The following is a 55,332-nucleotide window of genomic DNA, read 5'->3' on the forward strand; positions in this document are numbered from 1 at the left end:
ATGACGCATTTGTTTGTATATTGTACGTTTTAGTATTTGTGAGTGTAAGGGCCTATGCACACCACGTTTTTTAAACGCGTTTGGAAACGCGCGTCGCCGGCGCGTTTTTCTCCTGCAGAGCAGTTTGTTGTCGTTTGTATCGATACAAACGCGTGGTATCGCGTGTATCGCTACACACGCGCGTTTGCATCGCGTCTTTTTTTAACGTTGCCCCACTTTGGTATTGTCTCCTGTGTCGTGGGTGCGTTTACAAACTTACAAGTTCACATGCACATGACACTCAGACCCGAAACAACAATTTGTGGATCACACAAAGAGTTGCTCCGTGCGGGAACGGAACCCGCTACCCGTTGCGCGGCAGTCAGTTGCCCAGCCCAGCGTCTGTATCGCTAGACACGCGCGTTTGCATCGCATCTGTATCGCTACACACGCGCGTCAGGTGTGCAAAGGTCTACAGGCTGCGTCTAACTTGCGTGCGTATCGCGTCTGTATCGCTACAAACGCGCGTCGACGGCGCGTTTAATAAACGTGGTGTGCATAGGCCCTAAAGTTATCATGACTATCTACGGCAGGTTTAAAGTAGGTAAGCGTCAGATAACAGGTGTTGACTTGGACTATGAGTAATGTTAATAAAATGAGTCGCTTACCGACTCATAGTTTTTTCCTGTGAAATTAAAATGTATTCTAGTAGATTTGTCGTAGTTTTGAAACTGACATGGTCACTATCACTATCATTAGAACTTGAGACGGGATTTTATGTTTACTAGTGGTCGCCTAGTGGCCGAAATTCGACCATATATGATTTAATTTACAATACCACTTAACGTACGTTGAAGGATAATTTTTATTTAACTCAAACTCTTTTATAAAACTCTTTTCATATGAGACGTGAGAATATCATCGCAATATCTATCGATTTTGACGTTTTGTCAAATACGATCAGATACTATGCATGTGTGTGTAATGTTTTATTTATTGATTTAATGTACTTTATAAGCATTATTTTTGAAAAGTATTAGCGCTATGCACTTCTCCTACACATAAACTATAAGTGTACCAAATTTTATCCTCCTACGTCCGCGCAATTATCGTAAAAAGACGTCCAAAGTTTTTGCATCACGTATTAATATATAGATTTATGTCTATGAGTTACCGATATACCGACATAAATAAACATGGTAAATATCCCGTCTCAAGTTCTAATGATAGGTAGTATTTTGTCTGTAGTAGAGAACTTCTAAGGAAAAGTAAGGTTTGTTTGGAAAAACCAGATGAACAAGCAAAATAACCCAGATTTTTGCGATTTGTAACACGATGACTACCTATGTTTCGAGCTGCGGGAGATAAAAATAGAAATAGAAACATACATATTTATTTGCTCCAAAACATGGTATACAAAGATCTTACAATTTAAATGGAATTCACATGTTTTGCTTAATTTATAAGCATGCAAATATTTAAAATTATCACAGAAATGTGAGTTTGTATCTATGTTAATACAACATGCAAAATACTGCCTAATTAAAAAACTAAAACTTATAATCTAAACATTCCTTAAGACTATAAAAATTATGTTGGTTGAGCCATTTGTATAGTTTTTTCTTAAATAGACTAGCATTAAGGCACTTAAGCCATGTGGGTAGTTTGTTATATACGCGTTTACACATGGCCACGCAGTTTTTGCTATATTTGGTACTATTAGGTCGGTTTATAACGAGTTTATATGGAGATGCCGAGTCAATACCTTCCGAAGAGGCTCATGGAATAGAATCCAAGCTCTTGTAGAAATTACGTAATCAATTTTTTTATAACTTTCATCATCTTATCACAAGTTTTAATATCTGATAAGTTGTACCTACATACATACATACCAACTTGAGTCATTCTTCTAAAAACTATGATTCACTATCCTAACAAAATACTGATAACAAACTTTCCGTACGATTACTTTTATTTCCTTGAAAGACATACGGCCTTACTTATAAAAATCCACTAATCAACAGCTAAGCAACTAATTAACTAATAACTCATTAACTCCTTAATTATCAATTAACTATTTCTTACTTATAAACACTGTTTACACGTCACTTAACTAAGCAATGGTTAAATAACGTTTTTATTTTATACGCTGCCAATACCAAACGTAAAGCTACATTGTGATGGTAAAATTCCTGTTATCCAAAGAGAAATTAAAAAATCATAACGTCAAAATTCTAAATTGTGTCAAATATTGTCAAAAGAGTGGTAATTTCAAATTTTTTTGGTGTTGTATAAATATACAGCGGTGTGGTGTTTTTGTTGTGTTAGTGATATAATGGAAAAGAAAAGGGCCCGATCTTCAAACTGGGATGAAGAAGAAAAGGTTATTATCATATTAAATTTATTGTTACTTGTACTGTATCTATCTTGTTGCACCAAAATACCTGTCCAAATTGTACTAACTCTGAACTTTGTTATTTTCTTGCAGAGAATCTTAAGACAACTTATAATGGAGAAAATTGATATTATAGAAAAAAAAGACACTACTACAAATACCAATGCAAGGAAAAAAGCTGCTTGGCAAGAAATATTGTTTAGGTAGCATTGTTTTATTTTAATTCTTTAATTTCTTTCATTATCTCTACTACCAAAGTGGAAAGCACTCATGTTTATAAATGTTAACCTTTTTCAGTTTTAATAGCCTTAATAAAAAGCCCAGGGATATGACACAAATTGTCACCCAGTGGCGTAATACAAAAGGCCTAGTTAAAACTAGAGAGTCGGAGTATAGGCGGGCCAGGCAGATGACTGGTGGAGGACCTCCACCACCAAGTCCGCCACAAGAAGATCTCGAACTAATTCAGTCATTGCCTAATGAGTTTGTGATTGATAGTAATGTTTTTGATAGTGATAGCATATTTATAGAAATAATAAAACAGGTATGCATGTATAGTTTGATTTCATATTGTCGCATAGTATGATTTATTTATTTATACATTATAATAATTGTCTATTGCAGTCACAGTCAACAGCAACTGAAAAGATGATGTCAGAATCTGGGTTAGCCACCACAGAAATAGCAATTATTGTAGATTCCAAGAAATCAACTCAGGTACTTGTAATCCAACTATCAACTGAATGAAATCATTATAATAAAATATTCATTAATATGCTCTCCTTTTTCAGTTATCTAATACTCCTGATGTGGAACAAAATCCAATTTTATCAACACCTCTAGCAGCAACAAAAGTAGAGAAACACACAATAAAAAGGGAATTATATAAGCCTAAACACAAACCTAAACAAAATAACAAGGTAACATCATAATCACAGTACTTATGGTTATGCCTAATGGTTGCATGTTTTTTTTCATAAATTACAAAACTGACTGTACTGAATAAATGATGTATGGCGCTAGTAGTGGCAAATTTCACCAAAGTTGGCGCATTTAATAAGGATTATAAAATGGTATAGCACTTTGCACATTATTTCTTAAATTCGACACAAAAAAGATTTTTCAACGAAACTCCGTTTCGATGAATTTATTTGAACTTACTAAAAATTCTTCTAGTGTACTCAAATCATACGTTATAACCTCGTATGCACTAGACAACACTTTGCAAGCTACTTGTTATCATATTGAAAATCAGCGAGGATCTCTTGACAACATTGTCTGTCTACTCCTGATTTCACTACCGCGTCGATATGCTGTGTACATAAATGTGCCGCGTCCGTTCCTTTTGATTTTAGGTACTACACATTAAATTTCATAATGTGTTTGATGCACTATGAACATCATATTGCAATCATTCAATATTATTTAGAGAAACATGAGACACAACATCAGTTCCTCTAGTAATACTAGTAATATTGCCGACGAAAGCTGTAAGCGAAATTATGAGTAAACAGGCAATGTTGTTTGACAAGAGATCCTCGCTGATTTTCAACATGATGATAACAAATCGCGTGCAAAGTGTTGTCTAGTGCATACGAGGTTGTAACGTATGATTTGAGTACAGTAGAAGAAATATTAGTAAGTTCAAATAAATTCATCGAAACGGAGTTTTGTTGAAAAATCTTTTTTTGTGTCGAATTTAAGAAATAATTTGCAAAGTGCTATACCATTTTACAATCCTTATTAAATGCGCCAACTTTGGTGAAATTTGCCATTACTATCGCCATACATAATTTATTCAGTACAGTCACTTAAAGTAAGGTGAAAATTTTATTCAGAGTCTTTGGTTCCTCTAAAACTAACAATGTTTTCCAATCTAAAGCAGTTGGCTAAGAATTTATAATTCCATATTACTGGAGCACTATTCAGGTTAATGTAAGGAAGACTGCAGCCGAAAAAATTAAGATTTATAGCAACAAGAGTCAAAAAACTGGCACAGGGTCTACATTTTCGTGGATAACACGTTAAGTCACTGTAATTTAAAAACTTAGATTTTTTTATATTTTTCAAAAAGCAGTTGGAACCTTGCCGATCATCTGGTGCCCGTTGGACGTCGACTTCAGGGTACACTCTGTATACATCTTGTTGTTTCTTTTTCAGATTGCTGATAATTATGAGGAACAGTTATTTCTACTCACAAAAAAGTGCAAAGAAAATAAAGAAAAACGGGAGGATGAATTGCATAAGAAAAGAATAGCAATTTTGGATCTGGAACAGAAATATTGGGAAAAAAGTTAAAAAATGTTTAAATAAAACTATGTTATATACTATGTTACATTTGTATTTTAAAAGAAATTCTCAATAAAAATGTTTCTGGTTATGTGTGTCAAATTATTAGAGTCCTGTTCAATGGCCTCAGTGTCTTCATCACTGTCTGTGTAAGGGGTTTCATAACTTAAAGTGTCATCAAATTCAATTGCTAAATTGTGCAATACTGCACATGCAACAATTGTCGTTTTAATCGTATTGAAAGACCCTCTCATGGTTTCCAAAATTATCCGAAACCTTGCCTTAAGTACACCAAAACATCTCTCAATTACGTTCCTGGTGCGAATGTGGCTATAGTTGTACCGCCGTTCTGCTTCGTTGCGGGGTCTCAGTACTGGAGTCAGTAAATATGGGGTACAAGGGTATCCACCATCGCCTATAAGTTTTCCTTTAAATTCTCGTTCTTCAAATCTCCTTTTAATGGAACTCTCACGCCATATTCTTGCATCATGAGTACTACCCCTCCAGTGGCAAACTATATCACAGATCTTCAAATCTGCATTACACACCATTTGAGTATTAATAGAATAGTGTCCTTTACGGTTTATATAGTACTGACCAACATCTCCTCCAACTTTTCTTATTTTAATATGGGTGCAATCTATTGCACCGGTAATATGGGGAAACCCACAAATTGTTTCAAATTTCCGAATAGTTTCAGTCTCTTCTCTTAAATTTGAAGGCATTTTAATATAAATAGAACTTTTCGAAGCCAATGCAATAGCAACTCTTTTAGCAGTTCTTGATAAAGTCTGTTGGCTCATGCCATGAATTTCCGCACAGTCTTCTTGAATCTCATGGCGGCCCCAGTATCTTATAGCTGCCATTACTTGCAACTCCACAGGTATACTGCCGCCCCGGCTATCCATGGACAAGTCGTTTCTTAAGATATTTATAATTTTCACCATATTTCCTTTACTGAATCTGTAGCGATGCTTGAAGTCGCTTTCACTCAATTCCTCCATTGGGTTCGATCTTGAATTATATATTTTTACTCTCCTTCTTGAACCAATATTCCTGAAATTTCTTATTTCTTCTATCTCGTCACGGTATGTGCGTAATTTATTATCGTCGTCAAATATATCCATTTTTTAATATTTATCCACTTCACTTTCCTAAGTAGCGGAACAAAGCCCAGCAAACAGAACACAATTCAATGCGAAGTTTGCATGTGGTGTTATTGTTGAAATATACCACAGCTGTGACTTTTACGAATTTCGGACGCCATTTTGGTAATTAAGGTCTTTAAACAAGGCTTCGACACTGATTAAGTTGACAGCTATTTAAGCAGTCGCTAAGACATTAATTAGCGTTAATCATCGTTTATGAGTAAAAATATTTTTTAATACGTAGTTTAGCTGTGTCTTAACTTTAGTGATCGTTTATAAGTAAGGCCAATAATTTGTAACAAAAATATAACGATTTTAAAATAAAAATATCAGGAATCTAAAATGCAATATCGTGATATTGCACTAATAATATAAATATTGGACCCGGGTACGTCCTAAAACTGCGACCAGCCACCAAGGAATGGGCAGCAGCATTCTCAAATTTATCGGTGACCTAACTGCGATCCCCAAGCCGCCTGCCAAGCGTGGGGATTATGGCAATCCCCCCCTTCAAGGGGGAGGCCTTTGTTCAGCAGTGGACGTCTCTCGGCTGATGATGATGATGATGAATATAAATATTCATTAATTATACGCCATGATATTCATACGCATGTTATTCAATTAGAACTACTAATATAACCATCATCTTCATTACAATGTGAATGAACGTGACCACCACACAGTTCGAAACACCATATGCACAGAATGCAACGAAGGCAACGGCAACAAAAGTTGTCGCCGCCGCAAATGAAACACATCACTATACAACTTTATAAATGAAATTGTTATTAAATATAATACTGATTTGACATTAATATACTCATGGAGAAATGACAGAGAACCAAAGATTCTCTCATCAAGTTTGAAAGAGTATGTATACCTAAGTCAATATAGTAGAGAGAGATGTGTTATCAGTGCCGGTGTAAGGGCCATTGATACCTTTGGCGAAAATATTGTGGCGCCCACTTGAGGGAAGCAATATCAAGTGTTAGTTTTTTGCGGATCCCATCGGCGGCGGCATCGGCGCCCCCCAGAATTTGTCGCCCTGGGTCATCGGCCCATCACGCCCCCCCCTAACGCCGGCACTGTGTGTTATCTACATAAATCGAACATCGGATACTCACTGAATTGAACGGTTGGCCTAGAACTGGGTAGTCACTACAGTGGTACACACAATAGCTACAGGAGAAAATCACAGTGTGGGGCAACGTGTTTAAAAGAATAACTGATCAGCTTTTGTGCAACAACGTGTCGCGGATTCCATTCCAAAAATATGCTAATGGATTCTACTAATAAAAAGTACCATAATTTTATTGTAACTTTCGTGAGACATACTAAAGAGTAGCAGCGCGACAATCGCCGCGTCGTGTGTTGCGGAATGCTGCTCATGAATATTAGCCTCTAGCATGGCTTGAAACTAGCAGTGGAAACTATCGTTTTCTTTTTCTTCTCCTCTAATAACATCTTCTGATTTGTTTCGTTGCGGGATTCAAGACAGTCATTCATTGCCCTGGGACGCGCCGGACTTCAGTGTTCCGGTGTTTTCGTGGTTGTATCTACTGTAGATCCTGGCTTACAGGAGTTGCAGCGGTATGGGAGGTGGTGGCTTGTCCCAAAAAAAGACCTTTTTTTGCAATGGTATTGGCCCAACTGTATATAATATAGGTAGGTAGGTAGGTAAATAAAACAATAACTAAACAAGGAACACATATGTATTGCAGTCTCATGTGGTGTGCTTCCTCCAGTGTATGTTGAAGCCGGTGTCTCGAAATAACTGGTCGATATCTTCCTTGTCCAGGTTCAAGGAGGCCTGGAAACAATACGTTAGTCTCTCCAAGTTCTATTGCTAAGAATGAGATTCACATTACCCCTTGTGGCGTGACACCTGACAAGTGACAGATGACAGAAGTCGCACATAGACTATCGACGAGCAAAAATCAACGGATGACGTCATAAATATCCTGGATCGCACATATGGAGTTTACATGCGAATAAACACGGATAGAAAATCCCAACGAACAACAGTTGGGCAGAAAGCCCGCCAGGCTGAACACCTCGCCTGGTCGGAGGATCCTCCTTTTCTTAGGGAACTTTACTCTCTGTTCCCTAAACCTTTTTTTGGAGTGGAGAACTGTCAGATGACTTCTCCCAACATAATTGAGGTGTGAGAGATTGTTAAACTCTTAAAAACCATTCAAATTGTACTCCTGTCCCTTTAGTATACATATAGTATACATATAGTTTGCTTTACGTTTAACCTGTGAGAAGGCGCCCTATGAGCAATTTGCTCATACAAAAATTTTATCCTATAATTTTTAGTCTTACCCAAGCTATACCGTTTCAAGTGCCTCAGTAGTTAGGAAGGCTAACTAGTCATCGCCTGTCCACTAACGCAAATTTCGAGCTGGTTAGTTGTTTTGCGACTGCACAGCGAAGCGGTAATGGAAGCCGTAAATCGTAATAATATAATAGTAATCGAAACAAGAGCGCGTTTGGCGCTCTGATTGGTGGGTTTCTTCGAGTCGGCCAACTAGAGCGGCGAACGCGAAGGGTAGGTACTGATCTGTGGCGGAGCCTCGGCACCTATATGCTAATCTACTATGATCCCAACAAATCTATATTGGCCCTTTTGGATCCCTTGTTTGTACACAATGGTCGGGTTGTTCAACTATGAAGTCTGAAACTGAGCTTGGTTTTGGGGAAAGACTTATCCCACATTTTAAATTATTCTATTTTGTTTTTCTACATTATGATCTACAAAGAAACTGCTACATACCCCTTTGGGCTTCTCATCGTTTGGTGGTCTTTTTTGGAGTGTCATTATGGGCCTAAATCTCTCTGCTTCCTGCAAAAGAAAACGGTGAGAAGTTTTTTTTTTCTTTTTATATGATGCACACTAGGATTTTCTCCTGTGTCGTGGGTGCGTTTACAAACATACAAGTTCACATACACATGACACCCAGACCCGAAACAACAATTTGTGGATCACACAAAGAGTTGCTCCGTGCGGGAATCGAACCCGCTACATGTTGTACGACAGCCTGTTGCCCAGCCACCGCGCCGACCGTGCAGTCAATTTCTTTCATAGTTCTCCAATCATAGTTTCCGATTAAATTAACTTACAATAAATTCCTTCTTTGGTGGTTTTCCTGTGGATGCGTATGTAAGAAGAGCGTTTGCACCCGGTCTGTAAACGAAAAATAATTAAACTAAATATCTGATCACATTCATATGCCTAGACATCAGATCATTACATTGAATTTATCGAAAAATAAACTAAATATCTAATCACATTCATAAAATATGCCTAGACATCAGATCATTACATTGAATTGATTTTCCAAAACGGAACAAGATTTTTTTTTTTGATGACGTGGGAAATCTTGTGCCCTTGAGCTTTTTGGAGATAAAAGACTAGGGAGTGTGGGATTTTTACCTCACTGAAACCGCCCTGGTGGCCACCCTAGACACCTGTAAGTAGCACCGAGTCCTCTTAGTAGACCTCCAGGGCCCCCACGGTGCAATGCTTGTTACGGCACATCCCTAAGGAGACGTGCGTCTCCCATGATCCTCACTGTGCAAGTTGCACGGCAGCTCGTGACCACTGTGCCACCGTCTTCCCTGAGGTTACTGGGTGGGTGCCTAGAGGCCCCAAAGAACGAGATACCTACGTATTTTTCTAAGTCACAATAATTGTGCCGCCGGTTATTTTAAGACTTCAATCAGTTGACATCAGTGAGTACAAAATATGTTGGTTGAGTCAGTAACATTGATGACGTCACATCCACATCTAGTCCATTTCACGTAGTAAAACATAATTGTATATTGCCTTACCTCGGAGGTCTAAGCCTTGTCTGTCTCCATCTCGGACGAAAGATGGTCTCCTGGAAATATTTTAGGATTTTAGAAAAATCGATTAGCATGCTGACCATAATATCATATTGACTGCCTCGTTAGTCTGCAACGCGGCAACGCACTTGTAAGGCCTCTGGTGTTTCAAGTGTCCATGGGCGGCGGCGATTGCTTACCATCAGGTAATATGTCTTCATAAAAAAAAACCTATGGTACGGAAGGCACAAACCTCATGTTCGGTGTTATCATTGTCATCTCTCACGGTGGGCCGGTACATCTCCAGGAGAGTGCGGGGTACCTGAAATATAATAGGCAAGTCTCTCTGAAGGATCGAATCCGAAACGAGGTGATCCGACAGAGAACCAAAGTTATCGACATAGCCCAAAGGATTAGCAAGCTGAAGTGGTAAGGCCGGTCACAGTTTGATCGGAGGCCTAATTCACAACCCCTTCCCAAACTTCCCAATCCCCGATTCCCCAACAATCCCTGGATTCCTAACCCTCAAAAGACCGGCAACGCACTTATAACGCGTATGGTGTTTCAAACGTCTATGGGCAGAGGCGATTGCTTACCCGTCTTATTCCATAAAAAAAACATTTGTCGAAGAACCGATAACTGTTGGAGTAGACGTTCTAGAATGGAGATCGCGTCTAGGCAAACGTAGTGTAGGGCATCTAGGTGGTGTGACGATAAATCAATATTTTTTTATACACTTGGCCGGTAACGCATTTGTATCTCCTTTGGTGGATCCACTTGTTCACGGTCGGTACTAATTGCTTACTATCAGGGGCCGTAAGTAAGTAGATAGGTTGTATAGCTCCATCCCTCTTGCACTGCTCAATGGTCGACCATTCTGACACGATTGTAATAGCAGACTAAGGCCCCAGGTGATCCGTCAGCTCATTCGTCTCCATATTTCATAAAACAATGTGTTCAGTAACTTTCATGAGACATACCAAATTAATTATTATGTTATCGGCTTACTCACGTACTGTTTTGACGAGAAACTCGACTAGTTTCAGTAGCAGCGCGACAATCGCCGCGTCGTGTGTCGCGGAATGCTGCTCATGAATATGAGCCTCTAGCATGGCTTGAAACTAGTCGAGTTCCTCGTCAAAACAGTACGTGAGTAAGCCGATAACATAGTAATTAATGTGTTCAGTGTTACCGGCTGTTCAGTCGGCTCCTCCCTAAGAGTGGGGCGGTACAGTTCCCCCAAGGTGACCTCCGTCGTCTCAGTGGTTTCGGGCCGAGGAGTCGTCAGAGGGATTACCTCCTCCAAGTTTTCCGGATTTTCTTGGCTTTGGCTGGAAATAATATCAACAAGCAATCACAGTGTTTCACAGTACCACTCTCTTTTCCCCAAATTATATAGAGACTGTCTTGTTGGTCAAGTGCGACTGCTGGACAAGGGGTCTCAGTTTCGACTCCCGGGTCTGGCAAAGTATTAATGGGCTTTTTTTCGGTTTGTCGAAAATTTCTCAGTGGTAGCACGGAGTCTGGAATCGAGCCCAGTATATGGCAATAGGCTCACCGCCTATTACATGAGACTTACAACACAAATGGTGAAAAGTGGGTGTACATTGTACAGCGGCATTACGTGCCGTAATGTCCACTACTGCCTGACCCTTCGAGGATAAAAAGGTGTAACTTAGTGTCGTTGTATTCTAGAGGGGTAAAATTTCCGGAGCTGCGGACTACCTAGCGGGTTTACCGGGGCTCCGGTTCGAAAAGCAGGAGTAGGAACGGGGTGGTTTTTAGTCAGTAAGACACTCCCTCTCGCCTCGCCCAAGGCGAGAAAAGACATTGGATGATTTTCCCCCCTCAAAATTATAAAAAATAAAGAGGGGTAAAATTAGAATTTTAGCTTCAAACTTTTATCAGAAGCACTATTTCTATAGGCCGCTTACCGCCACTGTCCAAAGTTAGGTTTCTTCCGAGCCTTCCAGTCGTTCCTCACGATATTGTCGAACTGGTTGTTGTCGAAGGTATTCTGAGCCTCCTTATAGTTCACGTTGATGTTCACCTTGTTCCGAGTCTTCTGTTCCAGCTCCCGATCCAGCTTCTGTATGATGGACTCTTTGGCCGTCGTCGTTGACTGCGGCTTGTACGTCGCTTTGGGAAGAGAAATTATTATTACCAAATGTATATGTCACCGAAAAATAACAAGATCCGTAAGTTTATCAATCTACTAGGAAGTTTATATATATAACTTTCGTAAGATTTACGTCCACATTTTCGTATCAGTCTATAAGTGGCCATTGCTGGCCAACCTCTTTTTTTTTTGAGGGGTGAAAATCATCCAATGACTTCTCCCGCCTTGGGTGAGGCGGGAGGGAGTGTCAGACTCTTACGGACTAAAAACCACCCCGTTTCTACTCCTGCTTTTCGAGCCGGAGCCCCGATAAACCTGCTAGGTAGTCCGCAGCTCCGGATCAGGCATCAGCCCTACTGGGCCCCATCTGTAGTGGTCTGATGGCTCTTTGAGGCGCGCGCGTACTGGCCACCCCCTGGGACTTATAACACGAATGGTGAAAAGTGGGTGTACATTGTGTGGCGGCATTACGTGCCGTAATGTGCACCTCTGCCTACCCCTTCTTGGATAAAAGGCGTGACGTTTATTCTATTGGATTGAAATTGAATTGACATTGAGAATGGTTTTAAGAGTTACGTCACTCACGTCTATGGTACATATTTTTCGTCTCAAATTTCCTGGTGTGCTGTTCAAGAAACTCCCTGGTCGTGGTGGGCTTAGGCTTGGCTTTGGGTACGGGAGTTCGTTTCTCAGTCTTGGTGATCCAAAGAGCTGGTGTAGGAACATCCCCAACATCCACTGTCACGATGTCCGGGTCATCCTCTTCATCATCCTCGTAATTATCTTCTAGTTCCACTTCTTCTGGCTCCGCGGGAACTGGGTGGCGTACCTGGATGGATGTTTTTTTGGTTGCTTTGTCAGGATTTAGATGCCCATGAAATTGGTGGTGAATCTGTTTGTTGTAGGTACCTACATAATTTGAGTAACAATATAAAATTAATTATAATATTTGGTAGCTAAAGTTTTACATTGTACCTATTAATCGGTTAATGCAAGCAGCGTGGCAATCGCCGCTGGTATTTAAATTTTTAATAAAACAAACGTCAACAGACGTCGCTGCAGGCCTAGAACCACATGGCCAGACCAACTTGACACCTATGATAAGGACTGACCGCAGAAAGCTCTGCATAGAGAGGAGTGGAAGAAGGGTTGGAAAGACCTTCGCCCTGCAGAGGGACCACGGCTAAAAATCAAATAAATAAAATAATAAAACAATGCAGTTTTATATTATTCCCACTTTCTTAGATATCGAATGGAAGAATCCTAAATCCATTGATTCTAAAGCAAATAACTTGGAGACTACTTAATCAAACAGTCGGGTAAAAAGCCATTAAACACATACCGGTGCACAGAGCAAAGGATAAGCTGTCCTAGGTCTTCTAGCCGTGTGGATAGGACAGGCAGCCATGGGCCCAGCGACCAGGGTCCTCTGTCCCAACATATTAGTGTGGGAGAAGTCACACACGAGGAGTAGACGGGAGTGGTGGGCACCATGGCGCACGGCACCGCAGCCAACTGCCTGGAGGTTCCACACTGCTAGCTGGCTGAAGTGACCCCAGACTGTGCCTCTGGATGATGAAGGATAATGTTGGAGATCGTAGTTTTAAAGGTTTAGGATTATCAGAGAGAGCTGCTGCGCGCTTCGTTTAAAGTAAGCGTCCACAGGCTCGCATCGTGCGCATCGCACGTAACGGATTTTAGTTTGTCTTGTATATAAACTCATAAGTACAACTGCGTCCACTGATGCGATGCATACCGATGACGTCATACGGAATGCGTACGATGCGGACCTGTGGACGCTTACGTTTAATCGGTTCGGTTCGGTCGGCAGAGCAGTGCGGTGGCAAATATTTTCTGGTCCACAGGATTTTATTCGCTCATTTGCAATTTAAATTATTTATAAATCCGGTGCACATAGTAGCCCATAATGGCAATTATACTACCTTTTTACTAACTAGTGATAAGTCACTAGTTAGGTATGTTATGAGACCCTTGTAGTAGGGGTTGAATATTGTATAGAGGCCTAAACTTATTACAAAAAGAAACATACCAGTTGAATTGAGAACCTCCTCCTTTTTAGGAAGTCGGTTATAAAATGTACCAATACTTTAATAACTTGGTAGCGAATTAACCCCAAGAAAACTTCCAACTTACTTAGCAGTAAGTCTAAACGGCGCCGTCAGTTGCTTGGGCTGCACGCGCCGTCTCTCGCCCCACCACGCGTCCAACACGCGGCGTATAGCACGCTGCGCGCTCAGCTCGTCCGACTCGCTGGAGCGGCGCCACCTTACCTCGCCCACTGTCTGACCCGCGTAGGGATAGCGGACTAAAACAGAATACATGGAGAGAGTGAATTACTTAGGTTATTTTTAAGGGGGGAAAATCATCCAATGATTTCTTCCATCTTGGGTGAGGCGAAAGGGAGTGTCAGAATCTTACTTAAAAACCACCCTGTTCCTTCTGCTTTGAGCCGGAGCCCCGGTAACCTTTTACGTTGTCCGCAGCTCCGGATCGGGCATCATCCCTACTGCGCCCCATCTTTGGTGGTCTGGCTCTTTGAAACACGCGCGGAACGCAACGCGCTGTATGCACGGGTCAGGTGCTGGTCTCGCGGCGAGCTACCCTTGCTCGCCGTCCGCAAACCCGCACTAATTAGTAATTAGGTATCGTAATAAACTTTCGTATCAAATCGGAGGACGCTTCAACAGTCTCTGTAACTTAGATGAAAATTGATTCATTCACAAGAAAATTTGAAGTTATAGACCATACCAGTAGCTCTGCAGTCATCATGTACGAAATGGCATTGATCCGCCAGCCTTTGAGCTAGTAGAGCCAGCTCACGATCCCATTCCTGCAATTTAGGAAAGGAGACCTATTAAGAAGTAGGTTGAGAATGAATAGGTACAGCTCTTACGGTAAGTGTTCTCTTTGGCCTGATAAGAGTACCTAAGATATCACCATCAGTCTTCTGGTGGACTATGAACTTAAAGGGAACTTGCTAAAATATCCGCGATTGACAGACGGTTAACTTAAGTTGGAGATCGCAGTTTTAAAGGACATCGGGCGTTTTTTACCCGATTTTTTAAAAGTCGCGAACATAAACCAAAATATTTTTAAATGATAGTGTTTGCAATCATATTTAATATTGTGTAGTTATTTTGATTCACAATAATGGGAAAATGGAAATAATTAGTAAAATGAAAATGATATTTTAAGTTGACTATTTTTCCTAATTACTAAACGACCGCTCAGTAAGTTAAAATATCACTCCGTGGTATTTTTATAAACCCAATCAGACTAAATCCGTCAAGTTGATGTGCATGTTTCGTTCTCACTCTCGCCCATAGTCTTAAAACTGGTATTATGTTGCGCTCGCGCAGGTAGCTAGCTTATCTTACTACATCGCAGTCCTTCGTCATCATCATCGCAGTCCTTCGCCAAAAGTTAAGAGAAAAATATGTTGTTTTAATTATTTTTGATTCCCTTTTTCCTCTTCAATTATTGCCCAAAAACATTTATAAATATTTTTTAAATGTCCAATTTCTCTTTATTGCCACGACCCACAGATATGGGAACAATACCATTGTGAACTAGATTTAATTGCCTATCCACCGTACCTAATTTTATTTTTGTTCGCCGTAGGTAAGTGTCCCATACAAAAATGCCCGATGTTCTTTTCAGGTTTTTCTGAGATCGATGCTCCCTACAGGTGTGGCAGAAGTTTGTATTGGGATAATAGGATATTGTACTTACAACCAGCATCATAATTTGTGGCTTCGGAAGATGGACGCCACCACGCACTCTTTCATTGCCAGCGGCAATACGCTGACGACGTCTAGCAATTTAAAAGATGTTTTTAAGAAATGATGACAATAGGAAGACATTAGGACTGCCTCGTTGGTCGAGTGGTCGGTCGGGCAAACTATTACTGGGAACTTTTCGGTCTTTCGAAAATTTCTCAGTAGTAGCACGGAGTCTTCAATTAAGCCCTATATAATATGGCAATAGGCTCTCCCCTATTACACAAATGGTGAAAAGTGGGTGTACATTGTATAGCGGCATTACGTGCCGTAATGTGCACCTCTGCCTACCCTTTCGGGGATAAAAGGAGTGACGTTTTCGTTGTGACATTAGGAAGTCTGTGTTAATAGAACTAAGTGATTTAAGTTTCTTACTGGCTTATAAGGTTTATCTGCTTTTTTATGCTTACCGGTTCAGGTAATGGGTGATGAAATGCTTCAAATCATTTGTGAATTTAATTTGTGTGTAGCGTTCACACGAGGGTCCGGGGCCAGACTGAAATCACCATTAAATATTTTATAGATTTTTTTTTATGGAAAAAGTCTATTAGCTCTACGGCGGCAGTGTCTAGCTGCCTAATAATAAACGTGACAAAGTGGTTGTTTCGTTGATAAAACAGTTCCAGGATTTTCGGCCACCATTTCGAGTAAATGATGATACAATTAAAAAATCCTACAATATCCGTAACGCACAAGTGCCATAAGGCGCTTATCGTAGGGTTGATTTAATTCTTCTTATTTAATTCTAATAATAAAGTAAAAAAGGTGGGAAAATCATTCAATGATTTGTTCCGCCTTCCTCCGACAAGGTGAAAGGGAGTCTCAGACTCTTACTGACTAAAAACCAACCCTTTCCTACTCCTGCTTTTCGAGCAGAAACCCCGATAACTCGCTAGGTAGACTGCAGCTTCGGAGTGTTAATACTTCTAGACTCCTACTTTCAATAGAAGTATGAAAGAGATAAGTAAGTAAACTGAAGCCGACATTACATCAGGAAATTGACAGGCAATATGTCGGCCCTTGCCCTGGCAGAGCCTCCTGTATCGGACGGCGCAGTACTGGTGTTCCTCGGGGATGGCCACCACGAAGCTTGCCAGCGACATCCACAACAACATCCAACGGCACATGTTGAGATATGCTGGAAATATGATGAGTATCTATTATGAATGGGCCGGCTCGACCGGAATAGGTAAAGACCTAATCACGACCAAGCAAAGGCTTGGAATTAAATTTACTTGAATTTAAGTGTGGGAGAACCATGCTTCGGCACGAATGGGCCGGCTCGACCGGAGTGATACCACGGCCTCACAGAAAACCGACGTAAAACAACGCTTGCGTTGTGTGAGGTTACCGGAGGCTCAATTACCCACTTCCCAATCCTCGATTCCCCAACAACCCTTAAATTCACTTGTAACGCCTGGTGTTTCGGGTGTCCATGGGCAGCGGCGATTGCTTGCCATCAGGTGATCTGTCTGCTCGTTCGTTCCCGTTCGTTTGCCGGCCTTTCCCATAAAAAAATTACAGCACTTTTGGAATAATCATCAGCAACCCGTAATGCCCCACTGCACAGGACTACAAGCCTCCACGCTCCCTCCTCGCCAAGGGTTTGTCATAATCTCCAGGCTAGGCGATTAGGAGATCACAGTTTATAAGGTTCAAGTTTACCAGAGAGCGCTATCTGGTGGCCTTTAATGGCCTCGTTCGCAACGGATTTTAGTTTGTCTTGTATAGAAACTCATACAACTGCGTCCACTGATCCGAATCGTACGGACCGTATTATCGGCAATGCCAATATGCGATGCGTAATATGCGTACTGATATCATCATACGGAATGCGTGTAATGCGTATCATGCAGGTCTGTGGACGCCTACCTCAAAGAGTCATTATCATTGTTCCGCAACTCACCGTTTACGCAACTTTGGACTTAACACTGCAATACGTCATAATAAACATTGATAAAAATACAATAGTGAATAACAAAAATATGACAATACTACATTACTTTAACGTAAAAATTGTATCAAAAGATTTTCAGCGGTAGGGCAGCCAGCTGTTTACAATACCTACAAAAGTGACATGTTGTCACTTGACAACATATTATGAAGAATAATAAATATCTATTATTCTGTTTTTGGTAAGAGGAGGTCGCATTTAAATGGAAAATGTCATGGAATACAGAACTAGTTTCTGTATTCTAATGGAAAATGTTTTAACTCTATAGGTTCAGCCGACTGTCGACTGGAAAGGGGTCTCGGGTTCGATCCCCGGGTCGGGTCTGTTACTGGGCTTTTTTCGGGTTTTCGAAATTTTCTCAGTAGTAGCATAGCCTGAAATTGTGTCCAGTATATGATAATAGGCTCACCCCCTATTACATGGGACTTATAACACAAATGGTGAAAAGTGGGTGTAAATTGTACAGTGACATTACGTGTCACAATGTGCACCTCAGCCTACCCCTTCGGGGATAAAAGGCGGGACCATGAATTCCTTACTCCATAATATTATAGAAGGGGGTTTCTTTCGAAAAGGACAAGAAAAAGCTTCACTCGGGAATCGAACCCAACAACCTTCAAATTCAGATCCATTTAGCAGATTTTACTTGAAGTGGGGTTTGAACCCAATAATAAAGTAAATACTTAAGTTTTAATTCTTTTTCTTAAAGCCATTTCTTGATATCCAAATAATTGTGGTTTTAATAGACTGGGATTTTAAAAATCTATTTTCAGTATAGGGTACGTATAATTATAATAAATAAACTTATTTTTGGAATAAAAGTCAAAAGTAAATAAAGCTGTTTTAATAATTTAAATCTTTTTATTAACTGAAATAAATCTTAAAAATAATTATTTAACACTGTATTTCACTTACACATACAATACTATATAATATTTATAAATTAAAATACTAACTTAAAGCAAAATATAATGTTGTGTTTCATATAAAATTGAAAATAAAAAAAAATTAACAACAATTATTTAAATTAAATTTAAAAGATTTAAATTTTTAAAACAGTACATTGTCATATCTAAATTATTCGAACGTTTTTTTATTAATAAGTGAGATTTTTATTATTAAATTTAAATAAATGCATGTTCATTTTAACATGTTAGGGGGCCATCCACAAATTACGTCACACGAATTTCATGATTTTTGACCCCCTCCCCCGTCCTTGTCACAATTGGTCACATATGTGAGACTTGGGGGAGGTCTCCCTAGTGTGACGACACATTTTATAATTTTACATCACAATATTTTATTTTAGTTTTTCGGTAATAGTTCCAAGATTGGATTTTAACAGTGAGATTATAATAATTGAAATGTGACGTCACGAAATTTAACACCCCTCTTACCCCCTTGTCACATAAAGTCACACTTTGTCAACCCCCTTCCCCCTTAACGTGTGACGTAATTAATGGATGGCCCCTATAAAAACATAGATATTAATTTAAAATGAAATAAACATAGGTACTTGTGATGTTTACATTTTAGGTTATTATGTGAAATTGCCGGTCAAAGTTTGAAATTAAGCGATACAAGCGTTATAATATTACAATAGTAATCAATTACCGTAAACCAGGGTGTATAGAATTCGAGGGGTGAATAGATACAAAAGAGGGGTGGATACATATTCTGACATTTATTCATGACATTCTTATGTCTATTCACCATTTGAATTGCATACACCTCGTTTTACGACTATTTAAATAATAATTTTTCATTTAATTTCCATGACGGTACTAATATGTCACTTCTTAGTTGACATCCAATTATTTAGTTAATAATTTTAAATCATTTATTGCAAATGTTAAGACGTTGAACAAAAATGCTTTAAAATATTGATGCTATTTAAATATGATTCACACACAAGCAAAAGAATACTATCTTTATTTTGCCTCGAAACATATAATAATATGTTGTTACTGTTTCAGAGAAAGAAAGATGGAATACTGTAAGTAAGAATTGGATTCATATTATATTTTCTTCTCAATATCTTAGAAAATCATACTGTAACGCAACATATTTTAAAAGCACTTTTATCAATATCTAACTCATTCAGTTAATTACTATTGACGGTTAGTTGCCATAAGCTGTTTTTTTTATACTTTTTCATCAGTTGGGCAATAATGGCATGCAATAGAGAGCTTATACTTGCCCAACGAATCAAATAAGTTTACAAAATATTAGCAGAGAAGCAGGTCAAGCTACACTGATGTTTTTAACGGATTTTGAACTTTCATACAAAGGTATAAGATTGAAAATCGATTAAATATTTTCGATTGTCTTGGGTAGCTTGACATGCAGTCCTCAAATTAAAATGTTAGAATATTTTTCAATTTTGACATTTGATTAAAAGTTAGTGAAAATTATCATGTCTCCAAGCTACCAATAGATACTTTGAGATCATTACCTAAAAAAGTTATTTTGTAAAAAAAAAATTTGGAAGTTTGACTAGGGCATTTCGCAAAATGACCAACCACAAGACAAAGTTGCCACAATAAAAAAGTAAAAAAAAGACGAAAAAAAGTTACACTTACGTTACGTAATAATATCCAGAATAATGATACTTTTTACAGGATCACTTTAATGATATCTCTTTAATTAATTATAATGATAATTATTATTACTAAATAAGGCATAAAAATATTTATGTTGGACTAAAAATGATTTATTAAGTTGCGTACAAATTTAGCTCGTTATAATTAATTATTATTTAGATAAAATACGTCTTTAACACCTAAGGCTATAATACAAAATTGTTTGTGAATATTGTTGCAGGACCTTGGACATTTAGCCGCCATCTTGAAAATAAAATGCCTATACACAGACCGAATATTGTCACTGTACCTACATTTAGATTATTGTTGTGTGATTGTTACTAATGAATTAACTAAAAAACTGTGTTTATATTATAACTTTCATGAGACATACTAAATTATGTTTTTCAGGCTAACTCACGTAACTGTTTGACGGAGGAGCTCGACTAGTTTCAAGCCGTGTTAAAAGCTCATTCATATTCATGAGCAGTCGTGATACGCGTCACGGCGACTGTCGAATAGCAGCGCGACGCGCCTCTAGCATGGCTTGAAACTAGTCAAGTTCCTCGTCAAATAGTTACGTGAGTGAGCCGAAAAACATTAATAATTTCTGCTTCGCACAGCAAAACTGTGGAAGGAGTTGTCGTCGGCCATATTTGCAAACCAACACGACCTTCAATTCTTCAAGAAAAGAGCGTATTCCTTTTTAAAATGTTTTTGCGAGTCTCCATAATGGGTGGCGCTGATCGCTAACCATCAGTACCCTTAGTATGAGTTTGCTTTACATTTAAAGTAATTGAAACGAGAGCGCGTTCGGCGCTCTGATTTGTTGCTTTATTCGAGCCGGCCAATCAAAGCACCGAACATGCTCTTGTTTCGATAAAGCAAACTCATACTATGGGTAGCAGGTAATCCAACTGCTTGTTTGCCTCCTATCCCATAAAATAACATAAGTAGTTCAAACTAGCCATTATTAAGGCATTTACTCACGCGAACAAAGTCACAAAACATCCTACATCTATATAATATCCAAGATCCAGTACAAAACTCACAATAAAAATAAATGCATCCACACACAAACAAACAAACGAACGAACGAACAAAACATCATAATATATGTTACACAATTTACATGTCAGTCGTAATGAAAATATTTATATAATAGTCTTATATATAAGCTGCTTTATTTACATCTAATTATATATAATAGTGACTTTACGTATAGATAAATAACTTTACTTACTTATTTACTTATTTTATTCTATGTGTTGTAGGTTTATAGGTTATTTTCTTTTTAATTATTCATAAGTTCATTGAGTTTTAATGAAGCGAGAGATAAAGAGGTACGAATCGCGGCAATTAGCATTCCATAGTCTCTGCCCCATGGCAGACAGGTCAATTCATTCAATTACAAATTCATTCTACAAGATTCAACTACCTATCTCAATTCAAATGCATCACCATTAATATACAAAACACTAATAAATAAAATTGTAGTGTCCGTTTGTAGTACATGCAATATATACACCAAAATAGGTAATATTATTTACAATTTTTGTCTGTCTGTTTGTTTTCGCTAATCTCTGAAATGGCTGGACCGATTTTGACGGGACTTTTATTGGCAGGTAGCTGATGTACTAAGGAGTAATTTAGGCTTACTTTTATTTTAGACACAATTTTGTATTTTAGAAATTCTGAAATACAAAATTCAACTCATTATTCTACGCGGATAAACTCGCAGGCAACAGCTATTACCAAATAATAATTTCACAAATTCATAGAAGAAGGCATTATCGCTACCTACCTTATAAACCTACAACACAGTGTGATGATACGCATATTATATTACATCGTTGTCCTTTTCGCATACAAACTTAGAACAACTGAATTAAAAAAAAAATACACAAAAATTACGCAAACATTTTTACGTCAAATGTAATTTGTCTTTTATTTTTTGGATTTAATTTTTCAAAGGAACATTTCAATTCTATTTATTAAAATGCTGTTTCTGCATACAAAATGGAGATATAATTAGTGATATAAGTTTTTTTAGGGGGAGGGGGGACAATCATTCAAAGACTTCTCCCGCATTGGGTGAGGCGAGAGGGAGTGTCAGACTCTTGACTAAAAACCACCCCGTTCCTACTCCTGCTTTTCGAGCCGGTTAAACTCACTAGGTAGTCCTCAGCTTCAGGTCAGGCTTAGCCCTACTGGGCCCCATCTGTGTTTGTCTGATGGTTCTTTGAAACCATATAAGTGTGAAATTACATTATTTTCTTTTTCATATCATAGTTATTAGCATTTATTTCCACCATTTAAAAGTCCATTTCATTTTCATACACATAATATACACTCCTTTATCATTTTAAAAACATAGTAATTCATTATGAGATGATAATTTCATTTATATAACTAAATTAATTTCATTGCGATTCGTTTACATTTTAAAAATAAAAATTATACATAAAGTAAGAATTAAAATGTTCCTTAAAAAACTCAATCACATATAATTTATTACAAACATTGCAAGCATTCAATTTGCTAGCTAAAATATTCTAATTTCATTAAGAAAAATAAATATCATATTAATTACAAATATCGATAGATCATCGATTACATTAGAATCGATTTGTCAACCTTTACAACGTGACATCACTAGGTAATTACCTCGATTTAGCTAGTATGGTCTGCCGAATGATACATTATTCTTTAAATACATTTATTTTTATTCATTTCCTATTTTCAACGTCTCAAACCGCCATTCGATGTATTTTGTAAATCGATACTTTTTATCGATAAAAAACTTTATTTCGCCCACCTCTATTTCATTTTATCGATTCGACAAACCACACTAGTAATCATTAGAAGCCCTTAAAAATAATAACTATGAAAAATATAAATAAAAAAATGCAATCAACCCCTAATTCTACGAACGCAGTCGATTTTTTTTAAAGCAACGACTTTTTAGTGATTTGTGGGAAGATGACGATTTTATGTATCGATATTTTGAGATTATTTCCATTTTTGCAGATCATTACTTGACTTGGATTGCACAGTTGGTGCGGTGGCTGGGCAACCGGCTGCCGTTCAAAGTGTGGCGGGAGCCGAGATGATTCCCGCACGGAGCAACTCTTTGTGTGATCCACAAATTGTTGTAACGGGACGGGGTGTGCATGTGAAATTGTATGTTTTTAAACACGCCGACTAAAAAGGCAAAGTTTAATAAAAAACGGTTTTACATACTAACTGAATTTTTACTGATTTCAATAAAAAGTATTAAAAACAAAGATTTAAATAAAGTGCGTCAATAAATGTTTGGCCAAAGCTAGCTGCTCGCAAGCCACTTTGAAGTGAAATCTCATTTTAAAATACAAAAGAATTAATTAAGATTTAATGATCTACTCAATTTTCGAATTTTGCAAGATATTTCAATAAATTTACTATTTGATGTAGAAATCTGATGACGCCATAAAGCACTATTTCACACAAAATTCATAGAAAATTAAATTTACTATTTGATGTAGAAATCTGATGACGCCATAAAGCACTATTTCACACAAAATTCATAGACTTTGACTAGTAGGAAACTAGCCTAAGAAATTTCTTCTAGTCTCACATTTTCTCAAGCCAAAAATTATACTATTTCTTTTACAATAAACCGCCATCTCCCCACACATCGAAAGTGCATACATACGTCCAATGCATCAGTAACTAGCATACTAAACGTGCGTAACGTTTTAAAGTGTCACATTAGAGTATTTTGGCAACTTCTTTTATAATGGAAGTGTTAAGTTAACCGTTACTTACATAACTACTAATTATTTTTTATATATGTATTCATTTTTATACAAAATTTGTTTTATTTTATATTCATTTATACTTATGACGCCGTTTATGGGTTTCGCGTGTGTGTATGTGTGTGTTTTGTTTAGGTACTTGTGTTGGTAATGGGGAATATTTTAAGAGGTCTATCATTACACATTTTTGGAGGTTAAACAATACAAATATTTTTATTGAATGATTAGCTTATTTTACATGTTTTTGGAGGTTAAACATTACCAATATTATGGCTTGAAAATCATCGTTTAATCTATAGAATAAACAGTACCCTTTGTATAAGTTTGCTTTACGTTAAAGGAAACGAGAGAGTGACCGGCACTTTGATTGTTCGGCGCGAATGAACCAACCAATCAAAGTGCCGAACGCGCTCTCGTTTCGGTTTCGTTTAACGTAAAGGAAACTCGTACTAAGGGTACTGTTATTAGAACATAGATTGCTGACAAATTCTTAAAAAATACTTTCCAAAGTGATCTAGAATGAAATGAATTTTTAATAAAATAAAATACATTATTTTGACTATTTAACAAAAATAAATCAAGGAGACAAGATTCAACTCATAAACCTCTTAAAATATTTCCCATTACTAACATTAGACCCTTAAATCAGTTTTTTAGCGACACAATTTTATCGAAAAATGCATTTTTTCATCACTAACTTGAGAATCAACAACTTTAATTTGAAACAGCAGTCTTTATCATTATTTACTTTTTATTTATACCATTTTTACTTATCTAGTAACAGTTAGAAAATCAGCGTTATTCATTAAGCGTCCTACTTATATACTTTTTTAAATAAATTATCACGTATTTTAACACTACAAAATATATCTAATTTGTATCTGTACCTTAGAAATGTGTGTTTAATCGAAACTGGATTGGATCAAACATCAGCTTTGATTAGAAATAGTTATATAAAAAAAAAACTGAGCGACGCCGGCGTCGTTCACAGCGCTTACTGCTTATGATTGTGAGCCCCAATCATAGTTTGAAACTAGTCGAACTTCTTCGAATACAGTTTACGTGAGTAACAGATGACAGAATGCAACGTCAAGCCTTTTATCCCCGAAGGGGTAGGCCAATGTACACACACTTTCCACCATTTATTATTAGTCCGAGTCCGTAGGGAGTGAGTCAAAACAATTATAATAATAAAAAACATTTTCATATACAACAAAAAATGCCTGAAAATCCAGTTTCAATTAAACACCAAATCAAAAAACAAAATATAAATTGTATCGCTAAAAAATTACCATGTTAATTTATGTATCACGCCATCTGTCGACCATCGGGCTCATAATGTCATACGAATACAATAACTGAGTATTTACTTACAAAACGTTACACTTTGAGCAATGCACTACGTGTGTCCTATGTACAGTACATACATACATTGTCTATATACAAATGGTGTTTGTATCTGAAACAATGGAAAAAGGATGTTAAATTATTATGAGTTAGGAATAATTTTGAACAGTACCATTAGTACGGATTTGCTTTACGTCTAAAGTAATGGTAACGAGAGCGAGTTCGGCGCTCTGATTGGCCGGCTCGAATAAACTAACCGATCAAGCTGCTGATTGGTACTTGTGCTAAGGGTACTGAAGCTAGTTATGAAGATGATAATTTATAGTTTAACAGGCCCGCTCGATTGTAGTGATATATCATAGTCAGTTAACTAGTCAATAATACCTTTTTTGGTGGAAGATGTTGAAATATCTCATTCCGTCTTGGCAAAGCGAAAGGGAATGCCAAATTGCTATTTCTGCTTTTAGTTGGAGTTCCAGAAACTCGTAAAGTCGTCTGTGACTCTCTCTCATATTAAAAATGTAATTAATCATTATTATATTATTCAACAAGGTGGATAGATGATCTATAGTTAAGGTAGTGGCTGGATGCAGGTCGCTTCCAACCGGCCTATCTGGAAGTTATTGGAGGAGGCCTTTTTCTTAAGAGGAGGAAATCATCCTATGACTTCGAGCCTTGGGCGAGAGGTAGTGTCAGAGTTATACTGACCAAAAACTACTCCGTTCCTACTTCTGATTTTCTACCTGGAGCCCAGATAAATCCGCTACGTAGATTGGGGAGGTCTATGTTTAGCATTGGACATCTTGTGTCTGATATCGTCGCCCTCCCCGTTAACTGTCGTATCTCACAAACCGACGTATCTGCACTGACATTTAATAGGTAGCTTAGGGCTTTAGGGCGACTACAAAATTAAAGAATAAGCCAAGACCTATATAAAAAAACTTTTTAATTCATTGATAAAGCCACAAATAACGCATCTACAGTAATTTAACTGTAACGCCCGACCGAAAAACGGTTGCCCTGGAAAAACATCAATTTGTAGTTACGACAGTTAGCCGGGAGGGTGACGATATGATGTTGATTATTAGAAGGTAGTTACCGTGTCAGTGATGCCTGGGCCGCTTGTGGTGCGGCAGCGGCGCGGCGTGGTGCCCTAGCGTGACGAGCGCGGAGGCGACGGCCAGCCCGCCCAGCGGCGGCGCGCGGCCCGTGCCGCCCGTCGGCAGCCGCACCAGCAGCGACAGCACGGCCGCGCGGCCCCCGCGGCACGGCTCCAGCGCCACCGGAGCTGGGACGCCCGCTCCTGCAAGGGGACATAGCTCATCATATACAGACATATACTCATCTATACCATATATACTACCGAAGAGTTTGTTTGTGTCCTGACTGACTCTCCTTATACGACTAACTTACTCTACTTATAGGCGCGAGGTGTCACACACACTACAAACGCGCTAATCTCCGGAATTAGTGGTCCGAATTGAATATTTTTTTCTGTGTTGGATAATCTATTTATCGACTAAGGTCAGGACATTGTAAAACATCACGCTACGATCAATAGAAGCTGAGCAGTGCAGATGAAAAATCCAAAGGCTTTGTTTGAATGCTCTAATCTTAGAACTCCTAGTTGGATTTCAATAATTATTTTTGTGGCGAATTGTCTAGTTAATGATAAAGACATCGCGCTGCGATAAGTAGGAGCTGAGCAGTGAGTGAAATCACACAACAGCAGTTTAAGTAGAATTAAAGTTCAATATTTATATTCTTGAAATAATAATTAAAATAATCAGCTGCATGTCTGCTGGTGAAATCAGAATCAGTGACCACTATTAATATGTTACGCGTTTTGACATACTCATAACCTGCCATTGTCGACAGCTACATTAAAAAGTTAAAAAATAGTTCCTTACACACACATAATAAGGTTTAAATTCCAGCTAACTTACCGGCGCCCCCCTTCTCCAGCTCGACGGAGACCTGGCTGAAGGGCCGCGACGCCATCTGTTCCATCTCCACGAACAGACGCTGTCGTCTTCTGTACATGTCATATTTCTGCCAAAACAATAACAAAACTTAATACGAGTTATTAGAGATCATTTTTAAATAACTCATGACTAATAGACAGATATTAAACTCCATACAAGTAATATATAAAAATTGATCTAAATCCATAGATTTAGGATTGAGTTCGGTTAATATATGGTGTCTGATAATTAGTGAACGATATTTAAACACGTGATTGTAGTCCTGATTACCAACAACATTCCCAAAGAAACTTTATTTGTAAACTCATTAGTTTTATTTTTATCACAATAACAAAATAACAAAATTTCGCGCGCGCGTGCTTTGAGCTGATCAGCTGTTAGCAGCGGCGCATTATCAGAAGACTAGTATTAGGTTATATGAAACTTTACGCGCACATGCTAATAAATTTTTGTTGTTTTTTGCGGACCACCAAGACGTCAGTTACATTAGTAAACCTAAACTTAATCGATTTAAGCATAAACTGGCCTTAAAACCACCAAAACAAGCTACAAACCTGCTTAATCTTCCACAAGGCAGCAGCTACGAGCAACAGTAGCAGGAAACACGAGGAGAATGTGATGAAGAATTGCTGCAAGTTCAACTTGGGGTACTGAGAGAACGATATCTGTATCCACAGGGGCGGCCTGAAGTCATATACGTAGACGAAAAACGTCGTAAGCGTCACGTTGTCCTCTACGCCAAACGCGTGCTCTGACTTCGCGAATCTGTGGGAATAAGGTTCAATTTAGTATAATCATCATCATTTATTAAGGGTTAGAATACCGCGTCGGGCAGTCTGTTTTTCCTGATGGGTATAACCTGGGTGTCTTCAAAGCCCGAGTGAATAGGTTGCTTATGAGCAGACGTGCTCCATCGTAGGCCGCATCATCACTTACCATCAGGCGAGATAGCGGCCAAACGTCGGGCCATTTAACATAAAAAAAATTCTCAGTAGTAGCACGAAGTCTGGAATTGTGTCCAGTATATGGCAATAGTAATAGGGGGTGCGCCCCCTATTACATGGGACTTATAACACTAATGGTTAAAAGTGGGTGTATATTGTACAAATACTGCACGTTAGGCCTATAAACTGGGCCACCGGCTGCCAAGTAACGTGTAGCGGGTTCGAAGCAACTCTTTGTGTGATCCACAAATTATTGTTTCGGGTCTAGGTGTCATGTGTATGTGAACTTGTATGTTTGTAAACGCACCCACGTCACAGGAGAAAATCTTAGTGTGGGGCAACAATCAAAAAAGAAAAAAAAAATAGCTGCTAAAGAAAAATATAACTGAAGCATTCTCCCAATGCAAGAGAAGGAACGGGGTGATTTTTAGTCAGTAAGAGTATGACACTCCCTTTAGCCTCACCTAGCCTACCAAGTCATTGGATGAATCCCCCCCCCACTTAAAAAAAAGCATTCTTCCAACACTAATAAACAGTTAAAAACATATACTTACTTAAACCTAAAACTAGTACAATTAACATCACTAAACAGCATCCTCTCAGAGGGATCGCTCCTCGTCCTCACAGTGAGGTTCATCCTTGCGTGGGCTGAACACGTTATACTGAAGTCCGCGTCAACATCTGGCTTTACAGGGGCATTCCGGAAATTTATTGCTGAGAGGTGCCTATCCTCCTTCTTAGATAGGTTGAAGGTAAACTGGTAGTCTACTGCTAGGTCATCTGTGGGAGAGAGAGATAGAATATCAATTAAGGTAGAGGGCAAAAGATTAAGGGTGCTTTTCTACCAGAGATGTGCTATGTAGGTATGCAGCGAGGATTTAATAGCTACGCTGTGAAAACATGTGAACGTTTCCACTGATACTAAGCTATGTGCTTATACTAAAGTGGTTAACAAATACGCACTATGCGTCATTTCGTCAATGAAAGAGATAGATTTTCATAACAAACTCAATTTATTTTTATTTTTAGCCATAGTCGTCCCACTTCAGGGCAAAGCCTTCCTACCCTCCTTCCACTCCTCTCTGTGCAGAGCTTTTTGCGGTCAATCCTTATTGTAGGTGTCAAATGTCAATATAAACTCAAACTCAACCTGGAATAATTTTTGCAAGAAACAAATAATTACTCATAATCAATCACTTGTATTTACGATTGTAATATTCAAACACAACACTATCTGCCATTAAAGCCATGGCAGATACTATTAGAATACTATAATATATATAACGTACAGTAGCAGGCGCCCTTGTTGTAGATGTCGGCGTGGTAGTGGTTGGTATTGTCGCACTTGTCGCAGCGGTCCCCCGCCAGCCCCTTGGTGCTGCAGTAGCAGCTAGTAATATATAAGCAGTAGATATATATAACGTACAGTAGCAGGCGCCCTTGTTGTAGATGTCGGCGTGGTAGTGGTTGGTATTGTCGCACTTGTCGCAGCGGTCCCCCGCCAGCCCCTTGGTGCTGCAGTAGCAGCTAGTAATATATAAGCAGTAGATATATATAACGTACAGTAGCAGGCGCCCTTGTTGTAGATGTCGGCGTGGTAGTGGTTGGTATTGTCGCACTTGTCGCAGCGGTCCCCCGCCAGCCCCTTGGTGCTGCAGTAGCAGCTAGTAATATATAAGCAGTAGATATATATAACGTACAGTAGCAGGCGCCCTTGTTGTAGATGTCGGCGTGGTAGTGGTTGGTATTGTCGCACTTGTCGCAGCGGTCCCCCGCCAGCCCCTTGGTGCTGCAGTAGCAGCTAGTAATATATAAGCAGTAGATATATATAACGTACAGTAGCAGGCGCCCTTGTTGTAGATGTCGGCGTGGTAGTGGTTGGTATTGTCGCACTTGTCGCAGCGGTCCCCCGCCAGCCCCTTGGTGCTGCAGTAGCAGCTAGTAATATATAAGCAGTAGATATATATAACGTACAGTAGCAGGCGCCCTTGTTGTAGATGTCGGCGTGGTAGTGGTTGGTATTGTCGCACTTGTCGCAGCGGTCCCCCGCCAGCCCCTTGGTGCTGCAGTAGCAGCTAGTAATATATAAGCAGTAGATATATATAACGTACAGTAGCAGGCGCCCTTGTTGTAGATGTCGGCGTGGTAGTGGTTGGTATTGTCGCACTTGTCGCAGCGGTCCCCCGCCAGCCCCTTGGTGCTGCAGTAGCAGCTAGTAATATATAAGCAGTAGATATATATAACGTACAGTAGCAGGCGCCCTTGTTGTAGATGTCGGCGTGGTAGTGGTTGGTATTGTCGCACTTGTCGCAGCGGTCCCCCGCCAGCCCCTTGGTGCTGCAGTAGCAGCTAGTAATATATAAGCAGTAGATATATATAACGTACAGTAGCAGGCGCCCTTGTTGTAGATGTCGGCGTGGTAGTGGTTGGTATTGTCGCACTTGTCGCAGCGGTCCCCCGCCAGCCCCTTGGTGCTGCAGTAGCAGCTAGTAATATATAAGCAGTAGATATATATAACGTACAGTAGCAGGCGCCCTTGTTGTAGATGTCGGCGTGGTAGTGGTTGGTATTGTCGCACTTGTCGCAGCGGTCCCCCGCCAGCCCCTTGGTGCTGCAGTAGCAGCTAGTAATATATAAGCAGTAGATATATATAACGTACAGTAGCAGGCGCCCTTGTTGTAGATGTCGGCGTGGTAGTGGTTGGTATTGTCGCACTTGTCGCAGCGGTCCCCCGCCAGCCCCTTGGTGCTGCAGTAGCAGCTAGTAATATATAAGCAGTAGATATATATAACGTACAGTAGCAGGCGCCCTTGTTGTAGATGTCGGCGTGGTAGTGGTTGGTATTGTCGCACTTGTCGCAGCGGTCCCCCGCCAGCCCCTTGGTGCTGCAGTAGCAGCTAGTAATATATAAGCAGTAGATATATATAACGTACAGTAGCAGGCGCCCTTGTTGTAGATGTCGGCGTGGTAGTGGTTGGTATTGTCGCACTTGTCGCAGCGGTCCCCCGCCAGCCCCTTGGTGCTGCAGTAGCAGCTAGTAATATATAAGCAGTAGATATATATAACGTACAGTAGCAGGCGCCCTTGTTGTAGATGTCGGCGTGGTAGTGGTTGGTATTGTCGCACTTGTCGCAGCGGTCCCCCGCCAGCCCCTTGGTGCTGCAGTAGCAGCTAGTAATATATAAGCAGTAGATATATATAACGTACAGTAGCAGGCGCCCTTGTTGTAGATGTCGGCGTGGTAGTGGTTGGTATTGTCGCACTTGTCGCAGCGGTCCCCCGCCAGCCCCTTGGTGCTGCAGTAGCAGCTAGTAATATATAAGCAGTAGATATATATAACGTACAGTAGCAGGCGCCCTTGTTGTAGATGTCGGCGTGGTAGTGGTTGGTATTGTCGCACTTGTCGCAGCGGTCCCCCGCCAGCCCCTTGGTGCTGCAGTAGCAGCTAGTAATATATAAGCAGTAGATATATATAACGTACAGTAGCAGGCGCCCTTGTTGTAGATGTCGGCGTGGTAGTGGTTGGTATTGTCGCACTTGTCGCAGCGGTCCCCCGCCAGCCCCTTGGTGCTGCAGTAGCAGCTAGTAATATATAAGCAGTAGATATATATAACGTACAGTAGCAGGCGCCCTTGTTGTAGATGTCGGCGTGGTAGTGGTTGGTATTGTCGCACTTGTCGCAGCGGTCCCCCGCCAGCCCCTTGGTGCTGCAGTAGCAGCTAGTAATATATAAGCAGTAGATATATATAACGTACAGTAGCAGGCGCCCTTGTTGTAGATGTCGGCGTGGTAGTGGTTGGTATTGTCGCACTTGTCGCAGCGGTCCCCCGCCAGCCCCTTGGTGCTGCAGTAGCAGCTAGTAATATATAAGCAGTAGATATATATAACGTACAGTAGCAGGCGCCCTTGTTGTAGATGTCGGCGTGGTAGTGGTTGGTATTGTCGCACTTGTCGCAGCGGTCCCCCGCCAGCCCCTTGGTGCTGCAGTAGCAGCTAGTAATATATAAGCAGTAGATATATATAACGTACAGTAGCAGGCGCCCTTGTTGTAGATGTCGGCGTGGTAGTGGTTGGTATTGTCGCACTTGTCGCAGCGGTCCCCCGCCAGCCCCTTGGTGCTGCAGTAGCAGCTAGTAATATATAAGCAGTAGATATATATAACGTACAGTAGCAGGCGCCCTTGTTGTAGATGTCGGCGTGGTAGTGGTTGGTATTGTCGCACTTGTCGCAGCGGTCCCCCGCCAGCCCCTTGGTGCTGCAGTAGCAGCGCCCCGAGTCGGGGGCACACGCCACCGCCTGCGCGTTGCACTCGCACGCTGCATGAAAAATATTAAAATGGTAAGGCATTATTACATAGTTACTTAAATCGAGTCGCATAAATGATGGCCAAGCATTTTTTTTTCTGTCTTTTTCAAGGTAACCCTTAGGGGGATATGACGCAAAGCTGCGACCAATCCCTGAAATTTGACACCCTATGTACAATCGAACAAAGGCGGGCTTAATGCCGAATGGCATTCTCTACCAGTCAACTGCAGGGTGGTGCACTGACACTTTTGGCGGTCTTACTGCGTACCCGATCCCCTCAAGCCTAAGAATTATGACCCCCCTCCCCCTTTCCCTTGAAGGCAGTCCTTAGTTCACAACAAGACATATAGTTTAGCTGAAATCAACATGAAAGTAATAATAAAATAGCGAGTATCCGTACGTTGGCAGACGCCCCCGTTGTAGGGGGAGCCCCAGTGTCCGGGCGCGCACAGGTCGCAGTGGTCCCCCACGGTGCGGCCCGCGCACGGCTGCACGCAGCGCCCCCCCTGGCACACGCTGTGACCGTTGCACTGGCACGCCGGGCACGCTGTGAAGTGCCATCTGTGGACATTGGATTATGACTTTAGTAAGGGGCTATTTAGGATTATAACTTTAGTAATGGGCTATTTATATCAACACTCAATATTGATACTAAGTACTGTTTCAACAGAGACGGTGGCTGAGCATTACCACCATTAGTATGGCTTAAAACTAATCGAGTTCCTCGTTAAACAGTTACGTAAATAAGCCGATAATATTATATTAATTTATTTGGTATTGATACTCGTATAAGACCTCGTTTACAGAGATGTGGCGTGTCGGATATCTATTGTACATTGCTCATATATTGTGTTAGTGTTTGCGCGAGCGATGACGCAGTAGTCTTCGTATATGAGGCCAAAGTCTGTTATTTGGAGTTGATAAATGGTAAATTGGATTTATTCAGTACAGTTCTCAAAAGTTGCCCAATTTATATGCTGATTTTAGCAGAAATGTATTATAGATTTTTTTTTTATTGGGAAAAGCCCTCCACAACCTCCCATACCGCTGCAACTCTGACGCTGAATGTATTATAGAATGTAAAAATTGTATTTATAAGTTATATTTTGTGACTCACCGATGCTGCGCACAGACCCGGGGCGCGTGTGGACTGCGCGCCCCCCCCGGCAGACAGACCCCGCGGCCCGTATGGGTCCCGTCGTCGCACCATCCGCAGGCGGGCTCAGCGCGGCAGGCGGCACACGACACGTGCGCGCCGCAGCCCCGCGCCGCGCCGCACGCGCCCCCGCCCCCCGACCCGCTCGACGTCGACCACGCGCGGCACCCCCCCAGGGGGAACGATGCGCCGTATGCGTTCTGAGGTGGGGATTGAGATATGAGAATTAATTAATTGACATAATCTATGAATTGTATTTAATTAAAGACAATTATGCACTGTCACGTCTTTTATCCCCAAAGGGGTGCACATTACGGCACATATTGCCGTTATACAATATACGTCCACTTTTCAGCATGTGTGTTACAAGTCCCATGTAATAGAGGATGGCAAACGAGCAGTCAAAGTTAAGTAAGAACTAATATTTTAACCTATAAAACATTAACTCTATGAAATTATTCAGAATGAATGTGAAAGTCTTTAACCAACCTGACAATTCAATTATGATACCTTGTTACATTATTTTTTGGAAGATTTTCTATATTATAGATACTTTTATATACAAAATATTCCACTTTTTGTTAACCTAGAAGGACTAGAAGAAATAATAGTGGTAATGACACCACAAACAAACAATTAAACACAAATAACTAGTCCAATATACCTTATCGACACACCGTCCCGCGGAGGCGCACCAGATACACTCCTCCGCGGTGCAGTTGGCGCATGTCTGGAACGTGGAGCATGGCGCGCTGCATGGACCCGCCGCCGCCACGCTTCTGTAGTAAGAAAATAAACATTTATTATATATTTTTTTATGGTACACGAGCAGACGTATCACCTGCGGCCTTAGTCTACTATTACAATTGTGTCAGAACGGTCGATCATTGAGCAGTACAAGAGGAACGGAGCTATACAACCTACATAGCTCCGTCCCTCTTGCACTGCTCAGTGATCGACCATTCTGACACAATTGTAATAGCAGACTGAGGCCCCTGATGGTAAGCAATTACCACCGCCCATGGACACTTGAAACAACAGAGGCGTTACAAGTGCGTTGTTGGCATTTTGGGGGTTAGGAATTTAAGGGTTGTTGGGAAATCGGGGATTGGGAAGGGGGAATTGGGCCTCCGGTAACCTCACTCACACAACGAAACACAATGCAAGCGTTGTTTTACGTCAGTTTTCGGTGAGGCCGTGGTATCACTCCGGTCGAGCCGGCCCATTCGTGCCGTAGCATGGCTCTCCCATACTTAAAATACGCAAATATACATATACATATACGCAAAATAAATAGTACATTATATTGTACAAGAGTATGTATGATATGTAAGAGATATTATGAGTTATGGTAGTTACGAAAGTTACCGACAATTTTAAAACATACTTAACTAGAATGTTATTGGAAAAATTGAAGAATTTGTGTATAACGTACCTTATATCTTCTGATGAATTAACAGGTTTACACTTTATAGTGTCGTAGTCCCAAAAACAAGCCCGCTGGCTTAGTTCTTCAGATCCCTGGAGGAAAAAAACCAATGTAAGTAAACCTATCCTGTCCTTGGTCGGCTCGAATAACCAATCAAAGTGTTTTACGCGCTCACATTTCGATTTCGTTAAACGTAAAGCAAACTCGTACTAAGGGTACTGTTTAACTGTTAGTAAATGATCGAATCCTGTAGCCAAATGGTATTTTAGCGCCTGTCTACAGAAAGAGTAAAGAGTAAAAACTCAATAATACTACACTTACAAATGTCAAAATTTATGTCAATCGCATATAATTTTAGTTTTTTATTCTACAAGTAGACAAGCGCTAAATGGCATTCGGCTACAGGCCCCGAGCTGTCAATGGACAATTGGACACCCATAACACTAGAGAAGTCACAGACATGTTGTTGACTTTTTGAGAGGGAGTGCACTAAAATATTGCCGACGATAATTAATAAAATTTCGTAAGAAACTATACGTGTGTATGTACGGACATGTGTATGATGGTGTTGATGCGCCAGACAGGCTGCGCACGAGTGGTACCGGCCGCACGCCTCGCGGGGGGACTCGCTGTCCGACCCGCACTCCTCTATTGATAGCGCCATCTGGAAGGGGGGAGGGGGGATGTTGTTACAAGTGAGTTTTTGTATGTAGGAGAGTATTGTTAATGTTAATAGTATTTCAATCTCCGAAATGTTTCTCTGGTAACTGCTAATCCATGTTGTATTTTCTAGCCAATTATTGTAAGTACTCAAAGTTTAAGTAAAGGTCTTTGATCTATATTTTTTTTTATCTTATGAGACATAATGAAATATTGCAGTAATACAGCAGTATAAAGTAGAGGAACGGATCATTATACCTAATGCGCTCTAACAAGGTGCGGCTGACAGATTCAGTAACGTTTCGTATCACTCTTGAAAGTTGCTGCGATTTAAAAATTATGCCTTAATATTTTAGCTGTATCACATTCGTATTATGTTAAATCATTCGGATGCGTAGTTAATTAAATTAAAACCAACCGGAATGTTCTAGTATTCAATTAAAATCTAATGAAATGAAAAATAAAGTAAAGTGTTATGCGTATAACGTAAATCCATAGTCGTGTTTAGTGATGGGATGTACGGCTACGATGGATAGGTAGTCGATGTTTTTTTAGAATAAAAACGAAAATCGTGCGTCGTTCAATTATCATTCTTAAAAAACCTTTAATTATGTGGGTAAATCCACTGTAGACGCGGCTCTCTCTGCCCAAACCACAGTGACATTTTTCTAGACATTTCCGGCGCCATTGATAATGCGTGGTCGTACTTAATCTAACATATACAAACTAATATATCCTTGTTTTCTTCACGGTTCTGTAAAACTGTAACTCTGAAACACCTCAGGGCTCGGTCATAAAATATTTATTTTGGCAAGTATATACACGTAGTTAGACTGCACAACTAAATAACACACACATTTAATAAAAAAATTCAAGAGAATTAAATGTATGCTGCGAGTATCGATAGCGATAAAAAAAGATTTTTCTAATGTCCATCCCTAAAGAGAGACTACTACTATAAAATTGTTGTTTACTGTGTGAAAAGATCAAGAGACTTAGGAGGAGATTTTGTTTAGGAAATGTAATAAATATCCAGTAGTGATGGTGTACCTGGTGCGTGTGCCTGACGCAGTACATGGCGGAGACGTAGCAGGCCCCGCACCACGCACAGCGAGCCGCCGTGCACGCCGCGCACGACTCCGCCTGCGCGCACCGGGCCTCGTCTGCACGGGGGGATCAATACATACAATACAACCATGAAAACACCGAAATATTGAATTCGCTCACGAAGAATTAAATGAAAAATATTATTAGTTACTCAGTGATGTCTAAACAATCTTAGAAAGTAAATATAACTCGGAAAGTCACATTGGTACTTGCTGTTGGTAGGTTTCGATCACCACGACATTCGTCAACAAATAAAGAAATAAATAATAGACCGTCAGTCTGTCCGTCAGTGAAGCTAGGTGCTTCGTCCAAAGTGTATCTTCATGTTGAACATAAAAGAATATAATGAAGCAACATGCTTACCCTTACCAAACCTAGGTTCCGTGAGGCACGCCTTCACCGTGCCGTCGAATGACTCCTTCCAACCCACTTCCTCCAACTATAACAGACAATACACATTACAGGTTTAATAACACTACACAAAGATAGGATAGTCTATAATCTATACTAATATATAAAGCTGAAGAGTGTGTTTGTTTGAACGCGCTAATCTCTGGAGCATTTTTTTTGAGGGGGAAAATCATCCAATGACTTCTCCCGCCTTGGGCGAGGCGAGAGGGAGTGTCAGACTCTTACTGACTAAAAAACCACCCCGTTCCTTCTCCTGCTTTTCGAGCCGGAGCCCCGGTAACCCGCTAGGTAGTCCGCAGTTCCGGAGCTACTGGTCCGATTTGAATCATTATTTTTGTGCTAGATAGTGCATTTATCGAGGAATGCTATAGGCTATAGAACATCACGCTACGATCAACAGGAGCCGAGCAGAGTGGGTGAAACCGCGCGGAAGTAGCTAATATACAAATAAGTCGGGTTTTCTTTCCTAACGCTATAACAACAGAACGCACGAACCGATTTCCACAGTTTTGTATTTGTTGGAAACGTCTCGGGCTACGTGAGTTTTATAGCATTGTCGAAACGGAGTTCGCCGGGTTTGCTAGTCAGGTATAAAAATGTTTTTAATTCATCTTTTTATATTATATCCAGTAGCAGCATGACATTCGGCGCTCTGATCGGCCGGCTCGAATAAACCAACCAATCAGAGCCCCATACGCTTTTTCGTTTATATTACTTTAAACGTAAAGCCAACTCATACTAAGGGTACACTTAGTTGGTAGGACCCTTAAATATAAAGGTTTTAAATAATACTTACCGGCAAACAAGCTCTATCCCTAGCCCTCCAGACGCAAGCTATGGCAGTATGTTGCGCGGCAGTAAGGCAGGCTGCCTCACTCGTGTGGCGGGTGCAGCCCTCCCCCGCCTCGAATATTAGCGCGTCCGAACGGAGACGGCCGTCGAATCTGTTGGGGGAATGTCGACTTTGATGAGTGGGGATTAGGTTTAAAGTTGATTGTGTGGTTTGATAGTTGAGTGAATGATGGAGAAAAGATTATAATTTCTATAAAGAATGTTGAGTTAGTGTATTTTAAGCATCGTCAAGACTGAATTATGTACCAAATGTGAGGGTACAATGTATTTATCAACTCCCATACATTTTTACTCTTTATCATTTTGTATGTAAGTATATGACTGTGATTTTATGGATGAAATATCATTTTAATTGTTATATTAGCTAAGTTTCGAATTAAAATTAATAATATAATGGAAGTATAAGAACTTTAGAAACTCGTCTGAAAGGAGTATATTTTGATCAAGCCATAATCCCTATTTAGTACAAGTACAAAACATGATGATTGTTGATGAAGCGAAAGAGGTATGTAAGAATCGTAGCAATTGGCGTTCCATTGTGTCTGCCTACCCTCATGGGAGACAGGCGTGAGGTTATGCATGTATGTAAACTTACAGGACAAAATATCAATGATATAAATACACATAATATAAGAGTGACTCACCCAGCATGTATGAGCACGGCCCGCCTGTCCTTGGTATGTATGGCGGCGGCAGCGTGCGCCGCGCGGGCCCCCGCGCCCGGCCCCGCCGCAGCAGACCACACCCCGCATCTACACACAAACATAGTGGCATTACACATTCGTACACTTGATATACACTTTTATACCCAGCAGTTTATCATTACGGGCCCCGAAATCATCCGAAACTAGTCGGATGGCTCTGTAATACACATTCTCATTCAGTAGTTCTAGATTAAGGGTTCTACAGTAACCCGGAACTAGTCGAGCATCTCCGTAAGTTACAAAATTTCTCGTTTTCCAATTTATTTTTAAACATTGCCCCACACTAGGATTTTCCCCTGTAAAGGGTGCATTTACAAATATACAAGTTCACATACAAATGACACCCAGACCCGAAACAACAATTTGTGGATCACACAAAGAGTTGTTTCGTGCGGGAATCGAACCCACTACACGTTGCGCGGCAGCCGCGCCAACAGTCAATATTAATATACTAGTTTTATTAATTAGGTTAAATAATGTATTGGATTTTGCTGTAAGATGTCATTTTGTTTATAAATGAATAAGTAAATAAATTCCTTCGACTAGTCGAGCGTGTCCGTAAGTAAAAAATTTTCGCGTTTATAATATTAGTAAGAAGTAATAGATAGTCTATTTACCTGACATCATACAGTAGCGCGCCGGCGGAGTAACACTTGGACGCGGCCGGGCTCGCCACTAGCGCCGCCGCGCTGTCGTTGTGGGCATTACCGCCGAACACTAACATTACACCTGCGGAATATAAACAATACATCAATAATTATTGAAGAACGTGATACCATGGCCTCAAAGAAAACCGGCGTGTAACAACCAGAGCGTGATATTTTGCGTGTAAATAAGGTTATCGTAGACTAAATTTAATCTTCCTCTTGATATGCCCAAATTCATAAATCTACAATCCCCAGAAGGATGCTTTTCCACCAGAGATTTGCTACGCTATTTTGCTGTGGCTGCGTTTGGCGTCCATCAAGCATATTCATTGGCACATAGCTTAGCACTGGTGGAAACGGACTCAGCTTAGCTATGTTTTTTATATGAAAAGATGCATGCTATGGATGGCTTCCCTACTATCGATACACTGCATATCGCACAGTTACATAGCTTAGTATCAGTGTAAACGGTCACATAGTTACACTTTCATTCATTATATCTTCATAGCATAGTTACATAGCACATCTTTGGTGGAAAAGCACCCGTCAAAAAGTGATCCGTCTGCTAGTTTATCACCCTATCCCATAAAAGAATTCAGTAAAATAGTGTCAGTAAGTTTACCTGGTGTAATAAACGTAGCAGTATGTAAATATCTAGGTGTCGGCGCCGACTGTAGAGGGCGCCACAGTCTTAGTTCTGGATCATACTCGAAGAGCGACGCTGATGGGGCCTGAAAATAGAAGAAACGTTTTATATTAACTGTTACAGATTGCAAAGTATTTAGATCCACATTTTCTGATTTTGAAGTGAGATTTTTACGTGTGTGAGAGCTATACTCTGGAAATGCTTGATTGACTCTAATGAAGTTATACCACGGCTTTACAGAACACTAGTGTGAAATAATCACAGTGTTGTTTTGCTGTGTGAGTGAGGAATGTTTGGGACACGCCCGCCACATCCTCCCATTACGGTTACAACTTCTATAAACTAGGCTCTACAGTAGATATAACCATGAAAACACCGGAACATTGAAGTTCGGTGCGTCCCAGGGAAATCAATGGCTGTCTTGGATCCCGCAACGAAATAAATCAGAAGATATTATTAAAGGAGAATAAAAAGAAAACGATAGTTTCCACGTGTGAGCAAGGACACCAGAGGCTTAATCTTCGGGTTTTGCATCCATGGGCACCGTTTGCTTACCATCAGGGGCCTTAGTCTGCTATTACAATTGTGCCAGAATGGTCGATCATTGAGCAGTGCGAGAGGGACGGAGCTATGTAGGTTGTATAGCTCCGTCTCTCTTGCAACTAAGGCCCCGGGTCATCTGTCTCGTGCGTGCGGCGCGTCGCGTTCCACGCGCGCCCCTTAAAGAGCCATCAGACCACCACAGATGGGGCCCAGTAGGGCTGATGCCTGATCCGGAGCTGCGGACTACCTAGCGGGTTTACCGGGGCTCCGGCTCGAAAAGCAGGAGAAGGAACGGGGTGGTTTTTAGTCAGTAAGAGTCTGACACTCCCTCTCGCCTCGCCCAAGGCGGGAGAAGTCATTGGATGATTTTCCCCCTTCAAAAAAAAAGGGGGGATTTGTCTGCTTATTGTATAAAAAAGGTGTTGGTAGTGTACCTGCGTGGCCTCGGACTCGGAGACGAGCCCGCCGTGCAGGTAGACGCGGCGCGACAGCGGGTCCCAGGCCGCGGCGTGCCCGAACCCCGCGCGGGCCGCCCAGCCACGGGTCGCCGCCACCGCCCACACGCCCTCGTCCACGTAGTACTCCTGGACACACAAATACAACATTTTTTAAAAGTGGCAATAGCACAATAAGGATGTGTTTACACAAAATGCTCGCACTTGTGTCTATAGAACGGAGAAATACAGTAGAAATCGTAAGACGGGGCCTGAGCCCTAACAATTGCAGACTACAACAAGCTTTTGTCATTTGCACGTCTTTCTATCAATGTACGTACGTATCATCTATACCTAATGCGCTCTAACAAGGTGCGGCTGACAGATTCAGTAACGTTTCGTATCACTCTTGAAAGTTGCTGCGATTTAAAAATTATGCCTTAATATTTTAGCTGTATCACATTCGTATTATGTTAAATCATTCGGATGCGTAGTTAATTAAATTAAAACCAACCGGAATGTTCTAGTATTCGATTAAAATCTAATGAAATGAAAAATAAAGTAAAGTGTTATGCGTATAACGTAAAGCCATAGTCGTGTTTAGTGTTGGGATGTACGGCTACGATGGATAGGTAGTCGATGTTTTTTTAGAATAAAAAACGAAAATCGTGCGTCGTTCAATTATCATTCTTAAAAAACCTTTAATTATGTGGGTAAATCCACTGTAGACGCGGCTCTCTATGCCCAAACCACAGTGACGTTATCTGAGCAGAAATATGTAGTAGGCATTTTTCTAGACATTTCCGGCGCCATTGATAATGCGTGGTGGTACTTAATCTAACATATACAAACTAATATATCCTTGTTTTCTTCACGGTTCTGTAAAACTGTAACTCTGAAACACCTCAGGGCTCGGTCATAAAATATTTATTTTGACAAGTATATACACGTAGTTAGACTGCACAACTAAATAACACACACATTTAATAAAAAAAATCAAGAGAATTAAATGTATGCTGCGAGTATCGATAGCGATAAAAAAACATTTTTCTAATGTCCATCCCTAAAGAGAGACGTCAACGTCATACTGGCATCTGTCAGCCGCACCTTGTTATAGCGCACAGGGTATAGTAGCAACTAGGTGACTAAAGAAGCCCCTGTGTTGTGTGAACTGTGGTCTTAAAGATTTCGGATAGGCATAAACCATGTTTTTAACAATTAAGCTGGATATCTGGAAGTCATTGGAAGAGTTAGGTTTAGCAATGAACGTCTTGTAGCTGATAGAATGATGACAATGATAAGGCATGTTTTTAAAGACTTAGACTTATACTGTTTTTCTCAATTCTGTAGTGGTATTGATAAAAACACGTTAACAAAAATTGAAATATATCACGATGCAGTATTTACATAGAAAACCAAAAGAATTATTGGCAATTGAAGTTGTATAAAATATATAATCTGTTGAATGAAATACATTATTACAATACTAACCTGCACCAAATGTAGGTACCCGTAATGCGGCGAATGTCCAAAGAACACCAGCATCACGGGTTTCTTGGTGACTCCTAGGTAGACCAGTACAGCGGTGTGACCAGACACGTGGAGACCTCCTGTAAGAAGAAACAAGGAAGTTTTGATGACACTAGAGGTAAATTCTAGGAATTCACTTAATTTTAAACCTATTGCTATGGCTAATAAAGGCCATATTAGCTTATTACAATGATTAAACATTTGTTTACTAAATCAAAACCTTATACATATGTTATAGATATGTTTATTTTTTGTGTTTATGTTTTTTGTCTATGTTTAATTACTATTTAGGTGTATTTTTTTTTTGTTTTGTTTTTTAGTTGTATCTTAACGTTAACTATTCTATTGGCTGTATAACGTATTGGCGTAAGCTGTAATGTTATATATGTAAAAATTTGTAAATAAATAAATAAATAAAATAAATAAATACAATGTCAATAAGGTTCACAATAAACACAGCCCTTTGAAATACAATTTAAAACTAATATAGTGTTTTAAGTGTGGGAGAGCCATGCTTCGGCACGAATGGGCCGGCTCGACCAGAGTGATACCATGGCCTTACAGAAAACCGACGTAAAACTACGCTTGCGTTGTGTTTCATTTTGTGAGTGAGGTTACCGGAGGCCTAATTACCCCCTTCCCAATCCCCGATTGCCCAACAACCCTTAAATTCCTAACCCCCGATACGGCCGGCAACGCACTTGTAACGCCTCTGGTGTTTCAAGTGTCCATGGGCGACGGCGATTGCTTACCATCAGGTGATCCGTCTGCTCGTTTATCATAAAAAAATAGTGTAATAAAGTCCACATAAACTTACCACAATGCTTCAGAGGCGGCTGTCTATGCGGGGAACAGGTGACTGGCGTGGCATTGTGCCACTGTGGTCGCTCACTGTTCAGGCGGACGCGCCAGATCTCATTCGTGACTTCTCCTGCACGACCTTCCAATCCTGCCAGGCCACCGCTGTAATAGATTGGTTTTAATTAACAATATATTATAGCCATTTTGTAGACTTAGCAATAGGCTAGTTTCCTACTAACTATTCAAAATCAATACTTTTTTCGAAAACGTCAAAAACTAATATTTCTGTGAATTTTGCAAATGCAGTGGGTGAGCAGTCGGCTGCCGCGCAGCTTGTAGCAGGTTCGATTCCCGCACGGTTTAATTCTTTATGTGATCCATAAATTGTTTCGGGTCTGGGTGTCTGTGTATATGTATGTATGTATGTGAAATTGTTTGTTTGTAAACGCAGCAACACGGGAGAAAATCCTAATGTGGGGCAACGTTTAAAAAATATGAAAGCTGGTATAACACTCACCCTCTCTCCGGCTCATCAGATATGACGACTCCACCATACACGATGAGTTCGTGTCCATACAACACGGCGGAGTGCGCGAACCTCGCCGCCGGACTGTCGTACGTGGGGAGCACCTCCCATTCTTGTTCTGCTGTCTTATATCTGGAGAGAAGAATGATAGTATGAGACCAATATTATTATCTGAAGAAGAAAGTTGCTACTTATAGGAGTAATTACATTACAGATTTTTTTTTAAACGTTGCCCCACTCTAGGTTTTACTCCTGTGTCGTGGGTGCGTTTACAAACATACAAGTTCACATACACATCACGCCCAGACCCGGAACAACAATCTGTGGATCACACAAAGAGTTGTTCCGTGCGGGAATCGAACCCGCGACACGTTGCACGGCAGCCAGTTGCCCAGGCACCGCGCCAAACGTGCAGTCAAAGTGATGTTGGAGATATCCGCAATAAATATATTTGTTAGTTACATTAATATTGAGGTCAAATTCTGTTTAAATGGATAGTATTTTTTATTATTTATGTATTTAAATTAATTCTTAATAAAGCACCTTTGAAAGGTCTAAATTCAATTGTCCGTCAGTCAGTCTGTCTGACAGTGAAGCTAGGTGCTTGTTCCAAAGTAGAAATTTCGAATGGACAAAAGAACGAATTTTATTCTTTATTTGGTGGTTGGTGACTTTGAATGCCAGCAGAACAGTGTTGGGGACGAATTCCATAGCTAGCATAGCCGATATACCATATAATACAAGGTTCATTTGATTTATTAGATTTTGTATTGAATCTCAATTCCGAGCACACATACTAGTAAACAACTTTTTCTTACACACTACCTACCTATAAAGAAAATGTGAATGTGCAAACGTTTCCCCTCCAATCCTTAATAGATCATCTCCGTAGGGTAGCAAGACGTGCGCGGCGACAGGGGGCGTGTCCCCGCTGTGAGTGGGCGGGGCCCAGCCCGCGCGCCACGCGTCGCGTGCGCACGATATGCCGCGCTTCAGGGCCGAGCACGAACACCCGGAACGGGTGCACGTACCACCGCCGTACGCTGCGTTGCATTCCTCTGTAAGATAAAATAGATAATATTTAATTGTTGTTTGAATAAAATAATTATGAACAATGACAGTCCATTGCTGGACTATAGCTTATACTACATAGGAGTATTTGCTATAATCTTCAAGCTTAGATTAGAGATCATTTTAATAGTTAGGTTCAGGTTTATCAGAAAGTACTGCTGCCTGGTCTTGATCATTTTAACCGACTAAAAAAGGAAGTTCTCAGTTTGACCTGTATGTATATTTGTGCGCGATTATCTCGCGTTTGGCTGAACCGATTTTGATGCGGCTTCCAGAATAGATTTTTTCAGACTAAGAAGAAGATAATCTGCTTTTACGACACCCGTAGTATTTTTATAATAGCTGTCGTGAAGTTTTCTCGCGTATATTAATGAAGACTACTAGTTTCGAGTCACAAAGGGACTCTCATCATGAGAGTGGGACTGGTGACAAATATATTCCACTCCGCTATCATAAGCGTTACATTCAAATACAAAAATAACTATAACAAACAAAACCACAGTAAAATTTCCCAAACATTCCAAGCGCCATTACTAAATAATTAATGAACTTGAATCGACAGTTTTATTAGCTTTCCTATGAACCGTACCATACTGTACCTAATGAGTGAGTAAACCCAAGGTTATACCTACGTATAATATATAAAAACCACCGTAATTTAGAAAGGTATAAAGGTCACCCATGTATTAATAGTAACGAAACCTTTTAAGTCTATTTATGGAGCAAAGTCAGTGAAAAAGTGTGATGTATAAAAACGAAGTTTGTCCACTTAAGTTAGATTGTTTGTTTTAGTGAAAGATTAATGATTTTGGGAGCGCTGCAACTTCAAATGCGCAATAACTAATTCCAAGTTGCAGAGAGAAAGGGATAGAAAGATCTCAGAGTTTGCAGAGGCACCTAAATTCTGAGGTAAGTTCATTCAATAATTGAAATATTCGATAATTTGAAATATTTTACGAGATCAAATTTCGAATTAACGAGAGTCGACTGTAACTAACTATACTCGTTTAATAATTTCGGAGGTTATTCAATTCAAACAAACAGCCAATCTAATCCTCCGGTTTATAATATATGAAGTCAATGATGAGGTTAATGCCCGACCCAGGTTGGATGAAATTATTTTAGGATTTTGTCATGACAACTTTTATACCTGCCTGCTATATCTTGCTTGGGGCTTATAACAAGTTATCTGGCTTGGGACTTTATAAACCTATGTTTTTATAATACAAAATCCTTTTAGTTGACTCAATTCACTGACATTGAGCCAAATCTGATTAAGACACCCTAAAAATAATTGGAAAAAGACCGGCAGAACGATACGGACGAATGAAAGAAATTTACAATATTTTTTATGTAATTATTTTATAACTTTCGTGACAGTTTAGTCAATCGTGTCGCGGAATGCTGCTCATGAATATAAGCCTCTAGAATGGCTTGAAACTAGTCGAGTTCCTCGTCAAACAGTTACGCGAGTAAACCGATAACATGACAATTATTTCCATGTAGGTTCTTCATGTTTACCTGGACACAGAGGCTCATCACAGGCGACTCCCGTCCACTCTGGTTCACATCTACACGACCCATCTTCACATTCGCCGTGATCTGAAAATAACACAAAATACTTAATTAAAATTTGGTGGCGGGGGAATTCTAAAGACACCTAGCTTTGTGGAGATAAAATAGGGAGATTGTGGGATTTTTACCTCCTGTTATCTGCCTGCTCCAAAGCTCCCATGGTGCAACGCCTGTTTACGGCACATCCCTAAGGACCAGTACCTCTCCTTTTTGTTTTTTTTTTGAGGGGGAAAAATCATCCAATGTCTCAGGGAGTGTCAGACTCTTACTGACTAAAAACCACCCCGTTTCTTCTCCTGCTTTGAGCCGGTACTCCGGTAACCTTTCACGTTATCCGCAGCTCCGGATAACCAGTACCTCTACCTACCCCATTCATAAAGCACAACAATATAACTACTTACTGGAACAATTAGTCCTATGGTCGTTGGAAGGGCAGGAGTACGCCGCGTACGTCACGTTGAACCCCTCCATGGCGTACGCATCATCGCTGAAGAAGTGCAGCAGCGCGCTGCCGGAACGGGCTATCACCTGCCTCGTCCAACTCGACTCTCCATTCTCTAAGACACCACTGGAAGAAGAATAACAAGGATTAGGTGGTTCATGAATGAATAGCCTAACATGTACCTAATAGGTACATTACTTTTTTTATGTTAAACCCTTTTTAATTTTTGTGGTTATCAATATTAAGAGTGTGTACCAAATATCATATCGATCTGTCATCAGGAAGGGGATAGTCAAAGTCAAAGTTATTTATTTCAAATAGACCAGGAAGGCACTTTTGTAATGTTGAAGCTATTTGCTCGTTCCAAAGTGTAGATAGAGAAGAACGAGCACGAACGATAAAACATAAATTACTAGATTTGACTCAAATAAACAAACCAAGATATAATCGGGTAAAAACTATATTGTCATAACATGTCCAGATTGTTCAGATTTTTTTAAGGGTGCAAAATCATCCAGTGACGAGAGCTTGACAGGCTTTTACTGACTAAACACCACTCTTTCCCACTCCTACTTTTCGAGCCGGAATCACTGCTCTACGGTCACAAACGTGATTAGTTACCTTCCAAGTTCGAGGTGTACAGTTCGATTTTACTAAAGTTAGTATACACGTTTATCGTAAGTGTATACCTCTTACTCCCTCTTTAGGAAACTACACGAAACAAGTCACTTAACCACTTGTTATAACTAATCTCATTTCGAGTACCTATGACAGTGAATATTAGAATTTCTCTTCAACATAGATAGGTACTTAATTATTGTCTACACACTTTGACGTCATCGTTGATTAGAATTATACCTAACTATACAAAGAATTAATAGCTGCTAATCTCTATCTACGAAATAGCTTCTAGGAAAACTAACTTAACATTATTAATTGGGTGAGTCAACGCCTTGGTAAGTATAACACACGTGTAACATAGCTACTTGTTTTTAGCCGACTGCACGACGCAAAGGAGAGTCATGTGTTCATTTATGAAAGGAATAAGTAGTGGTGTTTCCTACTAATAGTTCACTTTTTCCATAAAAATATTAAGGAGATATATTTCCTCTGGGACTTATAACACGTACAATGTGCACCAACATTTGTATTCTTTCATCATCATCATATCAGCCACAAGAAATCCACAAAGTTGAACGCAGGCCTCCCTCACAATGACTTCCAGACAGGCTGGTTGGAAGCGACCTGCATCCAACGACTCGTATGAGCTTAATCAGGTCAACTGTCCAAATTATAGGCAAGTGCAGCATTGTATTATTTATCATCATAGAATTACTAACTAATACATACGGTAAAACGGGGGAATAGACACAGAAATTGGATGAATAGATGTTAGAAGAGATTCCAAACATTTATTCACCCCTTTTCTGTATCTATTCACCCCGTTTTACCGTACCTAACTACTACATACATCAATAACTATAAAAAATATAATGCTAAAATTCATGAACAAACTACCTAGTTAAACAAAAATAAAAATGAATGAATAACTAACGGAAATGTAGGTATAGTTTCGTATGTATGTGTGTAGGTACGTGGCTAAACTGAATGACTGCACCAAATTGGATAATATCATAATAGTTACGAGACTTAGGAGATGTACAGTACCTACACACGTACATTGTAGAGTTATGCATACATATGCAGGATGTTTAGCTTCTTATTTTCAGTTGTAGGACCTTAGTTATACTAGATTATTCAGTAGGTATTTAGAAAAGAGTCAACCTTGACTTGACAATTGACACAATGTGCTACAATGTATTATGTATGACTATGTACAGTGGAAGACAGATCCGCCTGATCATTTTAAAGGGGATCATTACGGCTCCATACATTTTTAGGTCCCAAAAAATGATCTCCTTTAATTGCTTGAACCCAGTAATAACATTAAGCCATACCCCATGAATGTTTCAACAAATATAAAAGTGATAACGTCACAGTTTACTGACGCAATATGTGTAATCCTTTAACCAGTGGTGTGTTTGATGTTGTCCAGCTACCTGTGCCGGCGGCAGCACCGCCCACCACCCCGTTTCATTCGTCAATTCAAGGTCATGGGGCGGGGCTAGAGAGCGGATCTCATCAGGTGCAAGCAAACATTAACTTAATGGTGGTCAGGCGCATGTGACCACCATTGTACAAATATGTGTTTTATCTCCCATCCCGTTAGCCTTGGCAGTCCTCAATTACATTTTATTATTTAGAACATACCTATCTACCTAGTACCTACAGTATTTTTGTTGATAGCCTGACTATTTGACAACATTATTCTAAGTCTCTTTTTACAAAATTAAATAGGTAACAGACTTTAGGCTAGCAACCTATACCATGACTTTCAACCCTTTACTCCAGTAGATTCATTCTACCCACTGTTGAAAGTCATGTAACATGAGTGGTATTCCCCATCTTTAAAGATCTTCATTTATGACATGAACAGCTAAAAATATACAATATTCCAGAGTTTAATATTAAAAATTATATCTACTTGAACAGATCTGGCAGTTACAACAGCAATCACTAACAATTACAAACTCTATTCTTAAACAACTAACGTCCAAATTAACTCACCTGAACACAGCAAGTAATTTCTCAGCTCTAACGCTATCACCGTCATATACATAGAGGTGGTCCCACCCGCACTCGGTTGCGAAGCTCTCGAGCCGCACCCGTAGGGGTGGGGGGGTTGGCCCCAGTCTGGGCGGAGTGAGCAGCCAGGAACATTGTGTGCTGACACTATAGTTACCCGGACCATCTGTTATGAAGCCCGTTGGTGATGTTAAACTGAAACAGAGATGGCGTTGTTATTAAAAACTGGGTAACTACATAGTTAATTATAAGGATTATACACATCTAACAAGTTCACCCACCAGAAAAATGTGGAATGTAAAGTTATTGTTTATTTTTCCTATGGGGATGTAAACGAGAAGTTAATTTCATGGTCATCAATCAAGGATAACAAATTAAATTAGGTACCTTACCTAGTTAATGACTAGTAAGTATTAGTTAACTAATTCAATATGTTATAAGTATTATGTAAACAAAGAATGTACAACAGCAGGAAAGCTGCTAAAAAGGCTTGTGATAGCTGTTGGTTTTCCTTGCCATTAAAATAAGTAAACAAACTATTTTCTTTATGGAATAAGCCAGTAAATGAGCAGACGGATAACTTGATGGTTAGGAATCGTGGTATCAATCCGGTCGAACCAGCCCATTCGTGACAAAGCATGGCTCTCCCACACTTAAATACTGAACTTGATGAATTTGTTGATAAAAAAGTAAAAACCTAACCAACACAGAGTTTATCGACCCAAATTACCAACACATCAAAAACCGAGATAAAATAAATGTCACAGAACAATAATATACAATAAATTAACCTTGCATTGAATATTTAATCACAGAGATGATAAATAAAACAATCGAAATATAGTGTGGGATCCGACTGTCATTGTTTTACATTTGCATCAAACAATTGTTTGTGGACCGATGATCACTGGACCTGATGCCTGTGTTGCTAACATATGAAATACCTAGTACCTACCCACCAACAAAACAGGGCTTATTTCCATAAATATACATGGGTTTGGTATTTCCCATACAAATACTTTTAGAGAATAAACACTAAAACACTAGTTGTGCATGAGATGGGATACCAGGGTAGATTTTAGTTTATCTCTGATAGAAATTAGCGCAAAAAAACACTATAATTTTTTAAAAGACTGTTCCTTTTGCATGAGGTATAGTGTGTGAAGGATAGTGTACTTAGGTTATTTAATAAGTAAAAATCATAATAAAATATGCCTGTTTATAACTGAGAAAGGGAATTTACCTATAAATTACCATATCATAAATGATATTGGATCTAATTGAATTGAGATGCTGATGAGAGACCTAATCAAGACGGATGACATCACACGGCTGAAATGATGAAAGATACTAACTAAGGCAGTTGTCAAAGCAAGAGATGGAATGCCTCTATAAATGCCTGTTACTCTCCACAAATATATGATTAGATTATGGCTAGAATTCAGATTAAAAGAAATCAAAACAAAAAAAGAATGAGATACGGAAATTACCTATTATAGATACCATATCAAAAATGATATTGGTTCTAATTGGATAAGGATACCAGGAATTCTTGTTAGAAAAGCTTTAACTCACCAAACAATAAATTAAGTAAGTAGTAACTAACAGATATTTTACTTTTTAAAACTTTACTGCACTTGTGCTGAATCATCTTTATTTTTAAACTTAACCAAACCCGAGGATTTATAATATCAAAGTCAAATCATTTATTCCAATTAAACCATAAATAGGTACTTTTGAAATGTCAACAAATAAGGAAATAATGAATAGTCTAGCAGTGAAACTAGGTGTTTGTTCCAAAGTGTAGCTTCATATGTGTAGTGTAGATTAAATTCAAAACCTTCAGGTTTTCATAATTTCATTTCAGCAATCAATCAATAAGTAACATAAACAACTAGACAGTAGACTTGATCCGGAGCTGCAAACTACCTAGCGGGTCTCCGGCTTGTAAAGCAGGAGTAGGGTGGTTTTTAGTTAACTTGTAAGAGTCTGACACTCCCTCTTGCCTCGCCCAGGGAGAGAGAAGACATTGAATGGTATTCCACCCCTCAAAAAAAACCTACTAGTTACTATGTATTTTACATCTACCTCATTGGGGAAAATTTTACCTATTATAGCAGTCAATTGCAAGGTAAGTACCCATCAAGGCATTATAATAAGGACTTCCTAGTATGTTGCAAAGATATTTTCAAGATCTTTTCACAACAATAACTTAAGTATTTTGTAACATTCTACAGTCAATACAGTATTGTAACATTTTCCTTTTGAGTAATATTTTTTCAAATTAACATAATAATCTATCAGTGAAAACTACTTATTTTACTTTGTACCTATATTTTATTTCAGAATTTACATGTTAAATTGACAATCTAAGTTGTTTTCTTCTCTCTTTTGTTCTCTCTGAACTAATCTTTTAAAAACCCTTACACACTTACTTACTAATCTAGACACACGGCAGTGTGTCCGCCAAGTTCGAGCAAAAAACCGACACACCGGCCGTGGGTTATATTACACGAACCATTTCGGGCCAACTTCGACCCACCTATAACTCAAAATCTATTTTATCTACGCATATGAAATTTCTAGTATCTGTCGAGATCTACTTACTTATCTAAAATACAAAATTTCATTAATGTACCTATTGTAGGTCTTGAGATATTGACGTCAGAAAATCGCTATTTTTACTATACACTCACTGACTGACTCACTCATCAAAAACCTAGACCACTTCCAATGGTCGTATTGACTTGAAATTTGGCATGGAGGTAGGTCTTTAGGTCAAGGTAAAGGAAAAAATCTGAAAATGGCCAAGTGTGAGTCGGTTTTAAAAATAATGAAGGTGTAAATTCATACCCCTAAGGAACTAAAACAAAAAAATTATCTATATCTTCCAATGGTCGTACCGACCTAAAATTCGTTACGAAGGTTTGTATTTAGTCAAAGTAAAGTAAAATAAGAAAAAAAGAAAATAAACCTTACAAAAATAAATGAAATCCCACCCAAAACATAAATGTGAAAGGCTGCCAAGTTCGATAATATTGGAATGCTTCGCCTATAAAAGAAGTGAGATCTAAATAAGTACCAAGTTCCATACACAGACCTCAGTTAAAAATGATATAACTTGGCAAGTTTTAATAGAAAATACTTGACTCATTGCGTTTAGTAGGTTTATAACAAAGTGTGTGAAAACTTGCCAACTTGTTATATCATTTTTAACTGAGGTCTGTGTATGGAACTTGGTACTTATTTAGATCTCACTTCTTTTATAGGCGAAGCATTCCAATATTATCGAACTTGGCAGCCTTTCACATTTATGTTTTGGGTGGGATTAGATAAATACTAAGCAGATTAGTCTTATCAGAAACAAAATCAGATTAAGGCCCTAAAACAAATTAGGAACAGGGCAGGAAAGAAAAAAATCCATTCTTAAAGATTAGGTGCATTATAAATTAATGTGCTTTGAAGCATATAATGAAATAGGTTCCAATTCTATTCTAATTTCAATCACAAAATAATGGCCTCCTGAAAATAATATCCTTCTTCTCTCTTTTCTTCAAAACACCATCCAATGGGTAGAAAATAGAATCTTAATACCTAAATCCCCAGTTCACTTGCCTTATAACTAACTATCAACACAATAGTGATGAAAACATAATCACTTAATGAATAGCACCAGTATTTGAGGGATTTAGCCAGCCCTAAAACAATGCACATATCAGCCAACACTATCTTATGTTTATAGTTTTAATCTACTAACCTATGTGAACATACAACCTCTTTCTATTACTCATCCTATTAGGCTGAATAAGAAAATGTGATAACCTAAAAAAAAAAACTAAAGGTTATCTCGCGAAACAGCTGATACAGTATTGAAAAACTGTAAATAAATAATAGACAATCTAGAACATGCAATATTTCGCGTAATATTGCAAAATAACCGACCAAATGTCCTTGTTTTGTGTCTAAACATGTTTTAAACAACATTTCGTCCCCAATTTGCCGTTTTGAAAGCATAATTATTCGTTTAGCAAAGGTTATTTTCTCTAATGTTGGCCAGATAAACGGATCGACAACATTATCAATTTCCATGCCGTCGCGATCACATCGACCTTCAGAACTCCGCCCGGGATGGAGGAAAGAAGCCAAAGTGTATAATTGGATAATCCTCGCGGGCTTTCTCTTGCAAATTCTACTTACCAACCAGTAAGGCGCGCCTCAAAAAGAGGTCAGTGAACCAGACAAACTAAAATGTATCACGGCTACAATGTGGACTCCGGGGAGACTTACTTGACTTTGCCGCCGCAGTACTGACACTCCGGACCCTGCCACCCCTCGTAACACACGCACATATCATTTTTACAAACACCGTTCACACAAGTATGATCTCCACACTTAGACAGAACACCATCACAGAACAATAACACTATGAGCACTGAACACAGGAATGGCGAGAACCATGAACATTTTCGTCTGTACTTAGATTTAAATAGAAATAAAAACATTTGTAGCGATTCTACCATTTTGATGTATGCATTTTCAACGAGTTTTATTAGCGCGGACGTAAAAGCGGTTTCGACGTCGCGTAGTTTCGTACGGTACTAAATTTGGGGTTGTCATACTTTTAAAACTAAAATACCTCAAAGTAAACTTCACTCTAACTTTTGACATAAAGTCTGGCACATATTTTTTAGATTTTATCCTAATTATTTATTTAAAGTAAAATAGTATAACATTACAGAACAATAGAAATAAGTTTATTTTAATTCAGGCTTAAACAGAAATTGTATAAAATAAACAGATGAAGTAGTAAATGGGAGCTATTTCGACATTATTTAATTTTGCAATAATCTTAATCAAACCGATTGATAATGTTGTAATAAAACAGTTATTTGCACACAAACTTTGTTTTATTTATCACTTTGAAAATATAACGACATTACAGCAGAGAAAATCGGAGCAGAGAGAAAGACGCCAAAAATGGAGGGAAAATATTTAAACGTCAAAAGTGACATTGAGAACGCGGGAATTTCAAATTAGGTACTTCAACACTCTCTCCAAATTGCAACGTTCTCTCTTAACAAATAAACAAAAACAATTTCCTTTTTACTTTTAAAATTAGGTAATATGTCCTCAACTTACATTAACATAAATGTTTTATATCTAAACATAACTTTCAATATAACATAGAAAACAATTATGAACATTTCTAAATAACTTACAATTATTAGTTATGTTTTTACACTTGTTTACAATGACTCTCAACAATACTTGAACATAAGAATTTACAATGCAATAGTATTGTTACAGTTTACATATACCTAACTTTGATCTTAAATATTGAAATTTAGTTTTACACAGAGGTTTAGTTAATATATCAGCACACTGCTCATTAGTATTTATATACTTTAAATCAATAAGTTTTTCTTCATATTTTTCTTTTACAAACTTATACTTTATATCAATGTGTTTACAACGTTTATGATAATTTTCATTTTTAATGACAGAAATTGCACTCTGATTATCTATGTTTAAACATAAAGATAATTGATTATATTCATCTATATCTAACAAAAGTTGTTTTAACCAAATGGCTTCTTTAGTAGCACTACAGGCAGCCATAAATTCAGCCTCTGTAGTTGATAATGCTATACTTTGTTGACGCTGACTGGCCCAAGTTATA

General features: G+C 39.4%; 3 protein-coding genes across 5 annotated transcripts; all 3 read right to left on the reverse strand.

Annotated features, from left to right (window-relative positions):
* Positions 1–4,716: 4,716 nt before the first annotated feature.
* LOC126911319 (putative nuclease HARBI1) lies at positions 4,717–6,021 on the reverse strand. Its single transcript, XM_050697956.1, has one exon. It carries the CDS (start codon positions 5,788–5,790, stop codon positions 4,720–4,722), a length of 1,071 nt encoding a protein of 356 aa, XP_050553913.1. The 5' UTR covers positions 5,791–6,021; the 3' UTR covers positions 4,717–4,719.
* Positions 6,022–7,505: 1,484 nt separating this feature from the next.
* Positions 7,506–17,637, reverse strand: LOC118270485 (uncharacterized). Its single transcript, XM_050697950.1, has 15 exons — positions 17,465–17,637; positions 16,548–16,696; positions 15,969–16,054; positions 15,512–15,593; positions 14,528–14,609; positions 13,913–14,084; positions 13,101–13,326; positions 12,344–12,587; positions 11,574–11,778; positions 10,832–10,970; positions 9,893–9,961; positions 9,646–9,695; positions 8,935–8,998; positions 8,588–8,656; positions 7,506–7,621 (listed from the first exon to the last, which is right to left on the reverse strand). Exons 2-15 carry the CDS (start codon positions 16,683–16,685, stop codon positions 7,535–7,537), a joined length of 1,713 nt encoding a protein of 570 aa, XP_050553907.1. The 5' UTR covers positions 16,686–16,696; positions 17,465–17,637; the 3' UTR covers positions 7,506–7,534.
* A 5,973-nt stretch (positions 17,638–23,610) lies between these two features.
* On the reverse strand, positions 23,611–54,267 carry LOC118270607 (attractin-like protein 1). 3 transcript variants are annotated; one of them, XM_050697932.1, is made up of 26 exons: positions 53,940–54,267; positions 49,635–49,847; positions 46,966–47,132; positions 46,511–46,591; positions 44,748–44,976; positions 43,910–44,050; positions 43,409–43,554; positions 42,553–42,671; positions 41,062–41,211; positions 40,061–40,169; positions 39,409–39,520; positions 38,732–38,839; positions 38,032–38,179; positions 37,194–37,263; positions 36,768–36,880; positions 35,611–35,721; positions 35,064–35,149; positions 34,293–34,407; positions 33,590–33,828; positions 32,873–33,033; positions 32,334–32,483; positions 28,722–28,947; positions 27,778–27,988; positions 27,185–27,290; positions 26,338–26,541; positions 23,611–25,350 (listed from the first exon to the last, which is right to left on the reverse strand). In XM_050697932.1, the coding sequence occupies exons 1-25, from the start codon at positions 54,170–54,172 to the stop codon at positions 26,342–26,344; spliced, it is 3,744 nt and encodes a 1,247-aa protein (XP_050553889.1). In that variant the 5' UTR covers positions 54,173–54,267; the 3' UTR covers positions 23,611–25,350; positions 26,338–26,341. The 3 variants fall into 3 exon arrangements, with proteins under 3 accessions (XP_050553889.1, XP_050553888.1, XP_050553890.1); XM_050697931.1 differs by having other exon boundaries at positions 37,188–37,263; XM_050697933.1 differs by lacking the exons at positions 23,611–25,350; positions 26,338–26,541; positions 27,185–27,290; positions 27,778–27,988 and having other exon boundaries at positions 28,718–28,947.
* Between the last annotated feature and the right edge of the window lie 1,065 nt (positions 54,268–55,332).

The sequence above is a fragment of the Spodoptera frugiperda genome, chromosome 13, assembly GCF_023101765.2.
Source record: "Spodoptera frugiperda isolate SF20-4 chromosome 13, AGI-APGP_CSIRO_Sfru_2.0, whole genome shotgun sequence".
Classification (NCBI taxonomy): domain Eukaryota; kingdom Metazoa; phylum Arthropoda; class Insecta; order Lepidoptera; family Noctuidae; genus Spodoptera; species Spodoptera frugiperda.

Bases quoted from the DNA above. Each gene is read 5' to 3' on its own strand.
- LOC126911319 (XM_050697956.1), bottom strand. From the start codon at position 5,790: ATGGATATATTTGACGACGATAATAAATTACGCACATACCGTGACGAG.
- LOC118270485 (XM_050697950.1), bottom strand. From the start codon at position 16,685: ATGTGCCGTTGGATGTTGTTGTGGATGTCGCTGGCAAGCTTCGTGGTG. The intron at 14,085-14,527 runs GTATGGTCTATA...ATTCTGTTTTAG, and splicing joins TGATGACTGCAGAGCTACTG to TCCGCTATCCCTACGCGGGT. The intron at 10,971-11,573 runs GTAAGCGGCCTA...TATTATTTCCAG, and splicing joins CCTAACTTTGGACAGTGGCG to CCAAAGCCAAGAAAATCCGG.
- LOC118270607 (XM_050697931.1), bottom strand. From the start codon at position 54,172: ATGGTAGAATCGCTACAAATGTTTTTATTTCTATTTAAATCTAAGTAC. The intron at 34,408-35,063 runs GTACGTTATACA...TTCTTACTACAG, and splicing joins AATTCATCAGAAGATATAAG to AAGCGTGGCGGCGGCGGGTC. The intron at 32,484-32,872 runs GTACGGATACTC...TTTTTCATGCAG, and splicing joins CAACGGGGGCGTCTGCCAAC to CGTGCGAGTGCAACGCGCAG.